Genomic DNA, 72,089 nt, shown 5'->3' on the forward strand with positions numbered 1-72,089 from the left:
CGACATTGGTCAACGCTGCTTCCACCTCTTCAAAAATGGTTCAAATGGCTCTGAGCACTATGGGACTTAACATCTATGGTCATCAGTCCCCTAGAACTTAGAACTACTTAAACCTAACTAACCTAAGGACATCACACCCATCCATGCCCGAGGCAGGATTCGAACCTGCGACCGTAGCAGTCGCGCGGTTCCGGACTGAGCGCCTAGAACCGCTAGACCACCGCGGCCGGCTCCACCTCTTCGCCAGCACCTTGATCACTGTCTTGTGCTGGCCACAGTTCATAGTCCTATCTACACGTAACTATTTCCAACAGCAGAAATTTCAAGTGAGTCTGGCGACAAAAGCGCTTATGACGCCGTGCAAATGTAGTACGTAATTATTTCAGTTACACTAGCGATTGCAAAATTCGTAAAGCCTTAGTAAAAAATAATAACTCTATTAAAACTTGTAAATAAAGAGTTACAGTTTACTTGTTCTCAGAAGCACATAGGAAAACGACTGAACTAAACGATGTACCTCTGGAGCAGCGCCTTTCTCTACGAATGGCACCCTGTTGGTAACGAGACTTCTTTTCCGTAACCAGGTTTGGAACTGGCTGCTACCAAGTTAAGCGTCGCCATGTGATACATGTAGGCGACCACAGCTGCAGAGGCTTATTGAAAGCAACACTGATGAGCGAACATCAGCTTACAAAACCTAAACTCTAAAAAATCGCTAGGTATGTTCCATCTGAGATCCATTCTTACATTCAAAAAAGTATAGGAGACCCAATGTCTCTTTTTATTGAGCAACTATGACTAGGTATCCTACATGCTCTAAGGGTAACGTCTTTGAGTAGTAATCAAAACGTTTTGGGTCCCGGGTTCCAAAATCGCCACTGCTTAAACTGTGAATAAAAATCGCCAGCAATGGAAGCCGAAGACTTCCGGCACAAGAAATCGCCCACGTTCTGCCATCGATATTGTCAAAAAGGCTGGAGGAGGGGTAAGAAGGCTTTGAGAGCAATCTCCTGCCCTTGCGGTGACAAACTGCCCCTATAAGGTGGAAGAATCAGCAACGATCATCGGCATGAGGATGCAGAAGGCAACGGAAACCACTGCATTACAGACACATAATGTGTATCCACAGGACATGTGACCTGTAAGTGAAAAAATATCGTGATGATCTGTCCACTGGGAAAAGATTCTGGAATAGCCCTCATTCGGTCCGGGAAGGGACTGCCGAGACGGAGGTGACTACGAGAAAGGGACTGAATAACTAACGAAAAGATAACGTTCTACGAATCGGGGCGTGCAATGTTAGAAGTTTGAACGTTGTAGGGAAACTAGAAAATCTGAGAAGGGAAAAGCCAAAGGGACATCCTATATATAGTGTGGATCAGTGAGAGTGAAATGAAGAAGACAAGGATTTCTGGTCAGACGAGTACAGAGTAATATCAACAGCAGCAGAAAATGATACAACTTGAGTAATCACAGACGATTTTTTCGAATTTTTTACTACTTTACGAAATTCGGGCACTGGCCTTCAAATATTGTAAGTATGAAAAAAAATCGAAAAGGGATAGCCCATCAGGTCCCGTTGTCAGTGAATTTCTTTCGTCTTTGATACAGTTACGGTAAGTGCCGTCTTCAGATGTTGAGCTTACTGCATTTTTCAAAGAGTGAAAATAAAGTAATGACGGTCTCTGCTGCGTAGTGATAGTATTGTCAGGGACGTCTGTGGTCTAAGGAAGCGGAATTCTTCCCGGAAGCCTGTCTGGATATTGTGTTACAATATGCTGCTTCAGCGGCTCGGAAAGTGCAACGCAGAACGTTGCCAGTGTGGATTCACGCTGAACGAAGGACTTTATGAGCAAAATTCCAGTTTCAGCCGCTACAGGAGACAGGAGCGTTTTAATTGCTGGCGACTGCGTTTTGCGCTCTCTTACACTTAGGAACACTCTGTCTTCAGTGTCTGTTGCTTCGCCAAACAGTCTGTAATCTCAAATACAATCGAGAGGATTATTGGGTTTGAAGGAAGGACTAATAAAGGTCAACACTGACTTCATTTGTCAATGCACCATCTCAGCACGAGAATGAAGAGGTAAGAAATACATTCAATAAGGCGCAGTCATACAGAAGGCGTCACCCCAGTATTTGTCTGCAGGGACTTAGAGAAACCATAGAAAATACAAACTAGGATTATTATACGGAAATAAATACCTGTTGCACCTAAATGTTACTGCTGCGTTATATTCATGGGCCCGAATGCTGTAGACGGGCCTCTGTTAAGTTCATTCATGTTGACCGATGAGAGTACCGCCTTTAAATATTTGAAGGCACCGGCCCATGGTGGCCGAGCGGTTCTAGGCGCTACAGTCTGGAACCGCGCGACCGCTACGGGCATGGGTGTGTTTGATGTCCTTAGGTTAGTTAGGTTGAAGTAGTTCTAAGTTTAGGGGAGTGTTGACCTCAGATGTTAAGTCCCATAGCGCTTAGAGCCATTTGAACCATTTTTTTTTTAACAGGTTGAAGGGGGGATGTGTGGCATAGAAGTGCGAGGGAAGGTAGGTCACTGGATTATATTCATGCACTTCCCTCCTTTATAAGCCTGCAAACTGAAAATGGAGCAGGTGATTCCCCACTATATTTACCGCACTGCTTCGTCACAAGACGCAACTACAGGGTGTTTCATAAAGTACACACAGTCCACAGCGAGTCTTATAAAGCACCGACAGCGTAGTGTGCAGACATTCCTTGGGGGAGGGGGGATGCTTATTTCATATTACATGGAATAATACTAATGCTAGTAACACATACAGAAAAAAAACTGTGTAAATCCCTGCACATTGTTCGACACTGCTAGAGGGAAAACTGATTCTTAGTCATCCGGTACGGCAGCTGCAGCGTTCTTCCGGAAAAGGCAACTTCCTCTCCCACGAGCACTGCTCGGTTTTTAGCTTGCAGTATTTCCTGTCCAGTTCTCTTATGTGAATACACATAATATTGTGAAGCCATTTTAAGTTTATTAAATAAGCACCTTTTGCAGGTGTTAAATGAGCTTTCATGGAAAATACGTTTATACAAGTACACGCTGAAAAGTGTTTAATTTGTAAGTGTGATATTGTCAGTGACCTATGTAGTATTGGTGGGAAAGGGAATTGATTGGTAAATGTGACACATTGCTGCTGTGTGTCGTTGACAGCATATTTTAAAGCGGTGCAACTGTGTTGTAGTTGCTTGGTTGTGAATTAATGAATGTCCAGAAGGTTACTGCTCCCCTCTCGCTATTAACTGTGTTACTGGTAGGCTGCAGACATTTTTTGCAACAAGAAATTTCTGGCACTTGTAGAGTTGGCTGCACTGAGTGGAGCCACTTAACCACATATCCACAGTACAGTAGAGGGGTGCAATTTAAGCTTCTGGATCTCTTCATATGGTTGGGACAACTGAGACTGGGATGGCGCATTTGATATCCCTCATGCTGTGAAAAATGTTCCAGCCATTGACAGTGGGTACAATGTAATTGACATTGACGAATATATCCTGAAAGCATATCATATTTGAGACACATCATTCAGTGTGGTAGGCAACTGAGAGCTCCAGCCGTTGAGTTTTTTTACATAATAGCTCACGTAGCAACTGCAAGTAAGTTCTGATTTAAAGAAACGTAAGATAACTCCACTGCATAAACAGGAGCTCAGTGAAGTTATTTTGTCTGTTCACGTTCTAGAACTGGACAGAAAATGCTGGGGAGGTATATTGTGCTTGTAAACTGAAAACAGAGCAGCACTCGCAGTGGAGGAAGGCGCCTTTCCCTGAAAAACACTACAGCTGTCGAACAGGACGTTTGAGATTGAATTTGCCCTCTAGTATTATACGAGGGCAGTTCAATAAGTAATGCAACACATTTTTTTTCTGAAACAGGGGTTGTTTTATTCAGCATTGAAATACACCAGGTTATTCCCCAATCTTTCAGCTACACAACACTATTTTTCAACGTAATCTCCATTCAATGCTACGGCCTTACGCCACCTTGAAATGAGGGCCTGTATGCCTGCACGGTACCATTCCACTGGTCGATGTCGGAGCCAACGTCGTACTGCATCAATAACTTCTTCATCATCCGCGTAGTGCGTCCCACGGATTGCGTCCTTCATTGGGCCAAACATACGGAAATCCGACGCTGCGAGATCGGGGCTGTAGGGTGCATGAGGAAGAACAGTCCACTGAAGTTTTGTGAGCTCCTCTCGGGTGCGAAGACTTGAGTGAGGTCTTGCGTTGTCATGAAGAAGGAGATGTTCGTTCTGATTTTTGTGCCTACGAACATGCTGAAGTCGTTTCTTCAATTTCTGAAGAGTAGCACAATACACTTCAGAGTTGATCGTTTGACCATGGGGAAGGACATCGAACAGAATAACCCCTTCAGCGTCCCAGAAGACTGTAACCATGACTTTACCGGCTGAGGGTATGGCTTTAAACTTTTTCTTGGTAGGGGAGTGGGTGTGGCGCCACTCCATTGATTGCCGTTTTGTTTCAGGTTCGAAGTGATGAACCCATGTTTCATCGCCTGTAACAATCTTTGACAAGAAATTGTCGCCCTCAGCCACATGACGAGCAAGCAATTCCGCACAGATGGTTCTCCTTTGCTCTTTATGGTGTTCGGTTAGACAACGAGGGACCCAGCGGGAACAAACCTTTGAATATCCCAACTGGTGAACAATTGTGACAGTACTACCAACAGAGATGTCAAGTTGAGCACTAAGTTGTTTGATGGTGATCCGTCGATCATCTCGAACGAGTGTGTTCGCACGCTCCGCCATTGCAGGAGTCACAGCTGTGCACGGCCGGCTCGCACGCGGGAGATCAGACAGTCTTGCTTGACCTTGCGGCGATGATGACACACGCTTTGCCCAACGACTCACCGTGCTTTTGTCCACTGCCAGATCACCGTAGACATTCTGCAAGCGCCTATGAATATCTGAGATGCCCTGGTTTTCCGCCAAAAGAAACTCGATCACTGCCCGTTGTTTGCAACGCACATCCGTTACAGACGCCATTTTAACAGCTCCGTACAGCGCTGCCACCTGTCGGAAGTCAATGAAACTATACGAGACGAAGCGGGAATGTTTGAAAATATTCCACAAGAAATTTCCGGTTTTTTCAACCAAAATTGGCCGAGAAAAAAAATGTGTTGCATTACTTATTGAACTGCCCTCGTAGACCGTGTGCACAGATTTACGTTGATACTGTTCATATGCGTTTCAGGCGTCTGTGTTATTAGTAACCCATATATGCATTCCGTGCAGTGTTAACGCATTTTGTGGAAAATAAACTTCCCCGGTCATGTCTGCGCCCTGTGTTGCCAGTGATTGGTAAGGCGCCATGTGGACGGTCGGCATAACTTTGTACGACACCCTCATTGCTTCTTGTGATGTAGTAGGGTAGACGGAGTAGGGAATCGCGTGCTCGATCTACAATTTGCATACCTATGGCGGAGGGAAGCGCATCAAGACACTCCAGCGACCTACCTTTCTTTGCGCTTCTACCTGACGCATGCGCCATTTCACCCTCTAACACCGCAGAACGCAATTTTTCCCTTAATCCTGCTCTACTGTCCTTAGAAGTAGTACACACATTTAATATTTGTTTTTAGTCCGCTTCATTTAAAGATAAACATTACTCTTATACTGTGGAAACAATATTTTTACTGTAAAACGTTAAATCAAAACACCTTCAGCAGCCTATGTTTCCAATTTTATTTTATCTTCAGGCCACCTGACCGGCGTCTGGGAAGAATCCCACCTCTTGTTCAGAAATAGGAGCCAGCGCACATTCACTGGTATCCGTAAACTTCCTTTTAATAACGCGATAACTTCGTTTATCAGCTGCAGACTATTGATTTACTAACAGTCTGCAATTGACGAACGGAGTGGTCACGTTGTCCAACAGAATTTTATGGATATCAGTGGCAGCAAAAATAACATGAAATTGGAAATAGAAGATTTTTTTTTTTCTTTATTGAATTTCAATTCCCCCCGAAGGGGGCGGGCTGGCAGCAGCTTACTACGCCGCTCTTCAGCCTACAGAAGTTGTGTTAAAAAGATGAAGATAAGAAAAAAAATAACAGTTGGCGACAAAATCGGTGATTTAAAGGTAAAATGGCAGAAGATTCTAGAACTTAAAACATAAAACACAGGGTTGATGATACTAAGAAAATACACAAGAAGCAGAAAAATAACAGACAGACAGTTAAAAAAACACGGCGACAGTCTGGTTTCTGTTCGCAAAATATAAAATGCACACCCAGCGACAGCATGATTTCTGTTCGCATCACTGTGGAAGGACGCACAACACTGAACACTCACTTAAACACGGCACTAAAAAGTGGGCACAAACATGACATACCACAGCCGAGAGCAGGTGGGGGGGAAACAGGACAGATGACGGAGAAATAAAAAAGGGGGGGAAGGAGAGGAAAAGGGGAAGGGTGGGAGGGGGGAAAGAAGCCAGTGGAGAATGAGGACCCATAAGAGGGGTGGGGGGCGCTGAGCAGACGGGCTAGGGAGTGGGGAAGGCAGATGAGGGGAATGCAAAAGGACTCAGGGGGGGGGGGGAGGAGAAGGGACCTAGGGGGAGGATGGGCGGGGAGAAAACACAGGAGGGAAGGGGGGGAGGAGAAATAGAAGACGGCTGAAGGTGTTTTTGACTTGACATTTTATACTGAAAAGCCAAGGTCCCGCAACCATCCTGTACAAAGATGTGGAGACTACAGAGATATTCTTACTAATCTGCAAGTTTTCCGTAACCTGCAACGCGGAAACCATTAGTCCTAGAAAAAATAAACAAGATTTTTTTGTATTGTATTTAATGCAGTCATGTAGTTTAATATTCTTGTTGTGTACATAGTTCCGCGTAGTCAGCGCGTACACAACTTTCCCAATAGAGCGCGCCCCGCTAAGCACAACAGCGCAGGCGCAGCGCTCGTCCGTCTCCACACTACGAGATGGCGCTGCCATAAAGACGGACCAAATTCTGCTTCCGCCGATCCGCGTATTAATATGTAATGCAGCCAATGAGATTGCTGCTAACGTAAAACGTTTTCTCCTCGCGGATCACACTCGCGCAGTGATACCTGAACGTGCGAGGTATTATAACGAGTGTACAGGCCTCCGATTAGTCGGTCTGCACCAGTCTGCATTAGTCTGTAGTCAAGTTTCAGTCTGCGCCTAATAAGATTGTCATATTCCTGTACATAGCGTTGAAGAGAAATGTATAGACACTTTGTCAAGTATCAGAGATATGTGAGAATAAGATTAACGTACCAAGACCAAAGGAACTTCAGATTGTCAATTGTAAACAGCATCCAGAATCAAGTTAAGTGAGGTTTATGATGTTTATTATTTTAACGAATGTGTGTGAAAATTAATCAAGTTCTGTTTAAAGTTGGTCACCGTCAATCTGCTACTCTAAGCGTGCAAGTGGCATTTCTATCGTCTGACCGAATGGCAGAAGATAAACACGCCACAATAAGACCACGAGACATATTGCTGACACTCGCTTACTTTGTTAGAGCGACAAGTCAAATAATCTGATTGTGTGTGTACCGAAGGTCTTACAGTACGCACACCACAATTCTACCGCGAATCATTCTCTCTAGGAGCCTCAGTTTTCAAGTTATTCGAAAAAACATAAAAAGTGACCTTTGAACACCCCCGTCCCCTCCCTCCCCCCACACCTCCACCCCCCTACCCCCGCCCACCGTAACACTTACACCCTCCGGTCAGGATTTTTAGCGTGTTGTTTAGGACACTCCCTCCCAGCACTATATAACAATTTGTGCTGCACAATTTTTTCCCCTAATCGACATTTTTTTGGTACTTGTTGACTGGCCTAATGTGATTCACTATAACTTCGATTTCAATGCCTTTAAAGTGGGCGTATTCGGAACGATTAGAGAAAATTTGCGTCGTGACTCACCCAAAGGACAACCCTAGATTAGGACATACATCCAGTCCCCATCATATTTAGCATGTTAATAGAATAAAAAATCTGCTACAATTCCCAGTAATTTCTTATTTACTGCACTACCCCTTTCGAAGTTTAAAGCTTCATTTCCAGTTGCAACCAGGCTATTAAGGCAACATAAATGGTGGTGTGGCCGGACAGGCATGGGAGAGGATGGAACGTCACCGCCACACTTTTGTTTTTATAATTATTTGGTGGGACCTGAAGATGAGCAATAAATAAGTAATTACTGGCATCGGAAGAGGATTCTCTAAAATTCTGTTAACATGTACCTCAGTTGCGAATGTTAGCATAATCAATTATTTTTGGACTCTGAGCGCTATGGAACTTAACATCTGTGGTTATCAGTCCCCTAGAACTTAGAACTACTTAAACCTAACTAACCTAAGGACATCACACACATCCATGCCCGAGGCAGGATTCGAACCTGCGACCGTAGCGGTCACGCGGTTCCAGACTGAAGCGCCTAGAACCGCACGGCCACACCGGCCGGCGTATTATTTTTACATATTTTGCAGTTGCAAAGCATTGCCAGGTACTCTGGTCTTATACACACTGAGGTGACGAAAGTCGTGCGATACATGCACATATACAGATGGCTGTGGTATCGCCAACATAAGGTATAAAAGGGCAGTGCATTGACGGAGCTGTCATTTGTACTCAGGCGATTCATGTGAAGAGGATTCCGACGTGATTATGGCCGCAAGACGGGAATTAACAACATCGGACGCGGAATGGTAGTCGGGCCTAGACGCATGGGACTAGCCTTCTCGGAAATTGTTAGGGAATTCAATATTCCGAGATTCATAGCGTCAAATTTCAGGCATTAACTCACCCCTGAGAACGCAGTGGCAGACGGCCTTCACTTAACGACCGAGAGAAGTCACGTTTGCGGAGGGTTGTCAGTGCTGTATAAAATAACCTCTGAAATCATGTGCGACGTACGACGAATGTATCGGTTAGGACAGTACGGCGAAATTTGGCGTTAATGGGCTATGGCAGGAGACGACCGGCGCGAGTGCCTTTGCTAACAGCACGACATCGCCTGGGCTCGTAACCATATCGGTTTGATCCTACACGAATGGAAAACGGTCACCTGGTCGGAGGAGTCCCGATTTCAGTTGATGAGAGCTGACGGTACGGTTCGAGTGTAGCGTAGACCCCACGAAGCCATGGATCCTGGCCTGCCGTTGTGACCGATCGGTTTTAGGCGCTTCAGTCTGGAACCGCGCGACCGCTACGGTCGCAGGTTCGAATCCTCCTCTGGCATGGATGTGTGTGATGTCCTTAGGTTTGTTAGGTTTAAGTATTTCTAAGTTCTAGGGGACTGATGACCTCATAAGTTAAGTCCCATAGTGCTCAGAGCCATTGGAACCATTTGAACCTTGGATCCTGGTTATCGACATGGCGATGTGCAAGCTGGTGGTGGCTCTGATAATGGTGTGGGCTTTGTTTACATGGAATGGAATGGGTCCACTGGTCCAACTGAACCGATAGCTGACTGCAAATGATTATGTTCGGCTACTTGGAACCATTTGCAGGCATTCATGATGTTCCCAAAACAATGACGAAATTTTTATGGATGACAATGCTGCATGTCACTAGGGCACAACTGTTCGCCATTGGTTTGAAGAGCGTTCTGGGCAATTCGAACGAATGATCTGGTCTCGCAGAACGCCCGACATGTATCCCATCGAGCATTTATGGTAGATGGTTCAAATGGCTCTGAGCACTATTGAACTCAACTTCTGAGGTCATTAGTCCCCTAGAAATTAGAACTAGTTAAACCTAACCAACCTAAGGACATCACACACATCCATGCGCGAGGCAGGATTCGAACCTGCGACCGTAGCGGTCTCGCGGTTCCAGACTGCAGCGCCTAGAACCGCACGGCCACTTCGCCCGGCCTATGATAGATAATCGAAAGGTCAGTTCGTACACGAAATCCTTGCACCGGTAACACTTTCGCTAGTATGGACGGATATACAGGCAGCATGGTTCAATATTTCTGTAGGGGTCTTCTAATGACTTATTGAGTTCACGCCATTTCGAGTTGCTGCGTTATGGCGGTCAAAAGGATGTCCGACAAGGTATTAGGAGGTGTACCATTATTTTGGTCACCTCGACGTAAATAGTTGACGATGTACAGCAGCAAACTGGATTAGGTTACTTGCGTGCTGAGCTCGGGATTACCGAAGTGCCAGCCGCAGCCGCAGTGACGCAAAGGGCGGAGAGGAGCTCGGAAGCGGCCGCCCCGGTGTTTCCGCAACGCGCCGGAGAGCGGCCGCCTGCCCCCTAATTGCCCGCGGGCCAACGTGACCGGCAGCCCGATGGCCGCGGCGCAGCCTCCGCCAGCTTTCTACTTTCCTCTCCTCTCCTCTCCTCGTCTCTCGTCGGCCAGAGTCAACGACCACTGCTGATCCTTCGGCGCTCAATACGCTCCCCACCTCACGGACGCGTCACAATGAGCGAGCCGTTACTTGCTCTCTATTGTGCTCACGAGGAGCACCAACCACCTCATACCTATTCTCATCGTATTTTCACATGCTGTGGGATCGAAGCAACTCGTTTTATGGAAATGTGACCCTCACACTGAGGGTCGACGTTATCGGAGAATGTAAACAAAGTTCCAGTCTGTTGTGTGCAAACAGCAGCTCAAATGACAGAACCCGGTTCTGATCCATACGTATGCCACGGTAAAAGAGTTGCACGTTTGTGCACAATCGAAGAGACTGCAGTCTCTGCTGAAAGCTTGCTGCAGTTTTACGGCCGAGTCGGTAACTATCATGCTAGCATTACAGAATATTCGGACAAATGCGATTCACTGAGCTGCTTTCAGGCACTGGACCAGTTTTACCCACGGAATGTACTGGAGACATACATTTAGGACCTACTGAAGAGTCTTCAAAGTGTAGGTGATGAGCTAGTCTTACCTAGGGTGCTAAGTTTTGTGGGTATCCCAGAGAATAAACTAGCTGAACGAAAGCTAAGGAATCCATTGCACAGGCGGTACTAGATCGTTCCAGCAAGAGCCCGTGACTACAGCTAAGGCGTCTATATTAGAAGGTTTGGACATCTGGCAGTGGGTACACGTTAGTTACCTTCTACGACACGAATATGGTTCCAAGGGTTCTGAGCACTATGGGACTTAACTTCTGAGGTCATCAGTCCCCTAGAACTTGGAACTACTTAAACCTAACTACCTGAGGACATCACACACATCCATGTCAAAAGGCAGGATTCGAACGTGCGACCCTAGCGGTAGCGCGTATCCAGACTGTAGCGCTTGAACCTCTCGGCCACCCTGGCCGGCTGACACGAAGATCCGCCCCAGTTTGCGCACGTGTATGTGTGTGTGTGTGTGTGTGTGTGTGTGTGTGAGAGAGAGAGAGAGAGAGAGAGAGAGAGGGAGTGAGAGACGAGTTGCGAATATACGTATAGCATATTCCTTCACTGACAGTAATGCACGGTCAAGTCACATTAATGTGGCCATAGCCTTTGCAATAACCACTCACAGACGGCTAGTGGCAGCACTAGCAGTGGAGGATTTATAAAGCGTGTCTAGAGGACGCGGAAAACTGTGCAGTTGCTATCGTCATGCCGAAGTGGATCGATTTATCTGACGTCTAGAAGGGAATGATCATTGGCTTTCGGGCCAAGGGTGGAACAATTTACGAAACGGCTAAGTTTGTAAACTGTTTGTGCGTCGCCGCTACTAAATTTAGGGTGCATACTAAAATTGCGCTATTTAAAACAGACGCCAAAGCAAGTCTGGTGCACTATGGGCCACAGGTGACATTTATGAATGACGGCTGACATATACACTCCTGGAAATTGAAATAAGAACACCGTGAATTCATTGTCCCAGGAAGGGGAAACTTTATTGACACATTCCTGGGGTCAGATACATCACATGATCACACTGACAGAACCACAGGCACATAGACACAGACAACAGAGCATGCACAATGTCGGCACTAGTACAGTGTATATCCTCCTTTCGCAGCAATGCAGGCTGCTATTCTCCCATGGAGACGATCGTAGAGATGCTGGATGTAGTCCTGTGGAACGGCTTGCCATGCCATTTCCACCTGGCGCCTCAGTTGGACCAGCGTTCGTGCTGGACGTGCAGACCGCGTGAGACGACGCTTCATCCAGTCCCAAACATGCTCAATGGGGGACAGATCCGGAGATCTTGCTGGCCAGGGTAGTTGACTTACACCTTCTAGAGCACGTTGGGTGGCACGGGATACATGCGGACGTGCATTGTCCTGTTGGAACAGCAAGTTCCCTTGCCGGTCTAGGAATGGTAGAACGATGGGTTCGATGACGGTTTGGATGTACCGTGCACTATTCAGTGTCCCCTCGACGATCACCAGTGGTGTACGGCCAGTGTAGGAGATCGCTCCCCACACCATGATGCCGGGTGTTGGCCCTGTGTGCCTCGGTCGTATGCAGTCCTGATTGTGGCGCTCACCTGCACGGCGCCAAACACGCATACGACCATCATTGGCACCAAGGCAGAAGCGACTCTAATCGCTGAAGACGACACGTCTCCATTCGTCCCTCCATTCACGCCTGTCGCGACACCACTGGAGGCGGGCTGCACGATGTTGGGGCGTGAGCGGAAGACGGCCTAACGGTGTGCGGGACCGTAGCCCAGCTTCATGGAGACGGTTGCGAATGGTCCTCGCCGATACCCCAGGAGCAACAGTGTCCCTAATTTGCTGGGAAGTGGCGGTGTGGTCCCCTACGGCACTGCGTAGGATCCTACGGTCTTGGCGTGCATCCGTGCGTCGCTGCGGTCCGGTCCCAGGTCGACGGGCACGTGCACCTTCCGCCGGCCACTGGCGACAACATCGATGTACTGTGGAGACCTCACGCCCCACGTGTTGAGCAATTCGGCGGTACGTCCACCCGGCCTCCCGCATGCCCACTATACGCCCTCGCTCAAAGTCCGTCAACTGCACATACGGTTCACGTCCACGCTGTCGCGGCATGCTACCAGTGTTAAAGACTGCGATGGAGCTCCGTATGCCACGGCAAACTGGCTGACACTGACGGCGGCGGTGCACAAATGCTGCGCAGCTAGCGCCATTCGACGGCCAACACCGCGGGTCCTGGTGTGTCCGCTGTGCCGTGCGTGTGATCATTGCTTGTACAGCCCTCTAGCAGTGTCCGGAGCAAGTATGGTGGGTCTGACACACCGGTGTCAATGTGTTCTTTTTTCCATTTCCAGGAGTGTATGTGCACGGATGAATAGGCGTGCAACTGTTGAGCAACTAACCTCCCAGATGGATCAAAAGGCTACCAACAGGGTGTTCTCCGTTCAGTACACCTGCTGTTTATGATCCTCCGCAGCACTAGCTTGATTTCAAAAATGGTTCAAATGGCTCTGAGCACTATGGGACTTAACATCTGAGGTCATCAGTCCGCTACAACTTAGAAATACTTAAACATAACTAACCTAAGGACATCAAACACATCCATGCCCGAGGCAGGATTCGAACCTGCGACCGTAGCGGTCGCGAAGTTCCAGACTGAAGCGCCTAGGACCGCTTAGCCACAACGGCCGGCAGCTTGATTTCATGCACCCATGCTGACTGCTGTTGATAGGCGACTCAGGCTGGTAGTTGCACGCCAATACCATAACTGGACGAGCACCGAGAGGTGACAGGTGGCCTTTTCATTTGAATCGCCGGCCGGGGTAGCCGAGAGGTTCTAGGCGCTACAGTCTGGAACTGCGAGACCGCTACGATCGCAGGTTCGAATCCTGCCTCGGGCATGGATGTGTGTGATGTCCTTAGGTTAGTTGGGTTTAAGTAGTTCTAAGTTCTAGGGGACTGATGACCTCAGAAGTTATGTCAGAGCCATTTCTTTTTCATATGAATCACGTTTTATGCTCCAGTGGCGTGAAACGTCTTAAAGTGAGCACGCTGCAACAATTATTAGAGAGGTCCAGGCCGGAGGAGGGAACGTTGTGGTGTGGGGGATGTTCTCGTGGTATTAGCTGTGTGATCTCGTTATTCTCCACAATGGATCAATACAAGTACGCATCTTGCCTTCGGGACCATGTCCACATCTGCGTGTAGCTGTTTTTTCCTCGGCATGATTGCAATGTGTCACACAGCTCGCAATGTGCTTGCATGGTTAGAAGAGCACCGGGATGGTTTACCGTATTCCCCTAACCACCGCCTACCCGGCTTTAAGCCCAATCGAGAATCTGTGAGACCACCTTGATCGGGCTGTTCGTGCAATCGATCCTCAACCGGGAAACCTAGAGCAGCTGACCACGGCCCTGGAAGCGTCAGGGCTCTACATCTCTGTTTGTACCTTCCAGAACCTCACTAACGTCTTGCAGCGGTGGTCATTCAGGACAGTGCATATTGGCTCGTCTGATGAGAAGCTGAAACCATTAAGGAGATGCTGCAGCCAGCGAAAAAACCCTACGAGTTATTTTTGAAAGGAAGATCAAACACGTAACTTTATTTTTTAGCAGTTAATGAATTATGTATTGCATTGGAGCTGAATGCTGCTTCGCCGTGCTGGCCCGGAGAGTAAGGGTGGTCACTGGGAAGGAAGGCGCAGCTTAGCATCTATTGAGAGAAATGTGGGAAACCACCAAAAAATACAGGCTGCCTGGATCATGTACAAAAGTCGTTCAAACTGAGTCTAACTTATATTCCCGTATCTCTGTGAGTGCGGTCTACAACTAGGGCCAACAGTTTTTTCAGTATATTTCTATATTCTCGCTTTTCCTCCACAGTATTTCCCATACTGTGGACATTTAAGCCTCAAGAGAGGATAAGTAGCTGACTGGAACTTGTTCCTAGTCCCTGAGGCATTGTGGGTGGTTCATATTAAGCGTTAGCAGCCGTGAGTGCACTTGGAACAATAAAATGTGCAGATGAAAACCCGCAAACTAATGATATGACTGTAAGGATTTCGATTTAACTGTCATTATGAATAGCCCGCTTGTGCTTTGGCTTCCTCATAATATATGAAGCATGGTGTTGTATGCGAGCAAATTGCTGATAAGATCCTTGCTTGTTGCATGATACAAGATACACTATAACACAGCCACCTATCAAATGGGCTATTGTTAATGGATTCGGGCTGTCTCCGACGGCCGAACATCCACTTTAAATCTGTGATGGCGTGTGATATTAGCGATCACTGTGATGAAAAATGGAACTTTTGGTCACGAGTGTCAATGTCAGATCAAGAGGTACCGTCATGTGTCGCGCAACGCATTAGAATCAAGTTCTTCACAACAGTGTGTGTAAAACCGTCCGAAATTATGTAAAGACATGCGTCAAAGTTTGGGGACAACACCCTGAGAAAAACGCAAGTGCACGCATGGGACAAGAAGTTTTTAAGAGGACGACAAATAACTCAGGATGCAGCTCAGCGACGTCATTCGAGGACTATAATGACTGCGAAATGTTCTTGCAACAGCCTTTTTTGATTTGAAAGGAGTTCTCATCACTTTTCACCAAGAACGTCGTACTTTGAACGCTGTGTGCTACTGCAAACATTTGGATCAAACAAAACGTGCATACCGTCAGAAAAGGGGCGCGTTTCCTGTTCGGGATTTGACTGTATTTCATGACAATCCTCGACCCCACACATCTGCCCTAACTCAACAAATAATTCAGAAGTTGTTCTGGACCACACTAGAACATCCTCCCTACAGTCTGGACTTATCACCCTGCGATTTTCGTTTGCTTGGACCACTAAAGGAGACATCAAGTTTTGTACGTCCATCCTGTTGACTGGAGCTCTTGGGCAACAGGGCCGTTCACTAATGTAAGAAAATGAAACGCCTACAACCGTCCTTATGATCTTTTTGTGTAGCTACCAGTTTCGGAGCTTCAGTGCGCCATCTTCAGGCCTTAGTTGATGCTGGAGGTGTTGTCATGGTCCATATATACGCTGCATCAGTATCCAGCATAACTGATTTACGCAGACTTTCTGTAACTGTGATGTAAGCATTCCAACCATCAACTGCCAACTGACTGGATTAACATTGAAAATACAACGTCCAGTCAGTTGGCAGTTGATGGTTGGAGTGCTGACATCACAGTTACAGGCAGTCTGCGTAAATGTTGGCCACTAATGCAGCGTATATATGGATCGTGATAACCCCTTCAGCATCAGCTAAGGCCAAAAGATGGCGCATTGAAGAGCCGACACTAGTAGCTACAAAATAAATAAGATCATGATTCAAATGGCTCTGAGCACTATGGGACTTAACATCGGAGGTCATCAGTCCCCTAGAACTTAGAACTACTTAAACCTAACCAACCTAAGGACATCACACACATCCATGCCCGAGGCAGGATTCGAACCTGCGATCGTAGCGGTCGCGCGGTTCCAGACTGAAGCGCCTAGAACCGCACACCCACTCCGGCCGGCTAAGGACGGCTGTAGGCGTTTCGTTTTCTTACAACTAAAGGAGGCAGTTGGAGGTCAGAGATTTGACAAAGATGACATTGTCTAAGTGTTCATTTGCAGCTGGCTGCTGCCACAGCCACATTCATTTTACGAAAGCGCGATCAAGAAATTGCCTATCCGCTGGAAAAAAATTACTTCCCATTCAGGGGGACACATAAAAAAAATAAGTTCACCTGTATGAATTTTTCTGAAGCTGAAACAAACTTATAGATACAATACCGGTTTATATTTGATTCACCATCGTAGAAATGCTACGATAGTTCTTGCAACATGATCTTACTCTGACGGAAATGGAAGGTGTTGTGCCATGGAACAAGTCTGATAGGTATCGTCGTGAGATGTCCATCGCATAATGGCAAGTAAATAACTTTATTCTATTCGTAAACTTCCATATAAACATTAGTACAAGGTATGACCTCGACGGGCACGAATACATTCCTGTATTCGTTGTGTCATGGAAGCAAACAGCCACTTTGAGGAATTACTTGCCGTGTCTGACACATGTTTTGCGTCAACCCATGAAGACTGCTGGTTGGAGGCTGGTATGGAAGTTTTCCCAACGCATCTCAAACATACTTAATGAGAGACAAATCAGGCGACAGTGTAGGCCTGTGGAGGCTTTGTACTTTCCTTAAGGCACGTGTGGTGTGAACTGCAGTGTGCAGTCTCGCTGTATCCTGCTAGAATATCGCATTCGCTACCTTGGTTATGAAGGGTTCCGGAACAGGGTTGACTATTCTCGTAACATACTGGCGAGCATTCAACCCCCGTCCAACAATTACGAAATCAGTCATTCTGTCATATCCAATAGCTCCCTATACCAATATTCCAGGAGTTGCACAAGTAACGGTACCAAAAACCGGTGTTTCCTTTGATCTTTCACCACGTCATTTGGGCACATGTCAGTATCGATCTGACTGGTCACAGAATGCCAGTAGATGTCCCAGTTGAGTCTGGTACTACACTCTAAAAAGTCGCTGTCGTCTGTGGCGAGGCGCAGCACTAAACGACACACGGAAAGGCGAGATCTCCATCCAGTGTTGGGTAATGCGTTCCCAAAGGTTTGTGGTGACACTTTGGCTCCGCCGGATTTAAGCTGTCGTCATTCGCTTTATTTGTCACGGCTAGTCGAAAAATCCTACTGTCGTTCCTTGTCGTAATCCTCCTGGAAGGACAAGCTTCATCTTCCTGCTACCTCTTGCCCCACTCGTCAACGCTCGATAGGCGTTTATTCTACTATACCCTCGTGCACGTTCTCTCGATACGATGTGTAGCAATGCCCAACTGAAAAATTACAGTCACGTTATACACACTAAATAGCCATTGCGTCTTCACACCCTTCATCGTCTGTAAGAATGTTTCTTTTCTGTACTGAAAATATGAAAAATAAGCTTGCAAAACTGTGTAATTGTCAATTAACATACCCTAGAGACACAGAAATACTGAAGTATCATTTTTGTTAACATTTGGTCAAGGTGTTCGTGTGGTAAGTTACGCCGTGTCCGCATTATTTAGCACTGAAGTCGTCGCGTGCGCAAATTAAAGAAGATTGCTAGAGACAATGTCACCAAAGGTGTTCTTCATTTGATTTCCTCACACCGAAAAACGTAACTTTTCCACGCCTAGGTTAGATTCATTTTTTCCGAAAAAGGAACGTTTTTAACTCGTAATTAGCGTTCCAAGAAGTGATAACTCACAGATGTCTGTGCATTACCGCATTTTAGCACGTGCAAGTGCTTGAATTTGAGCGCGCTACTACCTGATAGACTAACTTCGATGTTAAATTACTCGGAAACGGCCAGCGTATCGATTTTTTCTCTCTACAATTACTTCTCAGCACAACCTCCTGTGCAACACCCTTGCAAGCTTTTCGGATTATTTCTGACTACCCAGTATAACATTGTGACTATGTCTATGGTGATCTCATGGAATTCAAGTATAAATGTAGTAGACGGCTTACGAATACTATATACGTCGAAACAAAATGCTTGATCGTACAATCGCATAAGTAATGGAACACTTGTAAGTGATAATTACACCTAAATTAGCCATCAAGTATAAAAAATTTGTTCTCTTCCACCAAGGCCAAGGCCGGTTGCTTTCTCCAACCTTAAATAATCGATGCTGCATACACTCTGCATACCTTGCAGCTGGAAGGTCGTTAAACCATTCACTGAAGAGGGAGAGAGAGAGAGAAAAAAAGAAGAAAAACCACGAATCTGACAAATAAAGGACACTACAGTAGAAGTATAAATGTGTGTAATAGCAGTCAAATTACAAAGTAGCTAAAGAAACTCTTGAAGAGGTAGAAAATTTATCTGGAGAATTACAACGGTAGCTGAGGGGAAAAAAAAAAAGATATCGAACGCCGTGAAAACCGTGGTAGGAAGCACCATCCGTCACGGCCGAGGACTCGGCGCGCCTTCCTCTTCTGCTGAAGGCGAAACCGGTCCCAAGGCGACGAAGGCCTGGTATTCCTGGGCTCAGGGGTTCACACTTAATTAGACGAGATCAAATTAGGTGCACGCGGTGCTTCGCGTCGTTTAAGTCCGTTCTCGCCTTACGTGTTCCTCTGCTGCGCGTTACGTCCGTCATTCGAGAACTTGGCTGACTGAAGGTTCTCTAGCGTCCGCCCATGATCGCTGCCAAGGAAAGCAACATTTCGTTTTAAAATGCACTCTGGGTCAGCTATTCACAAAATGTAAGGCCGCATCTCGGTGCGTGCTCCATTAAGCGAGGCGAGAGGCGAAAAAAGAAAAAAAAAGCAGTCCTTCACAGCAAGGCGAGCAGCAGCCTTAGGAAATGCGAGAAACGGCAGCTAGCGAAGACGCCGCGTCGCCGCAAGCCTGATACCGAGTTCGGCCGCTGCTTGATCCTGTGTGCCTAACTTCCCTGGTGACTGGACCAAGCTCTGTAACCAGCAATTTACAGCTGTTTGCTGATGACGGTGTGGCGTACGGGAAGGTGTCGTCGTTGAGTGACTGTAGGAGGATACAAAATGACTGAGACAAAACTTCTAGTTGCTGTGATGAACAATTTGCTCTAAGTGTAGACAAGAGTTCCCATATGTAAATGCGGGTAAGTAGAAAATAAAACCTGTCACGTTAGAGTACAGCATTAGTAGTGTGATACTTGATACAGACACACTGATTGAATACCTAGGTGTAACGTTGCAAAGCGATATCAAATGGAGTTAGAACATAAGGTAGGCAGTAGGAAAGGCAAACGAACGATTTCGTTTTATTGAGAGAATTTGGGAAGGCGTAGGTTATCTACAAAGGCGACTTCATATAGAACGGTAGGGCAACCTATTCTTGAGTGCTGCTCGAGTGTTTGGGATCCCCACCAGGTCGAATTAAACAAAGACACTGAAGCTGTTCAGAGGCGTGCTGCTAGATTTGTTACCGGTAGGTTAGATCAACATTCAACTGACCTCATATGGGAATCCCTGGAGGGAAGGTGGCGCTCTTTTTCGCGAGACACTATTGCTGAAATTTGGAGAACTGGCATTTGAGGCTGAGTGCAGAACGATTTTACTGCCGCCAACGTACATTTCGCACAAGTATTAGGTAGAATTGTAACACTAACAATACTAACCAAGTAGGAACTGCAGCGACTCCAACCATCTTGGTCAGCCCAATGCCAGGGGCACGCTCACTGGGCAGTGAGCAGGCCACAACAGTAGGTTCATGTATGAACTGGCACAACTGTAATCGCTGCAGAGTAGATTAGATTAGAATTTGAATTGATTAATAAAATAGATTAACTTTACTCAGTTATGCCATTATTTGAAAATTTTTGTAACAATGCTGCTTTGCTTCATGTCGTATCATATATAGACCCACTAATTCGTTAAGGTGGCGCGTTTTGTTGTATCATTATATTGTATTAATAAAGATTTTTTTTAAAAACAGGACCACGAAGATAAGAGAAATTAGAGCTCGTGTGGAGGCTTATAGACAGTAGTGTTTCCCTCGCTTTATTTACGAGTGGGGCAGGAAATGAAATGACAAATAGTAATACATGGTACACTCTGCGATGCTCCGTACGGTGGCTTGCGGAGTATGTGTGTTGATGTAGATGTGGTCTTATGTTGACAGAGAAACTTTAAATACCAGTTTAGAGTCACCGTCTGCGAAATTCTCACCTGACACCTTTGACGCCAATATGGAGACTATTTGGTGTTCAGGACGGATGAACACCCAAGAGCATTTTAAGAACAAGCACTTGCCTAGTAACGTGTAGACCCTGTTTACCCCTGATGAAACCAGCAACACGTCATAGATCCCACGATACACACAAAGTGTTAAGGAGATATCTTAGTATCTGACTACTCAATCGCCGCCTTCCCTCCACGGAAACTAATCAGACCTGCCTCCAGTATCGCAAATACATTCAATTAGATAGAGGTTAGCGGACCAGGAGAGCCATTCAGACAGTCTCATATTCATGGACTGTATTTGGGAGCGACAGAGTAATGGATCGTCTCCACGAAGACACTGGTTACTGGCTGGGTACTGTTGGCAAACTAAGGGTCGATTATGCCCTGTATAGTTCGCCAGTGACGGGCGAGTGCAGGCACACCAAGAGCCCAAAATCATTCCATGGAAACGTTCCTCACACGGGAATACTTGCGCCACTTGCCTGAACGTTAAGAGCGATGCACGCCTTTTGTGGGTTTCGGCATACTCATACCCTGCAACTCATGAGTCCAGGTTTAGAACGAGTAATGTCATTATTGTGCCTGTGCTGATCTCTTGTGCTGCAACATGCGATGAGCAGACGTTACGTGCAGGGTTCTGGATGGTGGGATTTGTCATCGACACTCGTTTCCCAGCAATGAACCTGGTGGGAGGCTTGCTGCGCCGTGGCCCGTATATGCCCTGTTACAATCCTCGATAGTTTACTGTGACCCTTGTCATCAACGCTTTCTTGCCCATGACAATTGGCTCTGACAGCTGCGGTTTCTCCGAAGGTAATTGCGGCACGTTTACAACGAGAAAGATGCCACAGGAAACTGCTATGGATGTAATTAGTTTTGTCCCTCTCCCTTATGTAGGATAAAGAGTTAAGCAATGACGCATTTCTTAAAGGTTAAGTTGTACTAGGGCGATGAAAAGAGTATGAGCGAACGTGGAAGTAATCACTGTGTCATATTCACAACGTTGTGTGAAGTTTAACATTTCATATTGCTTCGGAATAAGTTTTCTGGCTGTTCAAGTTAGAACCGAGGAATAATACAGTAAGCGAGCAACGCAGAACAGCTTGTATGGGCATACGTATACAACTATTCACCAATCGCAAAACTGTGCGATATCCACAGCAGAAACGACGGCCGCAGTCTGCCTCAGCGGTGATGTGCGCCGACGGCAGTATTTGCATAGCAGACCGGTTCCTCCACGGCCTTGTTTCTGCCGCTGAAAGAACGGCGAATGTCCCTCATTAAGTTTTAACATTTAAAGCACTATTATCATTTCCTAATTTTTATTTCACCAAGTCTTAGGTTTTTGTCTTAACAAATATTTTGTCGCTAACGGAGCTTACGAGGTCTATCAAGGCACCGCCTTGTCATTTTACACTTTCGAAAAATAATTGAGACATCTATTTGCGAATGGCATCCTCGGTGCCATTCAGCACGGATTTCGCAGTCATCTTTCATATGAATTATAACTAGCTGTTTTCTCAAGTGACACCAAAAAAGCCATGGATGTAGGCAACCAGGTAAATGGAACAGTTTTAAACTTCCGAAAAGCATTTGACTCAGTACCTCACGAACGTTTATTAACAAAAGTGCTGGAATATGGCGTATCAAATGAAATTTGTGACAGGATTGAGGATTTCTTGGTAGCGAGGAGGCAGCGTGTTATATTGCTAGGAGACTTATCGACAGTGGTAGAAGTAACATCAGGCATGATGACCCAAGGAAGTGTTGGGACCCTTGCTGTTCATGTTATATACTAATGACTTGTCAAGCATTTATTAACAGCAACACCAGCCTTCCTGCGGGTGATACAGTTATCTACAATGAAGTACTAGCTGAAAAGTCTGCACAGAAATTCAGTCAGAACTTGATAAGATTTCGAAGACTGCAAAAATTGGTAACTTGCTTTAAATGTTCAGAAAAGTAAAACAGTGTACTTCGCTAAAAGCAAACACTTAAATTTACCCGTGTAATACTGAAAGGTTTGAGGTCAGTGACTACTGTAAATTTATGAGGTAATTTCTGCTGATTTAGTCACTTTTTACTAATATGTAATTAGCATGAGACATTTTGGTAGTATGAGAAAGTGTCAAGTTTTGATGTGTGTGTTGCTGCGCTCTGTGTGCCAGACAACTAAATTTCCAGAAAAAAAAAGGTCATGTTTCAATACATAACCTCAGTGCTACACCCAGTAAATGAATCTCCCCACATCCAGATTAATGTAATATATATTTGTAACTGTAACACAGCTGATGATGACAGCATGCTGCCGGCATGCATCTGCTAATTAAATATTAGTAAAAAGTGACTGAAGCATTATAAATTATTTCATAAAAAGCAAGCAAATAGTACGCTACGACTGTATTTAGTAGTTCCCACTGGAATCATTCAGACGAAACAGATATCTGGATATGAAAATTTCGAGAGATATCAAATGACTGGATAGGCTCAATCGTAGGTAAAGCAAGTGGCAAACTTGAGTTGATTAGTGGGATACTGGCAAAATGCTGTCAGTCTACAGACCAGACAGCTTAGAAATAACTCGTGCGACTCTTCCTAGAATTTTGCTCAAGTTTGTTTGGACTCATACTAGTGGGTTCAACGACAGGTATGCATCAGGTGACACATCACTTCCGGTGACATGACGACACCATAGGTAACAAACAGAAGGTAATCAGTGGCAGTTATGGCCCAGATAATGATCTTATAATTCTGGTGTCAAATTACACATCCATTGTGAAGTTACTTACTAGGGCGAATTATATTCAAGGTCGCCTCCCCACACTTCCCCATCATTGGGGAAACACCAGGAATTGATTGAGGTCAGCTACAGGAGCCCTAACCCCCTCCACTCCTTGCCTGTCCCCCTCCCCTCCCCATCCCCCACGGACCTACGAGACTGAGACAAACCCACTCACGTGCCGCAGTTATAACCGATGGGTGTCTCTGCTGGTGCCTCAAATGACGAAAATCATGTAATATTAAATTTTTATTAGCAAATAGACCTCAAATTATGTGGCTTAATGTAATCTGTTATTAAGAAATAGACACAATCAAATCCCCTCCCTTTGGTGGCCAGTTGCTAAGTGAGTCCCATCCACTGAAGTGGCCTAGTTAGAAAAGATGAGGTTGGGAAGGGGTGCTTCAATCTCATTGGTCCATGGAGGATGGGGAAAGGGGAAGGGGAGTGGGATTCCCCTGGCTGGCCTTGAACAATTCCGAGTGGTATCCTGGGGAGGGGTGTAGGGATGATTTTGACCCAAGTGTTTACCCTGACACTGCATGTGTAGTCTGACAGCGGAATTGATAAGATCGTTATTTAGGCCAGAATTGGGCTGATTACCTACTTCTTATGAGCTACAGCGTTATCATGTCACTAGAAGTGATGTGATGTATACCTGTCTTTGAATCTGCAGTACTTATACTAAAAAGGACTAACAGGTGACTTTGAACCTACACAAAGACTAACAGGAGAGCGTCCTGGAAATGCCAAATATCCCACAAAAACATACTCCGTAGCCTCAAAGGAAGCGGGGAACATACTACAACCCCCTACGTATCGCTCCCCTAAGGTCCTCCCAAGACAAGATTAGACTAATTATAGCGCACAGGGGCATGAACGCAGTCCCTTTTCCGGCGCTCCGTACGCGAATGGGATCGGAAGAAACTCTAATACGAATAAGTGGTACAAAGGGAAATACCCTCTCCCATTCAACTCCCAGCAGTTTGCAGTTTTTACTCCTTTTTATACGGGATACCTGAGAAATTTCGCGATCGTTTAGTCATTACTATGATACCGTTTCAGTAGTACTTATGCAAGTTTATCTCAAAACGCGTTTTTTTAATATTTTGTATGCTATTAGTCGCAAAATTAGACAAACTGTAAATGTATCAAGAGAAGAGAAAATTACCTCAGACGACTGCCAAGTTCGCCCCATGAGAATGTCAATTCAGAGCCTCGAAGGAAAAAAATATTAACTCGTAGATACCTCGAATATATAAGATTTCATTAATAACATACGACACGAATTTTACTCCTGTGCCACGATAAGCTGTTCAGTATTTTAAGAATTGTAGTCCAATAACGCTCCGACCATCGTATGAAATATGTTATGAAGACAGTTTGTTTGCGCTGCCATGTGTCCTCATTCGTAACTTTCTGATCTAATAACGTGTGCGTGCAGGGACGCTATCTTACACGTCTGTTTCGTAGAACGCAACGTGGAGCAATGTTCTGATTGTCTAGTAGAGCTTAGTACAATGTTGCTGATCAGCAGAAATGTGAAGTATGTAATACGAACGTAGCATATGAATACCAGCGAAATAAAATTTTCAAGTTGCATTGTTGAGTTCACCGACTACCAACCAGAGTAACATTGGTTCCAAGCGCACACAACTTTTAGACGATTCTGTTACGCCGCGCGGGATTAGCCGTGCGGTCTACCGGCACGGTAGCTCTGTGTGTTCGGTCAGAGAGCTGGCTGGCCTCTGCAATAAAAAAACTGAGTGAAAAGATCAAGAACGAACTTCAACGGATGTCATGTGACGTCCGCTACAACGAAATACAACGAACCATAACGGAAAAAAAAGCGATCTAAGGCGCTGCAGTCACAGACTGTGCGGCTGGTCCCGGCGGAGGTTCGAGTCCTCCCTCGGGCATGGGTGTGTGTGTGTTTGTCCTTAGGATGATTTAGGTTAAGTAGTGTGTAAGCTTAGGGACTGATGACCTTAGCAGTTAAGGCCCATAAGATTCCACATACATTTGTTTTTGTTCTGTTACACGCAGCTACGTCTGTCTAATGCCCTGTTGTCTGTAGCATTCCAACACGTTTTTCATCTACATACGAATACATAGCCAACATTCTACTGTGCACTGCGTGGTGGAGTGTAGTTTGCAACATATTACTCCATACGCAGTCCTATACAATCAAACTGCGCATGGATGCATAATTATTGTTATTTTTGTTGCATTCTATACGCGTGCAATGACCTATCAGATATGCGATGGAGACGATATAATCGCACAGAATACCTTCAGTGCAGATTCTCTAAATTTACGCAGGAGGGGTTCGCGAGAACAGTGTGACTTTCTCTGGGCATCTCCATTACCACATCATGTGGGCTGCACTCAGCTACTACAATCCTAGCAGTTCGTCTCTGAAATTATTCGCTGTCTGCTGCACTGTCTAATTCGTAAGTACTGCAAATGCTCGATCAATATTCTAGAATTTGTGACCTTAGTGTCTTGCTGGCATTTCTTTTCCAGACGAACTGCACATTCGCAGAATTCTCCCTTCAGATCGGCTTCCTCCCTCCTGATTTCAAGTGTTCACTCCTTTCATATCGTTATTACGTATTATTGCCCTTAGGTTTTAACGATGTGAAACATTTCAGAAATTTAGCACCTATCTTTTAATCGTATACTACAGGCTTTTTTTCTTTTTGTTATACACGTATGCTTTATGTAGCGGTTACACAGATTTAAATGCTGCCGCCAACAAGTATTCCAGCTGTAAATATTGTCTAAGCAGATTTGCGTTTACATATGAGCGTCCAAGGACAGTAATTTGCTGTCGATATCAGTATCGTAAGCGAACATTCTGAGAACGCTTCTGATCCTGTCACAAGAATCGCTTATGCATGCCGTTAACGGTGGAGGTTCTGTTACGCTTCCACTGTTTCGATTATAAGAAATTCAATAGCTGCTTTCAACTCGGAAAATGGAGCTTCTCCCGCGTGGGAAGAAGATGGGCGTGACAGCAACATCCTCTTCCCACCCGTGTAAGCTGACATTCTATTTTGTTTATTCCACGGAAAATCCTGAGCTGAATAAATAAAAAGTCCCTTCTACCGTACAAGATCTGCACAGTGAAGTGTTCCCTTAATGGCCTCAAGTTGTTTACTTTCATGATTTTTTGTGATATATAGCAGTATTAAAGGGCGTTAATGATTGTTCGCTGCCCACAGCACCCAGCGTTGCGTAGAAATCGGGATGCAAATAAACAATTATTGGTAAATAACGCCACAAGCGAAAAATTTTTTTAAAATTCTTTATTCGAGTGTCATAACCGGATTCGGGCAATCATACCCATCTTCAGCTGATTAGCATTTCCGATTGCACAAACGTCAGCCATCTGAAAATATGCGTGATAGCCCGAAACGGGTTATGGTATTGAAATAGAACTGTTCCTGGATTTTATGGCTGTTTGCGTGGTTCACGAACAATGGTTAACGGCCACGGAGTTCATCAGATCCAGAATGGAAAAAATAACGGTAAACAGATAATTTACAGATTACGTTACCGTGGCATACTGAGTGCCGTGTGGAATAATTAACAATAACGAAAACAATCTTTATGTGTCACCTTTTGTAGAACGTTATTTTACAAAAGAATCCTATTCTAAAAATCACTTTCGATTCTTTTCTGGCATTTTTGTTGTTGCGGATAGCAAGTTTTTTTTGTTAATTCCAGTTTCGTAATAATCATAACGATGAAAATGAAATGTCGTGCCGCTAGGGCCTCCCTTCTGGTAGACTGGTCGCCTGGTGTAAGTCTTTTTAAGTTGACGCCAGTTCGACGACTTGCGCGTCGATGGGGATGAGATGATGATGATGACAACACTACACCCAGTCCCTGACCGGAGAAAATCTCCGACCCAGCCGGAAATTGGCCGGGCCCCTTTGCATGGCATTCCATGGCGCTGACCACTCAGCTATCGAGGCGGACATCTTATGATGAAAAGGAAGTTAATCGCTCAGACCATTTCACCTACCGACGTGCTTGAACCTACTCAAGTAACAAGAACACTTTTTGCACGATAATCTCCATTATATTGTAAGGAAAGTGAGCCTTATATGGAATCATGTTCACCATCTTATACTAAGTGCTGTATCGACAGCTGTAAAAGTCCAGCTGCTATTTGCAGGCAAAATAACAGGAACAAGAGCAACAAACAAAGATTTTACGAAAGGTATCTAACAGGACATCCCAGAAGAGTTATTCCATCTCCTTTCTAGTTTGTGGCATGGCATTGTCCTGCAAGATTTAATACGACCCTTCACTACTCTCTACAGGTCAATTTAAAATGTGGCGTGTAATAATGCACCCAGCTCTCGTCATAAATGGGAACAGTATGCTTCCATGTTTTTATAATTGATAGCATTTGTGTGTAGAATTTTCGTTATCGCCATCAGCGACGTTACGCACCTTTCTCTGTTGTTGGGAATGATATCCTCGGATGGCGGCGATGGCTCGTATCTTCCTCGCTGTCTCGCCGTTCACAGCGCCCTCGGTGCCAATATCTGGCCTGTGATTTCGGCAGAGTCGAATCAGCACGCGGTACTCGTAGTCCACGCCAAATAACACTCGACCAAACATTTTTGTTCGCGACAAGTTTTATGACTGTACGTTGCGCAATCTTGTACGCCACTTCCCTGTCGCTCATCCTCGCAGCCACTAACAGAACGCAGCTGCTCGAGCCCCACAGCTGTGGTGGGGACGCTCCCCCTTCGCCCTACTGACCTTGGGAGTCCTTTGACGGCAACACGTCACGAGAAAGAAGTCTTCTTACATTTCATTTACTCTCGTACACGAACGTTTATGGTAAACATGTACACCACCCCGCGGTAACACTCGCCCTGTATTATTTTTTTATTTTTTATACGGAACTGCTATGCTCCCGTGTTGATTTTCGTGTTGTTTTAGCAAAAACACTATCTTTTTCACTCTCGAATGATAAATTAGCACACCTTACACAATAAACGAGCGAGAGAACAACTGTTTCTCACGCATTTGGGTGGTCTTCCAGGTCTGTAAATAGGCCAATATATGCGCTCACCATTCTGAACGAGACGCAGCTACTTGTTAGTTTACAGGCCAGGTATGTTACCAAACTGTCACATAGCTGGTCGTTCACCATTACTGTTCAAATCACTCTGAAATGCGTGATATAACTTTCTTTCTATTGCAGCATGTATTTGGGTATCTTCACTTTCCATTTGCATTTGGAACACGTAAGGAATGACTGAGCGCACTGTAATTAAACTACGCTCCTTAAGGGAAATATATGTTGTAATAAGTAGACGAAGTTAAGGAATTCCGCTGCCTAAGCAACAAAAGAACCCACGACAGACGGAGTAAGGAGGACATAAAAACCAGACTGGCGCTGGTAAAAAGGGCATTCCTTGCCAAGAGAAGTCTGCTAGTATCAAACAAAGGTCTGAATTTGAGGAAGAAATTAATGAGAATGTACGTTTTGAGACCAGAACTGTATGGTAGTGAGAGATGGACTGTGGGAAAATCGGTACAAACGAGAATCGAATTCTTGGACATGTGATGATACAGACGAAATTTGAAAATTAGCTGGACTGATAAGGTAAGGAATGGGGAGGTTCCCCGCAGAATCGGCGAGGAAGGGAACAGATGGAAAACACTGACAAGAAGAAGGAACGGCATGACTGAACATCTTTTAAGGCATCTGGGAAGAGCTTGCATGGTACTAGAGGGAGATGTAGAGGGTAAAGATTGTAGGCGAAGACAGAGATTGGAATACATCCAGCAAATAATTGAGGACGCGGAGTGCAAGTGCTTCTCTGAAATGAAGAGGTTCGCGCAGGTGAGGAATTCGGCCAGGATGGATAGCATGACATCAGTCAAAAGAATGATGAATCAATAAAAAACCAAGGCGGTGGGAAGGGGAGAGGAGGGGGGTACTTTATGCCCATTCACATAAAAGTTTAAAACCAGCGAAATTCCTTAATTGTTGTTGACCTATATTAACAATATACTTTTTGAAGATGTACTGATGTGTAAGTGGGGACCAGAACCAGAAAATATCCGTCAGCACACTCTTATCAGTACCACCACAATTTCAATAACGCGTGCTACGAAGCTGTGGGCATTTTTTAACCACCACAAAAATAATTTAGAAATGCAAATTTTGTTATTGTTATTGACTTTTACTCAGGACAGTGTTTAGCGATATTGATTCGTAATTAAGGTCCAAACCTGAACATACTGATTATGTCATTCACTGTGGCATGTGGCCTCTACGATTAAGCCTTAAATTTTTGGGTTAAGTTTTACTGAAAAGCCGCCGTGGCCGAGCGGTTCTAGGCGCTTCAGTCTGAAACCGCGCGACCGCTACGGTCGCAGGTTCAAATCCTGCCTCGGGCATGGATGTGTGTGGTGTCCTTAGGTTAGTTAGGTTTAAGTAGTTCTAGGGGACTGATGACATCAGATGTTAAGCTCCATAGTGCTCAGAGCCATTTGAACCACTTTTTACTGAAAAATTTAAAACATTTATGGAACGTGGTAGAAGAATTAACTGAAAACTTTAAATGCCTATTTTTTCAAAATAATAAAATATAAAATAAATGATTCAAAGTGCCCCCTCCCCTTCTTCTCGGGAGGGTTAATATTTTTTCTTGGAACTTCGAAACCAGTTTTTCAGGGGACAGTTGATGTCTCTCTTGAAGCGTTTAGCTGTTTAGGTTTTTCAGTATCTCCGTTACGATCTTCCGTTACTAAACAACTCTATGTCTACTAATGTTTCTCCTCTTGGTATACATTCAGTATTCTGTTAGTCCTATTTGATATGGATCCCACACATTTCAGCAATATTCTAGACTGATGGAAACCATAAAATAAAGTATTGTCTTTTATTTTTCAGATTATTCTTGTCTCTGGGGAAAAATACAAACGATGCCCGAGATAACCCGCGCATATTGCACACGGAACATTTCCAAGACGTTCCGCTGTCCTTAATGGCACACGCTTCGTTTGATCTGGCCCAAATAACAAATTTTTTTGTAACTTGTACTGGCGCAGGAAGTTCGGTCGCTTAGCAGGTTTGGCAATGGCACTCGTTTAACTGGTTTAGAAACAGCGCTGTATGTTCCTGCTGTAACGACGCCCATAAAGAACTCCTTGTCGAAACAACACCGCAGTCTTCGCTGAGACGAGTCCGGTTGGTTTGGAGAGGGGCAGCGTATTTCATTGTGAAATTTGACGCATTTTGAAGGAACTGTACTACGTGACATTTTAAGCCTGTCGGTTTAGATAACTCTGTGTGAAGGTATTTACACTAATATTTTATTGACGGTAACTTCGAGCAAGCAGATGTGGTAAGCCAGATCGTAACTAATTAGAAAAGTTAGTCATACACGTAACAACTGGGGAAAAATTAATAAAAAAACCTAACACTACTTCCAAGAGGTCTGCAAATTTTGATTCCCAACTGCTATCTGGTGGAAAATATGTACACTGTAGTCGTTGGAGAACGTGATGGCCCCATCTACGCCATGCATCATTGTTAGCCAATAAAACAAACGCAGTTCTTCCGAAATGTTCTATGCATTGACTTTTACTACCGTCTATAAATCTTGAAAATGTTATTAACATCAAACGAAGCAGCAAAGCAGTACGATGCGAAATAATTATTAGGAAGCGCTGTGTCCGAATAACTGTCAAATTAATACAGGGTACTTTGGAAGAATAGTAAAAACACGCGAAGACAAAAACGACGCACCACAAAGCAATTACCCGAATGGGACGGTAATCGGAAGATTTGATGAACAAGTACAGACAAGAAAATGATAACAGTTTGAGAAAAACTGGATGATTTATTCAATAGAAAGGGCTTCACAAATTCTACATCTACATTTATACTCCGGAAGCCACACAACGGTGTGTGGCGGAGGGCATTTTACGTGCCCCTGTCATTACCTCCCTTTCCTGTTCCAGTCGCGTATGGTTCGCGGGAAGACCGACTGCCGGAAAGCCTCAGTGCGCGCTCGAATCTCTCTAATTTTACATTCGTGATCTCCTCGGGAGGTATAAAAGGTATAAATAGGGGGAAGCAATATATTCGATACCTCATTCAGAAACGCACCCTCTCGGAACCTGAACAGCAAGCTACACCGCGATGCAGAGCGCCTCTCTTGCAGAGCCTGCCACTTGAGACTGCTAAACATTTCCGTAACGCAATCACGGTTACCAAATAACCCTGTGACGAAACGCGCCGCTCTTCTTTGGATCTTATCTATCTCCTCTGTCAATCCGACCTGGTACGGATCCCACATTGATGAGCAATACTCAAGTATAGGTCGAACGAGTGTTTTGTCAGCCACCTCCTTTGTTGATGGACTACATTTTCTTAGGAATCTCCCAATGAATCTCAAGCTGGCACCCGCCCTACCAATAATTAATTTTATATGATCATTCCACTTGAAATCGTTCCGTACGCATACTCCCAGATATTTTACAGAAGTAACTGCTACCAGTGTTTGTTCCGCTATCGTATTATCATACAATGAAGGATCCTTCTTTATATGTATTCGCAATACATTACATTTGTCTATGTTAAGGGTCAGTTGCCACTCCCTGCACCAAGTGCCTATCCGCTGCAGCTCTTCCTGCATTTCGCTGCAATTGAGCAATTCAGTAAGGTGTTGGTCCACATTTGGCTCTTGTGCAAGCAGTTATTCGGCTTGACACTGATTGATAGAATTGTTGGATGGCCTCCTGAGGGATAACGTGCCAAGTTCTGGCCAATTGGCGCTTTAGAGCGTCAAAATCCCGAGATGGTTCGAGGGCCCTGGCCACGATGCTCCAAATGTTCAGTCCGAAAGTTGGTTTGATGAAGTTCTTCGCGCTACTCTATCCTGTACAAGTCTCTTCACAAGTAAGGCAACCTACAAGTGTTTGAATTTACTTACCATACAGTACTGTGGACACTGACATTCCACGTGAAGCACACTTTTAGTTGCCGACTTATTCTTAATGATAGAAAGGTTCCAGAATGAGATTTTCACTCTGTGCGCTGATATGAAACTTCCTGGCAGATTAAAACTGTGCGCCCGACCGAGACTCGAACTCGGGACCTTTGCCTTTCGCGGGCAAGGTCCCGAGTTCGAGTCTTGGTCGGGCACACAGCTTTAATCTGCCAGGAAGTTTGATAGAAAGGTTGTTTTTCCACGATGGTCTAACAAATTGCGTGGCATACTAAGTTTTCCGATTATCCGACCAAAAGTATTTGTTAATTTAACATGTTTTAAAGAAATAAAGAAGAAAAATATCCTTGTGTTTTCAGATATGCCATTGAAGATGGCAGACGAGAAAGGCGGAAGCTTTGGAGTCCGGCCTAGATGCCCAGATCTATCACCGCTGCATGTGAGAACAAGATGGGCTGCCCAAGAGCTTGTCTTTTTCGCGTTGCCAACAATAAAGAGCAAGATGCGAACTTAGCACCATCAATCACCGTTGTATGTAAGCCGGTTTTCTAAAAAATTAGAGCAAGAGTTGCCGAATTACCCATTCAAATAGGGGCTATGTATTATAGATTTACCAAAATGACGTTTCCATATTAGCATATGAACTTACTATCTGTAACAACATATCTCACCCTTTTCTGAAGGATGAAATGACGGAAAAGGACTGGTTTTATGCCTTCATGAAAGTAAATCCCGAGCTATACATCTGGAAGCCTGTACGTACTTCGTTTGCAAGAGCCAGAGGATTTAGGGAGGAGGAAGTTCACAAGTTTTCCGACCTCTTGAATAACCTTTTCAAAAATAAAAAAAATTATCATGGTAACTGGATAATGCACATGCACCTGATTGATCATTAATACAAAGTAAATTTTCTCAAAGTAAAGTTTCCCACATAAATGATGTAAAAGGAAAGGAACAAATCCCCTGTTCAAATGAGTTCATTTATTGGTACAGAGACAATTTTCTCCCTCCTTTAGTGATTTTTCCAAGAAAAACTACGAATGAACAACTTTTAAGTAGTGCACCACGCTCTTCTTCTAGAGTTGCGTGCAGCACAAAAGCCCAACAATGATGTTATAAATTTAGTATTTTAATAAGAAAATATGGGCCCATTAAAAGTCCTTGAAAGTTTATGATGCCATGGAACTGTCTGACATTTTCCTTTTAAATAGGGATGTTTTCTCCAGTGGAGATTTTCTTGCTCCCTCGCTACCGTTACGCTGCAAACAGCAACATACCCTGTTCATTGTTCATCTAAAATTTCTGATGCAATTATTCCTTATTCTAAAAAGTGCTTTTGTATACCTGCTCATTATTCATCAAAAACTTTGCTTCTAGACTTGGAGATATGATCACTACCGAAAAAAAGGTTTTAGTGGAGATAGAAAAGCTGTGAAGCTGGGAAATCATCGATACTCACCTCCAGCTAGGGGTCGAACTGAGAGCTAGGCAACAGCCCAAAGGCGACAAACGTTCCTAAGTACGAAAACCTAAAATGCAAGAAACTGGAAACCTCTCAACAATTCGACAACAGAAGTAACAGATATCTTTTAAGAAACTGCAATGGTACAAGTGGCGGTGATAAATCTTTCCATTCTGATGGGTCGCCTGAAATGCGACTTCATACCGTCTACTGCAACGGAAGACGACAATGTCTAAAGTCTCCTCTGCCACTGAAAAATTTACGAAACCAAACAGCGAGAGATTGGCCCGCTTTCTGTGGGTCCACCTCAACTGTAAATGATAAGTTCTCTTACTAAACTGCAAAACTCTATTGCGAATTATATTGCACATAATGTATCGTCTAAGCCTCTGTACACGTTTTTTTTTCAAATGTGCATTGTGATCTGTTTCCTAATTACCCTCCCCCCACCCAGATTACGTATTACCCTACTCTTTCATGTTTGACACATTGTTTATTTTATTTTTTAGTACAGAAAAAAATTATAAACTACATTCTCACAAGAAGTAACTAAGAGAAATAAGTTACAGCTTCTATTCGTTTTTGTCTGTACTTTTCAATCGTCCCACAAGTAAATTGTGCTTATAAATGTAAATATTATTCCATAACACCCCGAAGTGAATTGTGTGATTGGGTGCGAAAAACTATGTGTTTGAATTATACTCATTTGCACTACGTAATTATCTCCTGATTCAGACTGATGTGATCATTAATTACTGCCAGGCGTTTTTTACTGGTGTTACGTCAAACAAATATGTTTTCTAGTTTTGCGACGTGCCTCTCTGTCCAGTGCAGTCTATCTGTCCAAGAAATGCTGGAATTTTTGGAGCATTAGCGAATTAGAAGCCGTATTAAGGCGTCTCTAACAGCAATAGTTCACCAGAACCTGAAGCTCACTGACCACCTTAAGGTGTCGTCATACTTGACTACTGCCTCCTCAACGTCTTTCCCTTTGCCCTTTCCCCGCAAGAGTGGGGCAAAGCCTTTAGAATAGCAGATGGCTCTTGACCTCCTAATCTTTAACTTTCACACTCCGACTTCAATGTGCTCTAGGTAAATGTGCCTTTCTCGTATTACTCCGATCGTATAATCTCGTGAAGTGAAGTAACCGCAAATGAGAGTGCAAGAATTATCAAGGATTTTTCTGTGGATGTGTTAGTGTGAGTTGCAATTTAAGCTGGAGCGGTGTAGACATTTCTTCGAAATGATATAGGACTGGCTTTTTACTATGACAGCTTGTAAAAAAGAAGATAAGACTAGCACTTAGAGGCACTATTTGTCGAGACGAAGTCCTAGGTTGGATTGCAATCTTATGCTAGTCTGCAGTGATAAGGTGCGCGACGGGGTTTGTTCAGGCGCGAGAGGCCAAATGGGATGTTTGAGTAAATAAGCAGCGAAATCCATACGCAAGTAGAATCATATGGAAAAGCATGCTCGAGCAGACGTTATAATCTCTGAGAATAGGATGAAGTTTAAAGTGACGAAGAAGTTCGTCTCTTTGAAGTAAGGCATGTACAGTAAAGCGCAGTATGTTAAGGCTGCAGAGAGAAATATAGAAGGATAGCACACTGCGCGCTTACGGTCTATCCGATGACATATGCGGTTGGATAGAAAGTTTTCTAACAGACAGAGAGCAGTATATCGTCTTGAATGGGGTGACTTCAACAGAAACAAGCGTAACTTCCGGTGTGCCCCAGGGCAGCGTAATAGGTCCGCTGCTCTTTACGATTTACATAAACGATGTGGTTGATGGTATTGACAGCGGCATTAGATTGTTTGCCGATGACGCTGTAACTACAGGAAAGTAGTATCACACGAAAGTTGTGAACAAATCAATGAGGTTTTCAGAAAATAAATGCGTGATGTAATGACTGGCAGATATCTCTCAATATTAGAAGTGTTACCTACTGCGTATAACATGGCGATAATCCCCATTAACGTACGAGTACAAAATAAATGCCCAGTCTTTGGAAGCGGTAACGTCCGTCAAGTATTTGGGTGCGACTATTCGAAATGATCCCAAATGGAATGATCAGATTACATAAGTAACGGGCAAGGCGAACTCTAGATTGCGGTTTATTGGTAGAATCCTGAAGCGATGCAATCCTTCAATAAAGGAGATTGTTTACAATACGTTAGTTCGTCCAGTCTTAGAGTATTGTTCGTCTGTATGGGAACCTTACCAGTCGAGTCTCATTCAAGAGATTGAAAAGGTCCAAAGAAGAGCGGAAAGATTCGTGACTGGTACATTTAGCCATCTCGAGAGCGTTAAAAATCTCTTAGAAAGTTTGAGGTGGGATACACTTGCAGATAGACGACGCCCTAAACGGAAGGGGCTGCTCACTAAATTCCGAAATCCGATCTTCGCCGAGGATGTAGAGCATATATTATTACCACCAACTTTCAAAACGCGCAATGATCACCATTCAAAGATAAGGGAAATTAGAGCTCGTACTGAGGCGTTCAGACAGTCGTTTATCCCTCGTGCCATCCGCGAGTGGAACAGAGGAGGGGGGGGGGGGATATGACTTTGGTGCGAATTGTGCCCTCCGCCACACATCGCTTGGTGGCTAGCGGAGTGTGTATGTAGATGAAGAATGTGGATTGCGTATTATCAGAAACTTACAAACTAGGGCGGACCCAGAGACTAAAAGCAATGTTGCTAGATCAGAGGAGCGACGGCGGAGCTTCTGCTGTTCTGAGTCTTCTTCTTCGTCCTTCTGGGTGTGCATAATACGACTAACACGACCGGCCTTCATCTCAGTACAGAAGGTCGTGCGGCATTTCCGTCGCCTTGCACGGTTCGCGGGCTTTCACCTGCGCTTCTTATGCACTGGTTATGTTCAACAACCTTACGTCTTCTGACTCATCGCATCTCAGGACTGATGGAAGTGGATGGGGACGGCGACATGAACATTTTGCATTACGAGTGCACCGAAGTGTGTTGGATCTACTTATGGCGTATGGCATAATCATTTGTCATACTGGAAGACATGTACTCTCTTCCTACACGTTTTGCGTGACTAGAAAGGCTAAGCTCTCCTTGCCGTGGACCATAACCAGATGACGGGACATGACAGCAGGATCAAGGTCCTTCTTGTGCGTCAGTGTCAGCATAGTAAAGCGCACTGGAAGATATTCATTCAGATAAACTGAGAAATTGTAACTATAATCATCCTTAATTTTTGTCTTGTAAATAAGGCAATCGATTCAGGTAAATGCATTTTATGCCTTGACGATAATTTACTAGTATTTATTTTGTTTACAAAGTTAAATTCTCAAAATTGTTCGACGTAAATTTATGAAATTAAACATTCGGAAACTGTACCATCAACACAGACAACCTTGCCACGTTTTCTTTGTTTCGACTATAGTGATAAGTGAACGAATTGCTTTAAGATCATCATAAACCGTTAGCCTTTACCTCTAGTTTCACAGTTTATGGAAGAATTATAAATTTTGGAAGCACCGCAAACAGTGATGGCAAAATCACCAAAAAAACCCGAGCAAGTTCCCCAGATGTCTTGAAACCAGTGGAAATCACCAAATATACGAGACAAAAGATTATTTAAACCATTAAAACTCCTGAAATACTTTGTTAGAAGGGTATGTACATTTATTTATTTATTGTTCAGCTAATTCAATCTATACAAGATTATTAAATACATTTTAAGGGTTTTTTACATGCATCTCTGTCCGCTGCTGTCTTCTGCCAGCTGAAGCCCGCAACTTCCCTGAGTTCCTTATCCCAGCGATCAGGTGTTCTTCCTGGTGGTCTCCGTTTTTCTCTGGGTCTCCACTCTAAAACCGATTTTGTCCATCTTCCATCTTTCTTTCGTGGAATATGTCCTGCCCACTGCGTTTTAGAGCCTTAACCGGTTCTATATATCTTTTACTCCTGTTACTGGTCAGTCCGGAACCGCGCGACTGCTACGGTCGCAGGTTCGAATCCTGCCTCGGGCATGGATGTGTGTGATGTCCTTAGGTTAGTTAGGTTTAAGTAGTTCTCAGTTCTAGGGGACTGATGACCACAGATGTTAAGTCCCATAGTGCTCAGAACCATTTGAACCATTTGTTAATGGTCGAATGTCTTCACTTTCCTGTCGATGTTTCTTAGTGAGACCTAACATTGGCCTTTCCCTAGCTCTCTGAGCAGTTTTAAGTTTCCTTTTGAAGAATTCATTTAAAGTACAAATTTCACACCCGCACGTTAAAACCAGTAGGACACACTGATCAGAAACTGTCTTCTTTAAGTAGACTAGCATGTTAGATTTGAAAACTGTTGCATTCCTTCCGTAAACCCTCGAACCCAGTTTAATACGACGAAAAATTTCAGGTTTCAAATCCCCTTTTGTGTTAATTAATTGCCCCAGATAAATGTATTCTGTAACATTGTTTAGGATGTTGCCGTTCAGTGTTACTTGTCCTGCAGCTACCAACTTATTATGAATAACCTTAGTTTTAGAGTGATTTATTTTAAGTCCACCTTCCTGACAACGATCTGTTAAGTCTTTTAAAGAGGACTGCATTTCCATCTTACTGTTAGCTAGGACCACTGTATCGTCAGCAAATCTCAGGTTGGTGAACCTTTTACCATTTATCTTTATTGCTCTGTTGTTCAAAATTATTTTGGACATAGCCATCTCGAGAACTGCTATAAACAACTTCGGGGATACAGGATCGCCCTGCTTTACTCCTTCTCCAATGGGAAATTCGCACTTGTTTTTTCCTATGTTGATAGATGCCACAGACGTGTCATAAATGTTGCACAATAATTGTTGAAACAGACATCTGAAACTGACAGAGTAAAGGAAAATTTTCATCTAGAAAGGCCAGTTTCTGCTAGATTTAATTGTAAAGACGGTTATACACGTAATGTTTTGCACATTTAGTAAATTTTCATCAGGCAAGTTTGGGAAGTATAACCTTTTCTCTTTTTCAGTTGTGCAAACATATGGAACCTCGAATTTTCCGGCTCCGTAGAAGGACAAGGACTTATTTGAGGCCGCGCGGGATTAGCCGAGCGGTCTAGGGTGCTGCAGTCATGGATTGTGCGGCTGATCCCGGTGGAGGTTCGAGTCCTCCCTCGGGCATGGGTGAGTGTGTTTGTCCTTAGGATAATTTAGGTTAAGTAGTGTGTAAACTTAGGGACTGATGACCTTAGCAGTTAAGTCCCACAAGATTTCACACACATTTGAACATTTTTTGACTTATTTGAGGCACTCTTCTTTCCAGGGTCGATTCGTGGATATCCGAGTCGGTTTTCGCCACTAATTGTGATACGCACTGCGTGCATATCTTGCACTTGGGCGGCTCTGGCGCTCTTCTCAGCTTGGTGCACCATGCCGTCGTTACTTTAGTAATACGTCCTGTATAGAAATCCCCGTAATTGTGGCGCCCCAAGCGGTGGCATGTATCGCTTGCGCCTTAAACCGGCACTGCTTCTTCCTCATCACTGCTCATTTCAGTATAGCGTCTTTGAATGGAGCCACTTTCTTTTCAGTGGTTCTAAACGGAACACTGTACCTTTCACTTGCCCTTTTCGTTACTAGCTACTGCGTAGGTAGCAAGCTTCTAAGTAGCGTTAATATGGTCATAATTTTGGTATCCACGGCCTCCAGATTGATAGTAATAAGTCTTGACGTTTTATCACAAGACGAAAAACCTACGATCTGAGAACAGTGACAGCAACTGAGAAAATAACAAATTTCTTGGCTGTCAGAGTTGTCTCGTTTTCATCATGTTTCATGGTGCATTAACCTAAATGTGGAGTAATATTTACAATCGAAATTAAATTTCCTCCAAATCGAAAGCAGTAACTCTTATAAGGACTATTAATCTAGTGACAATTAGAAAACGCGTGAAACAGCGATTGTTAAATCCGTTCTGCTTGCGATGCAAACAGTGAAGCCTGTATTGGTTAGTTCAAGAATCTTGTCAGAGTACGAAACGTAATCGTTTTAAAAAACTAGCACTGTTGAACCACGTAGCAAACTTGTCCCAGCTGACAGTAGGCTAATTGTAACTGCTGTTAAATGTGCTTGCCTGAGACGAGTTGTCATGTGCGAATTGTCGTAATAGCTTTCTGACTGCTGGTGCTCGCGGAGCGCAGTGAGAAGCGAGATACAGGGGGATGCAGAACCACCACACAACAAGAGCAGACGTACGCAAGTTTCCTGGCCCGGTTACTGCGATTAATTTTCAAAACATACTCATTGTCCTGTTAAAGATGCGAAAGCTGAGTCAGAAATACGCCCAAGATTTTTAAATGAGCGGTGGTTTGCTCATAATTATGGCCTGGGAATGGAGATGCCCACTGCAGATATTTTATAATGCCTGCAATGTTAAAACGTCAGCATTGTTTCTGCAACTTATGAAAGGGTGTCGCTTCTGTGTGAATCCGGATCACTTGATTAGAATCAATGTTTATGAAACGCAGATATGACATTAAGTTAAAACCAAGTTTTCGGCCTCCTTACTCCGTCCATTCATGTTGATTACAATCAGTCCTGTGTGTTGAGTAATCAAGCAGTCCGTATTCTTACTTTTTCTTTAATTTTCTGTCTTAGATGCGTTCAAATTTGAGTTAATGATGATTAGTTTCGACCGTATTTGTTCATTTTCAAAGCATTGCCTGAGGCTTTGTCGCATGATTTATGATATAATTTCCCGGTAAAATATTTATATACTTACAGCTAAACAGTTCACATTTAAGTATTCTATATCATTGATTCATTGATTCATTTGTTAGCAGAATGTTGGAATTCCACAAATCATTAATGCCGTTAACAGTTTACAGAAACGAAACTTTGCAAGTCTGCAAATACTTGCGGACACTTCCAGTAAGAAACTATTTAAAGTTTGTTCCACATTGCATTACACTGAGCAACTTCATTAAATTATTTTGCTTAAAACTGTGGATCTTCACTTGCAAAATTGCGTTTGAGCTATCAAGTGTCTGCAATGATTACTATGACTGCGCACTATGATTTCTATGTGCGTGTCAAAATGGTAGTGTGGGTGTAATGAAACGTTTTCTGAATGAAAGCATTTATTCTCTTTCCGTTGTCTCCTTTTATGGAGAACTGATTCAGCTGCGTCGTGTGAACTGACTATTGACTTTCGACGTCTTATTACAGTTCTCCGTGATTTATTTTTGGTCTGTTGTGTTTAATTATAAGCCAAAGTGGTTTTTGACTGATTGTAAATCAATTCTTGCACATTTTGGAGGGGAAGGCTATGTAAAAAAGGGGAGAAAGCAACAATTGCCTTTATACATTCCGCACGCAATACAACTCATAGTTATACAATAGATGTTGGACTTTCAGTGAGTGGACACCTAACAAAAAAAGCTGTATATTTGTCTCGACGAAAAACATTCGGCCGAAAGTTAAAAATCAAGACAATCTTCCACCGAATATACACTCCTGGAAATTGAAATAAGAACACCGTGAATTCATTGTCCCAGGAAGGGGAAACTTTATTGACACATTCCTGGGGTCAGATACATCACATGATCACACTGACAGAACCACAGGCACATAGACACAGGCAACAGAGCATGCACAATGTCGGCACTAGTACAGTGTATATCCACCTTTCGCAGCAATGCAGGCTGCTATTCTCCCATGGAGACGATCGTAGAGATGCTGGATGTAGTCCTGTGGAACGGCTTGCCATGCCATTTCCACCTGGCGCCTCAGTTGGACCAGCGTTCCTGCTGGACGTGCAGACAGCGTGAGACGACGCTTCATCCAGTCCCAAACATGCTCAATGGGGGACAGATCCGGAGATCTTGCTGGCCAGGGTAGTTGACTTACACCTTCTAGAGCACGTTGGGTGGCACGGGATACATGCGGACGTGCATTGTCCTGTTGGAACAGCAAGTTCCCTTGCCGGTCTAGGAATGGTAGAACGATGGGTTCGATGACGGTTTGGATGTACCGTGCACTATTCAGTGTCCCCTCGACGATCACCAGTGGTGTACGGCCAGTGTAGGGGATCGCTCCCCACACCATGATGCCGGGTGTTGGCCCCGTGTGCCTCGGTCGTATGCAGTCCTGATTGTGGCGCTCACCTGCACGGCGCCAAACACGCATACGACCATCATTGGCACCAAGGCAGAAGCGACTCTCATCGCTGAAGACGACACGTCTCCATTCGTCCCTCCATTCACGCCTGTCGCGACACCACTGGAGGCAGGCTGCACGATGTTGGGGCGTGAGCGGAAGACGGCCTAACGGTGTGCGGGACCGTAGCCCAGCTTCATGGAGACGGTTGCGAATGGTCCTCGCCGATACCCCAGGAGCAACAGTGTCCCTAACTTGCTGGGAAGTGGCGGTGCGGTCCCCTACGGCACTGCGTAGGATCCTACGGTCTTGGCGTGCATCCGTGCGTCGCTGCGGTCCGGTCCCAGGTCGACGGGCACGTGCACCTTCCGCCGACCACTGGCGACAACATCGATGTACTATGGAGACCTCACGCCCCACGTGTTGAGCAATTCGGCGGTACGTCCACCCGGCCTCCCGCATGCCCACTATACGCCCTCGCTCAAAGTACGTCAACTGCACATACGGTTCACGTCCACGCTGTCGCGGCATGCTACCAGTGTTAAAGACTGCGATGGAGCTCCGTATGCCACGGCAAACTGGCTGACACTGACGGCGGCGGTGCACAAATGCTGCGCAGCTAGCGCCATTCGACGGCCAACACTGCGGTTCCTGGTGTGTCCGCTGTGCCGTGCGTGTGATCATTGCTTGTACAGCCCTCTCGCAGTGTCCGGAGCAAGTATGGTGGGTCTGACACACCGGTGTCAATGTGTTCTTTTTTCCATTTCCAGGAGTGTATATTTTGGAGTCTATAACGAGCGAGAAAATGCCAAAAGACCGTTGAAAATGCTTTTTTGTGTTTGTTATTAATGACAGTACCGCAAAAACGAGAAGAGTATATATCTTTGTGAGTATTGGAATGCTCATAAGGACGCAACAATAGTGAATGACTCATTTGTGGGTAAAGACATTGAATGCGTGATCACTCCGCCAAGAAGAAGAAAATACGTACAGCCTCTAGATGTTTATTTCTTCCGGCAGTATAGAATATATGAAAAAAGGATAACAGATTGTATAAGGACTTTCTGCAGTGACTTCGACGCTAAAACAGAATTTCTATAACGAAAAAGCGTTCTATTATTCATAACTAGCTGTCTGGTTCATTGTATCAGCCTATGCTTCGATGTGATTCTTCAATTTTTCCAGGCGTATCTTATAACGAAATAAATCTCGGATGATCAGCCTGGTATGAGTGTGCATAGGACACAATATTTCGGCAATCGACCACGTTGCCATCATCAGGTGCGCTGATGTACTGAACGACGCTGCTGCTCTCATCTGTTACTTTCCCCTCTTTGGGGAAGTGTGAGGGGGAGTCTGTAGCCTTTCGGCTTTTACTCCCCTGTGAACGTGTGTGTGTGATTTTTCTATAGATTTGGTGTCTGTGATTTGTGATGATTGTTGTGAGTGTGTCTGGTACTTGCCTGAGGTAGGCGAGAAGTTTGGTGTTATATGGGAAGGAACAGGATGATGGATTGGGTGTTGGGATTTTCTCTTCGACTTAGTCGTCGACTGAACGACGGTGGGCCGGCGCAATGTATATATAGGACAATCCCCCTCCCGCTCCTCCCTCAGGCGCTTCCTATGAGTCGGTGCGGTCCGCGCCCCGCGCGCGGTCCAGGTACAACGTACGTTCTCCCGCCGTCTGAGCGCTGCCTCCTAGGTCTTCTCGTTCAGGATGGTCTGCCGGTTGGAAGAATGGTGGACGAAACATAATTGTTTTTTAATACAAGTCTCTTCTCGTTATCGGTCTTTTATTGGACAGTAAATATTAGATGTATATATTGGTTATCGTCAATGAAGTATTATTTTTGCTGAGTATTTCCACATTATAACATCACTTTAACGTATTTGGATGAGTGTCTTTCAGGAATTAGGTAGACTTTATTCTGCGTGTTTTCATGTTTCATCAAATTGTGTGTTCTATTTCTGACAGCGAGGGAGAGGAAAGGACGACGTGGTCCTTAGAAAGGACGAACTCAGTACGGTAACGCATGGAGGGAAATTGGCAGTGAGTTTTCAAAGGATCCCTTCCGACATACTTTAGGGACACCAGCGAAAACCAAAATTCAAAAGGCCCGCCGAACATAGGTAGCAGCGGAAATGTCACAGTTATGTCTGACCGTGACGGATGATATCTTTAGCGGCCTAATGACATGGGCGAGTGCTGCGTGTATCACTACTCTGACATATGAAGCAAAGTAAGCAACGAAATCAGGTGGATTTCTTGACCGCCGAGAAAGATTCAGGGATTTAGCGATCATCAGGCAAGGTGATGCTGTCTTCTTTGGGACTGCCATGAAGTGGTGCTAACAGTTTCTGCTTGTAAGGGGGAAAACCGCAACAGGAGCTACTAACGAAATCTGACAAGTGTTCAGGCTGTCAATATGAAGAGTCGCGGGTAGCTGTCCGAGGGGTGATCGGGTCGACGAGTGTACTCAAAATGGCTCAAATGGCTCTGAGCACTATGGGTCTTAACATCTGAGGTCATCAGTCCCCTAGAACTTATAACTACTTAAACCTAACAAACCTAAGGACATCACGCACCTCCATGCCCGAGGCAGGATTCGAATCTGCGACCAGAGCGGTCGCGTGGTTCCAGACTGAAGCGCCTGGAACCGGTCGGCCACATCGGCCCGCCCCACGAGTGTACTCTAACTCATTACGGTTCAAATGGCTCTGAGTACTATGCGACTTAACTTCTGAGATCATCAGTCGCCTAGAACTTAGAACTAATTAAACCTAACTAACCTAAGTACATCACACACATCCATGCCCGAGGCAGGATTCGAACCTGCGACCGTAGCGGTCGCTTGGCTCCAGACTGTAGCGCCTAGAACCGCACGGCCACTACGGCCGGCTAACTCATTATGTTCAGGACGAAGTCACACATGAGCATTCTTTGGGTTCGATCTTTGTGGCGTTGTTCATTATTAGGGTTCCGTGTCTCAGTTGGTAAAAACGAAGCTCTTAAAAAATCCATTTCTCGTTCATCCGTCTCTCTGCTGTCCGACTGTTAAGAACCCTTTTTCTCATAAAAGGGTACACGAATCAAGTTGCAATTTATGTCTTGGCGATGTAAAAAATTTAAGGTTCTAAGTGAATGCAATCAAAAGATACGACCACTTATGTAACACACACCGAGATGATAAAAGTCACGGAATAGCAATATTCGCACATACAGATGGCGGTAGCATCGCGTACACAAGGTATAAAAGGACAGTGCTTCGGCGTCGCTGTCATTTGTACTCACGCGATTCATAGGAAAACGTTTACGACGAGATTATGGCCGCACGGAGGGATTTAACAGAAATCGAACTCGAAATGGTAGGCGGACCTATACGTATGGGGCATGTGTTCTCGGAAATCGCTAGGGAATTCAGTATTCCGAGATCCACAGTGTCAAGAATGTTCCGAGAATACAAAATTTCAGGCATTACTTCGGAGAACGCAGTGGCCGACGGATTGCGCTTGACGACCGAGAGCAGCGGCGTTTTCGGGAAATAACCACAGGAGTCAATGTGGCACGTACGACGAACGTATCCTTCAGGACAGTGGGGCAAAATTCGGTGTTAATGGTCTATGGCAGCAGACGACCGACGCGAGTGGCTTTGCTAACAGCACAATGTCGTCTGCAGCGCCTTTCCTGGGCTCGTGACCGTATCGGTTGGACCCTAGACGACTGGACATTCGTGGAATGGTCTGATGAGTCCCGTTTTCAGTTAGTAAGAGCTGATAGTAGCATACTGCACGAAGCCATGGACCCAATTTGACAACAAGGCACTGTGCTAGCTGGTGGCGGCTCCTGTGCTTTCATTGAATGGACTGGGCCCCCTGGTTGAAGGGAACCGCTCTTTGACTGGGAATGGTTACGCTCGGCTACTTGGAGACGATTTTCAGCCAAACGACGAGGAAATTTCGAGTGGTCAGTTCATGACAAAATCCTGCTCCGACAACACTTTCGCAATTACGGACGGCTATAGAGGCAGCAGGGCTCAATATCTCTACAGGGGACTCCCAACTACAAGTATATGCCTCGTCGAGTTGATGCACTGCACTGGATAAAAGGAGGCCCAATGTGATATTAGGAGGTATCTCATGACTTCTGACACCTCAGTGTATTTCGATAGCTGCAAACTCATTCACCAAAACGTATAGTGTGCTTCCTATTGACCTGGAATCATGAAATTTGGCAAGAAACAAGGTTCCATAATACAAGTAAAGGAAAAAAATACGAAAATTGTCAATTTGTAATTGTATCACACGAAAAAAATATATTTTTGTCATATTACACGACTGTGTGTCTGTCAGTTCGTTAAGACAAAAAAAAATTGAATTTAAAATTAAAACATTCTCGAAAGTCTTGGAACTCTTGGGTCCGATATCTGAGATGAATGAAATGTCTGTATACATAATTAAGTTTCTACTGAACCATCGGTGTGTGAGGTCTACTCGCCCTTGAGCAATTTTTTATCGATGAATGAGATGATCGCTGATCTTCTAATGAAATCTGCGAAATTAAATGCACATCTCTTTGCTTTTCTACGGCAGTTGAATCAAAGGTTTCAAGAAGTTCGGATTTAGAAACTGTAGCATTTTTGTTAGGACGCATCGGAAGCGGAACACAGGGTGGTAAAGAGTAGCTAGAAAGCTAGTGAGGATTATCACAATCATATACGTAACAGTAATTTTTATACACTTCACAAAACTCATTACCGTCAATCACTTTAGATAGTAAAACATGCGCCCAGCCCATCACCGTTCAGAAGAAGTCCAGATTTAGGTATTTTCATTTGTTCCAAAGGCTAAATGAGGGACAAGGCAAGACATTGGAACACTATCATATCACCCTGAATGTAGGAAAAGTAGCTACTACAGTGATTTACGGAACGCCATTGACATCAGTTCGAATTACATCACTGATGCGAATCATGGGCGTGTCTCTTGCGTCACATTTGCAGATCCGGTGGCCCGATGTAACAAAAAAGGCTCCCGCTTCTCTCGCGATTGCCAACAGCATTTTGCCCAGTGACAGGTCCGTCCTCCGAAGCGTAACTAACGGCTATTGTTGTAGAAGTCCTCCGCTCGTTTTTCTGAGTCTTTCTGGATTCTTCCACTGACTCCGTTCAAGGCCGAGAGGATGAGTCGGCGCGTTTTAAATTTACGTTCTATCGTGACACTTTCAGTCGGCACGCTTCAGAGTGATTCATTGTTTTTGGGTAATGCTCGGTGGAGCGGCGGATCTGACGTAAGGCGGCCAGCTTTCTCAGATCCGGAGGCTAAACTGCACGGTCCAGCCGAGCGTCCACTGGAGCGAAAAGCTGGCGTTTCACCTCTCTGCTTTTATTCGCCACCACAGCTCCTATTCCGTGATATTTGCTCGAGATATCCTGTTACCGTCGACTCAATGACGTTCCGTGGTCTACTGCTTTTCTTGGCCCTGTCTGCTAACAGGGTATTGGAGTGAGAATGAAGATAAGTCCTACATATGAAATATTAACTGAATTTTCCGTCGGTGCTTGGCAGAATATGAGAATAATATTTAATACGAAACACTTACTATGTTCTACAAAATTATATTTATGTGGTCACGAACCAGCTTTCGGTTTCTTAGGCCATCTTCCGGTGACAACTGAATGTCGCAAACGTCGATAAAACTGATGTACAACTTACACAGATGTTATTTACACAGAGGACAAAACTGCAATCGTCCATCAAATGTATCGGCGCCTAAATGAAAAACGGTTACAGTTAAAGAAAGATAGACCACCAACAACACCCGTTCAGAATTAACAGCTTTCTGATCGAATCACGAACTAATATAACAGCAATTACCACGAAGGAGCTCAAAGTGTTAAATATATTAAATATCGTGTAAAATCTCTGATAAACAGATGAACTAAAAGTAGATCTTACGGGTGTGTTCAGGCGATGATATTTCTACGAAACATTTGATAGCCCACGTTTTAAAAACTGTTGTTCCCTGTAGTGACGCTCTCTTGCGCAGTGAAATTAGTACGTTGTGCAAGTTTAAGAAGAGCAACGTCACAACTTTAACGGTTCAGTTCTTCCCTATAAAGTGATTACGTTATCGAAGTGAACAATTTGCATGATAGTTCCGGTCTGCCGCATCTACACAAAGATCCGACTGCAATATCCAATGAACAAGGTTAAAGAAGCTGTATGCACTGGCTCATTGAAGTATGTTAAAGTGCTACCTGACGACCTTCTTCATACCATAAGGATTATAACATCTAAACGATCTTATGAAATTAAAGGAACACGTTATGCCACGATGATACGTAATCTCCGACCACGTCCTGGGTACGAATATAGCAGATACAGCAAAAAAGTTTATAGTGACAATGGCACGTCTTCGATTCAATCAATGGAGATTTCGGCAACATTTCTAACGCCACTACATGCTCACATCTTCTTTACGTGACTGGGGCAGTGAAGAAGACGTCAGACACGTTTTCTTTGGTTGCCACAAAAGATATCAAGAAACTACGAAACCAATACAGCATCTGATGAACTCTCGAAATGTCTTACCAACAATCGTTTAAACTCTTTTAGTAACAGAAGACATAAAAGTACGATTCTATTGTAGAGGGGGAAATAAAAATATAGAAAAAAAGAATTTTTAATTATGACGTAGTAAATATGTTAATTTGCGTATCATTGACTTAAGTTCAGATTAAAGGGACGTAACAGATAATTGTTTGGTCTGAAGCTGGCTGTATGGGTGATGCCCAAAAGCCATTAACAAATTGAAAAAAAGCAAGTAAACATTACCATCAAATCATATGAAAATATTATGTCTGGAATCAGCAGTTGTATGCTTGTTAATATGAATCCAGTGACTTCTAGATGATACGGCTCACTTAAATTACATAAAGATGACACTCCAGTAAACCCATTAGTGTCATCCTTTTCTGATCCTTGTTACATTTAGCGAAAGAGAAAGATTACATCAACAAAAGGAAACCAATTTTAAACCAACCTAAGTTTTGCATCAAAAATTCATAGATCTTGTTGATAAAGTAAAAGATATACAAATCCTACCCATTTCTAAACCAAAATCGTTTTACATCACTAGCATATTTGCAAATATTCCTAATCATCCGTGTATAAACATATTAACAGATCTTTTGCACAAATCCAAAGTAAATCCTGTAGAAATACATGATATAATATTTGCTACTAAAATATATGAAAAACAGAATTAATTCCACTTTCAGAACAAGTTTCATAGTCAGCTGGCTGGTGACCAAGCTGTGGGTTCTCCTCTCAATCGTATACATCCGAAATTTTCGAGGACAATTTCAAACAAAATTTCTTACAGAAATACGCACTGAATTTCAAAATTATTTGTTTCATATATGAGAATGATGTGCTGTTTTTATGGACTGGTACTACAGCAACTGAACTCCTAACATAAGAAAATTCAGTTCACAACGGATCTGAGAGGCTCTTCTATAAATTTCTTGGATCTTGTATGCATATCAACATAAAGAGACACTTATTTAGCGTTTCCAGAAATATCGTATTCCCAGATATAGTAATCCCTGCAAGCTCCCAGCACCTACACAGCCGCCGGCCGTGGTGGCCGAACGGTTCTCGGCGCTACAGTCTTGAACCGCGAGACCGCTACGGTCGCAGGTTCGAATCTTGCCTCGGGCATGGATGTGTGTGATGTCCTCAGGTTAGTCAGGTTTAAGTAGTTCTAAGTTCTAGGGGACTGATGACCACAGATGTTAAGTCCCATAGTGCTCAGAGCCATTTGAACTTACACAGCCACAAACATGCAGCTTTCCATTCAAAGCTGCATCGCCTAATCTCTCTTTTATTGTCTCTTTTATTATCTGTAACTGCCATTCAAACAGAACTGCAGACCATCGAAGATAACGCTTCCAATAATGACGAGAGTTCTGCCATAATTGATAATATGCTATGAAAAAAGAAAATGCGTGAAATTACACCACTTCTGTACGCTGGCAAAAAGGACCAGTCATCAATAACAAAAGCTGATGCGTCATCCCATATCCTCGCAAAATTTCTCATAACCTCCGTAAAAAGTTGAAGTCTCGTAACTATATAACAGCATTTTGTAGCTCGAACACTATATACAAAATTTTATGCAGTAGCAAAGACATATTGCGGTCCTTGGAACATAGTGGCGTATATACGAGGGTTGGAACTTAAATAGTGGCAACTATTTATTCACAACCGATATAAAAGAGTTACATGTTTGCACCTGTCACTGCCCTTGAAAGTAGTCACCAGCATTGTGTAGGACCCGTTGCCAGCGATGTGGAAGGCGTAGTATACCGTTAGCAGAGCCTGTTCTGTTGATGGTGCGAATGGAGAGGTCCACTGCCTGTCGAATATCTGGAACAGATCTGAAGCGAATATCACCAAGTGGTTCCTTCATCTTCGGAATCAAATCAAAGTCACAAGGGCTTAAGGCCGGGGAGTATCGTGGGTGGTACGGTGCTTCCCAGTCCCATCGACCGAACAGAGCAGGAAGAGCTTGCGCTGTATGCGCCTGCGCACTGTCGTGCAAAATGATGGGTGGGTTGCCCAGAAAGTGTCGCTGCTTCTTTCGCAAAGCTGGTCGCAGGTGATGCTCCAAAAACGAACAATAATACTGCGCATTGACGTTCTGCCGTGGTCTCCGTTGTTTCTGTTTCGAAAACATAGTGACGCCGCTACGTTAGACCGCTTGCTGAAAAGTGACTGTTTCCCTCGCTTGTGCGCACGCCGGTGACGTGGGACGGGCAAGTCCATTTGCTCGGAGGCAAGGTGGGTATGTCAATAATTTGCGCTATCAGCGACAATAGTAGATTTCATTGCATAGTGTCTCTTCAGCAGTGTTGCCACTATTTAAGTCCCAACCTACATAAAATCACATGCAATCACTGTGGGAAACTATATATTGGTCAGTCAGGCAGAGCTATGATAGGTTAACTGAACACGAGAGAAGCTGGAAATTAAAAAGGAAAGATTCAGCCCCTGCGGATCACCTTTTAAAACATAACCACTCTTATGATGTAGAAAGCGAAGCTTTCTATCCTGTAAAGAAAAACAGAAGTGAGACTCTGCTGGAAATCAACAATTACATGACACAGCTTAGTGTTAAATTATAACAATCAGTTTCCTTTTTCCCCTCTGTTAAATTAAGATTTCGTTAGAAATAATAGACTGAAATTACGAGTTCAGAATTATTTTTTCATCGCTTGTTAAATACATCTCCACCTAAAAAGCTTGGTTCCTTTTTGAGTTAACGTAATTATTTCTGGGAGACAAAAAATGTAAAACTTTCCTATTTAAACAATTTATATCTTTTGTGTCTTCTGTATAAATGATATTTGTCTAAGTCTTACGCTATTTTATACGTGTTAGCGTGATCCAGTTGTCATCTGAATACTGTCTAAGAAGTGGAAAACCGGTTTGTGACTAAATAAATATAATTTAGCTAAACATTAGGAAGTGGTTCCTGTTTAATATGACAATGAGTGTACCAAATTTATTCTGTCAAAATTTTCTGGAAAGGCAATATTTATTTTATTTCGTGTCGATTATACTTGAAGAAAATGCAAAAAAGTAGCACCGTCTACCTTATAAATGCGTCACCAAACTACTAAAGACAATGCTTATACACCAAAGCAAAGAAGTTCAACGTCTCTCGCGTCCCTGGTGTCCGTCTCTCATGTAAGTTTATACAGCGGCAACAAATTGCATGCACTAAGATGACAACTTGTTTAACGTTGCGAGGGCATCAGCGAAAAGGCTGTTTAGACATCTACATCTGCAACTGCCTTATGGTGTGTGGTTGAGGGTACATCATGTAATGCTGTTATTTCCGAAGTACAGCTCGTGTGAAGACGCTTGTGATTGCTGTATTTGATAAAAACAATTTTTATTTTCTGAGGAAACCTGTATTACATTTTTAATCAGCTTCAACGCCGCGCGGAATGGCCGCGCGGTTAGAGGCACCATGTCACGAATTGCGCGGCCCCTCCCGCCGGAGGTTCAAGTCCTCCCTCGGGCATGGATATGTGTGTTGTTCTTAGCAAAAGTTAGCTTGATTTAGTTTAAGTATTGTGTAAGACTAGGGACCGATGACCTCAGCAGTTTGGTCCCATAGGAATTTACACACGTTTTAACATTCAGCTTCAACCGTGACAAATGGTCATTCTCATATCAGGAGTGACAATCAACGATCCTAAACGAAATTAAGACTACTATGTTGTAACTAACATAAAGCTGACCATGTGACTGACTGTTTGGAACCTGTAATTTAAAAGTTTGGCAGGAAATAAAAAATTGTTTTTAGTACCAATTATACAGGGTGGTTCAAAAAGAATACCACAACTTTAAAAATGTGTATTTAATGAAAGAAACATAATATAACCTTCTGTTATACATCATTACAAAGAGTATTTAAAAAGGTTTTTTTTTCACTCAAAAACAAGTTCAGAGATGTTCAATATGGCCCCCTCCAGACACACGAGCAATATCAACCCGATACTCCAACTCGTTCCACACTCTCTGTAGCATATCAGGCGTAACAGTTTGGATAGCTGCTGTTATTTCTCGTTTCAAATCATCAATGGTGGCTGGGAGAGGTGGCCGAAACACCATATCCTTAACATACCCCCATAAGAAAAAATCGCTGGGGGTAAGATCAGGGCTTCTTGGAGGCCAGTGATGAAGTGCTCTGTCACGGGCTGCCTGGCGGCCGATCCATCGCCTCGGGTAGTTGACGTTCAGGTTTCATAACTAACCTTTTTCGTAGGACTCTCCATACAGTTGATTGTGGAATTTGCAGCTCTCTGCTAGCTCTGCGAGTCGATTTTCCTGGGCTGCGAACAAATGCTTGCTGGATGCGTGCTACATTTTCATCACTCGTTCTCGGCCGTCCAGAACTTTTCCCTTTGCACAAACACCCATTCTCTGTAAACTGTTTATACCAACGTTTAATACACCACCTATCAGGAGGTTTAACACCATACTTCGTTCGAAATGTACGCTGAACAACTGTCGTCGATTCACTTCTGCCGTACTCAATAACAAAAAAAAAATGGTTCAAATGGCTCTGAGCACTATGGGACTCAACTGCTGTGGTCATCAGTCCCCTAGAACTTAGAACTACTTAAACCTAACTAACCTAAGGACATCACACACACCCATGCCCGAGGCAGGATTCGAACCTGCGACCGTAGCAGCAGCGCGGCTCCGGACTGGAGCGCCTAGAACCGCAGGGCCACCACGGCCGGCTACTCAATAACACAAAAAGCTTTCTGTTGAGCGGTCGCCATCTTAGCATCAACTGACGCTGACGCCTAGTCAACAGCGCCTCAAGCGAACAAATGTACAACTTAATGAAACTTTATAGCTCCCTTAATTCGCTGACAGATAGTGCTTAGCTCTGCCTTTTGTCGTTGCAGAGTTTTAAATTCCTAAAGTTGTGGTATTCTTTTTGAATCACCCTGTATTTCCTCGTGTTCCATTTGTGAATGGTGGTCTTCAGTAACGACTGTCAATAATGCTCTGTACAGTTAATTAGCACTACCACTGTAGTTTTTAACCGTTAATAAATATGATCCATTTAGCTGTATTGCATTTAAATAAAATGCACATCTTTCTTTCCTCATCCCAGAGTCCCCATTTCATGGGATCCGTACAGTACAATTCTTGATGTATGCTCACCTTTGCTTTATGTAAATGTCAGGTTCATTGTCAATTTCAGCATGTGCTGATTTTTTTGGCTTAATGAAAAATAATGAATGTTTATGTAGCTTGTCTTATGTTATTGAAACAATAAATACAGTCGTGTGTTATGGGCTTACACACACACACACACACACATACACAAGAAAATCACCACATATAAAAATTAAAAATGGCTCTGAGCACTATGGGACTTAACTTCTAAGGTCATAAGTCCCCTAGAACTTAGAACTACTTAAACCTAACTAACCTAAGGACATCACAAACATCCATGCCCGAGGCAGGATTCGAACCTGCGACCGTAGCGGCCGCGCAGTTCCGGACTGAAGCGCCTAGAATCGCAAAAAATTAAATTTTTATAAATTTTTGTGGACTATAACAATGCGGACAATTACGTTGGTTCGTAAGGCATAGAATGATTTAGCCACGCTCTATAGTTTTGCACGTCTTCGCTGGATGTTGACTCAATCTTCCCCATGTCATCAACCGGCGACGTCGAGGTGTAACGAGATAAAGCGCTTGCACAGGGTTCTCCGGTTATCTTGATCACCCAAATAGCTTTTTGTCCTGAAGCAAACTAAAAATGTATCAAGAAAGTGTCGTTAAGCAAGAAAGTGTCTGTTCAAAAATGTATCACAGTGTGCCATTTACATGAACATAAAATTATTAAAAACGCAACATAAAATTGACTTTAATTCATAAATACTAGCACAAAGTGCAAATACCCTGAGTATCTTTAAGTTGACAGTGAACTAATGGGGATACAAGGAAATGCACACCCGCCGTTCGGTCAACCGTCTGTAGTTGAAGGCTTGTGCGAGTGTAATATATACCAACGAAAGGAAGGTAGACATGCTGATCAGCTATGGAACAATTGCAATAATGTCTTCTTATTTGCAGTATGGGTACATGTAATATCGTGGTGTAATACTTTTAAACGATAGGCTGTGTACAGTGAAAACATACCTTGATTAAAAAGTGCATCAACGCTACTTTTCTTTTATTGTGGTCGATATTTTACCCTTATCAGCGCATTCTACCTGGCTATACGGAGTGTCCCAAATAAGAGTGGTATGCTTCACGTGCTGGTTAATCACCTCTACTCTAATTGCTTATGAAGTGGCAACACTGTCTCGGAAGTTGGATATACTGCATTTTATCGAATATTAGAGTGCAGCTGTGTGTTCGTGCGTCATGGTTGTGAGAAGCTTGTTAAGTTGTTATAGAAGTGGTAGTTTCCATTAGAACGGCTAATTGATATAAAACAGGCGCCATTACTAGTGAGGTATTCTGGTAGGAAACTTCCAACGACTATCACTATTCGAGATCTGTGCAAGAAATTGAGGGCTGCAGGATCCGTTCAGAATGTGGAGAGGGTTACGCGACCGACAGTGAGGACTCCTGAAATTATAGACAGAATTCGCACGGACGTTACGAGAAGTACCCGCAAGTCGGTAAAGAGATTATCGAAGCAGGTTGGTGTATCTCGTACATCGTGTCATCGAGGCTAAAAGACATGGAATTAAAAGCCTATCGTGTGAGTGTGGTGCAAGAGCTGAAATTTGAGGATTAGGAAAAAAAATTCATTACTGTAACTGGCAGTTGCTAACGGTCTTGGACCTCCTGCTTTACTTCATGCCAGATGGGGCTTGGTTTCATTTTTCAGGTTATGTGAAGTCCCAGAACTGTAGATACGGGTCGCAAGACAACCAATATATTCTACATGAAGAACCTCTAGACTCAGAGAATATAGGTGTTCGGTGTGCGCTGTCCGGCATGTGCATTATTGGCCCTTAAACAGTGCCAGATATCTAGAGATTGTTGACTCTTTCTATGTACAATTAACACCTGCAGAGAAGCTGTAGGCAGTATTCCATCAAGACAGAGCAACTGCTCACACATCCAACCAAAGTGTGGCCCTCATCACCAACGTCTTCCCTGAAGACAGGCTTGTAAGTAGAGGCCTCTAGCCCCCAAGGTCCCCGGGCTTACATCGCGTGGTTGTTGTTTTTGGGGGCACAGTAAAACGCAAAGTGTTTTCTTTTAAAAAAAATTCTTTATTGCAAATTTTATAATAATTATACAAACGTAACCCACTTCCTTAAGTGATTAGTGGGTCCTAATTTTATCCAAACATTAATTGCAGCTAGATACAGATTTGATTAATTAGTGAGCTACAGCTATAACTAGATAACAATGGGCAACTAATTTATCTATTATTGTTAATGCTAAGTTTATATTACCTACGCTTAACTAAACTCTACTGCCTCCAGCGTCACAGTTGTGTCAGTAGTTTATAAACCTACTTTTTAGAGCCTTGCCCATCGAGCTAATCCCGATGGGCGTGCCCCTGACACTGGGCAGGGCAAGGATGTTATTCGCTGCAGGTTCCTAAATAGCTAATTTCCTAGTCTAAGTGCTACTGACTAGTTCTAACCTAAGTCCGGTGCTTTGTCCTGTATCGGTGATGTCGTACCCTACGCCCCCTAGTCCTGTACGCGGAAGATTCCAGACTATGAAGAAAGTCGACCTGTCCACGCACAGGCGGTATGGGAATAGGGCCCAAAATTCAGTATTTGGTGTGTCGCAAATTGTTAAGTTAGTTTATGTCCCCCAGGTATTCTTTTAACACTTTTCGTGATACCTCATCCGACAGTTGGTTAAGAGTTTGAAAAGTGTCTCTTTGTCTTAGTAAGTAATATGTGTCATGTTCAGGTAATTGGTCACGTGATGTGGATGCTACATCACTGAAAAGGGGTCACTCATAGACCACATGATCGGGAGTACCCTCTGATTCACCACATTCACACGCGGGTGTGGCCCTTTTTCCCGAACCGACATAAGTATGTCGGGTATGGCCCATGACCAGTGAGGAAATGGATCGAGTAGGTTCAAAGTATCTCATGTCCAGTCGTTACCTGACGTTAGGAAGAAGTTCAAAAGTTCTACGACCTGTTTCTTCAGCTTCCCATAGTTCTTGCCACAATTGCTCGCCTCTTAACCTTATCTTACCCTTATCCTCAACCCCAGTGCCTAATATCTCTGCAGCCTTCGCGGTATTCCCTTTCTTAGCCCAGAACCACACAGCCTGTTCTCGAATTTTAATGTCCAGGGGGCAGAGCCCCATTATGACTAATAGGGCTCTCCCGGGGATGTTCTATTGGCCCCCACAGATCTTAGTATCATATTTCTCTGAATCCTTCTCACTGTCATGGCGGGCACAACCTCGTGAGCCTGTGTGCCCAGACTCCCGAGCAGTAACCCACTATTGATGTTAGAATACTGTTGTGATATAGTTTTATGAGATGAGTGGGAAGATGAAATCTTTAATGTCCTATGGAGATGAGATTGTTTAGTGTTTGAAGGGCTTACTGGGTTACGGTGTCAATGTGTTTCCCGAAGTTCCACCTGTCATCAATGTCTCACGTCGCCGAAGAACCGGTGAGCCCTCAATTCTCAGAGTTGGGTTTCTAATTAACTGTCCTTTTAGTAATATGTAAGTTGACTTGGTGATATTTTCATTTTCGTGTTTTGGCACCATAGCTGCAATTTATTCATGGCTCTTTCTATTTTGGGCTCTATGTCCTCGCGACTACGGCCGCCAACCAACAGGAGGAGGTCATCTGCGTAGGCTATCACCTCTAGCACTTCTTCACTTTGTTGTAAAGTATCCAATAGCGACTCCATGTGGATGTCCCAAAACAGGGTTCCTAATGCGGAACCCAGGGGGCATCCCTTTGTTATTGATTTTCTAATTCTCCCGCAAGGGGAAGATAGCCAGACCTCTCGATCCTCAAAATAGCTCCTCAGGCAGCCATATAGCAGCCATGGACACTCTTTCTCCCGCAAGCAGGTGAAGAGCGAAGGCCACCACATGTTGTCGAAGACGCCACTGATGTGTACCATGATGGGGCGATTGCATCAGATGCCGATCGCCCAGGCCCGAAGCCAAACTGCCTGCTGCTCATCCCACACAGCACTCGGTGTGCAGCCAGTCTGTCAGCCAGTAGTTTTTCTAATATCTTCCCAAGTACGTCCAGCAAACATATGGGTCTATATGATTTTGTTTCTGTTGGATCTTTATCAGGCCCTTACTGATGATCACAACATTTGCTGTTTTCCAGATCTTCTGGAACTTCCGTTGTCTGAGGCATTCGTTACACAGGTGAGTGAGTGGTGCAGTTAGCTGGGGAGCTAGGAATTGCACTACCTCCGCCACAATGCCGTCTGGCCCGGGAGCTTTACCCCTCTTTAGTGATCGTATGTGGACAGCCACCTCCTCTTCTGAGAAAGGGTAGACTGCCGTATTATTGTTGTATTCTTCGAGGTCATCATGTCGTAGCTGCCTCTGTCCTTCAGATTCCCCATCCGTCTTCTGCCAGGATTCCGTCATCCTGTCCCCATGCCTGACTGTTGACAATTCCATAGGAGAGCGGATCTTTTCTCTGACTAATTTATATGGTGTGCCCCAGGGGTCTCATGCTAACTGATTCTGAACAAAGCTCTCCCAGCTTCTTGTCCTTACGGCTTTTAGTTTCTTTTGGAACCTAAGTTTGGCTTCCCGATACTGCAACAGCCACCTTTGGCGTTCCAGCCAGACGACACAAAGTGTTTGCTGACAGTCCTCATACAAAAGGCGATCTTAAACAGAAAATTTCCAGACAAATTAACGTCATACCTGCACAATTACAGCGTGCTGCTGGTAACGCCATTACGCGAAGTCAGCGATGCCTGGATGCCCAGGGTCACCACTTTCAGCATCTCTTATAAATAGGTAACTACTTGTTTTTTAACGTTACTATTATCTATACTGATTTACTTACATCATTGTTATTTGAATCTCGGGTGTGAGGCGTAATAGTTTTATGTGGGACATCCTGTATCAGAACATTCCTTCGAGCACTTGTTAACTGATGTTACGAATGCTTACAAGTGCAAGTATACACCTGATAAACGAGAAGTGTTGGTTGCAGCTGAGGCGACAGTTGTGGGTTTCAGTGCGGTGTGCGGGCGACCCGAATAAGTCGACGCTGCGGTTAATGAAGCGGTTATCGGGATATCCGCCGGCACTTTCACTGCCACGCCAGGCAAATAAAGCAAATGGACCGAAACGGGTACGTCGAACTCGTAAAATACCATAGCTAACTAAGAGTAAGACACTTCAGTTACCATCGGATCCCACAAATGTTGCTAGCTCCTGAAATTAGAACGTAAAATTTTTGATGTGAGAGACGCTATTATAAAAAGACATAACTCCCGTATGCAAGAATTTTTTTTTTACGGAATGGGGAATGATTTGCAGATGATCAATCCTGGTGCAATACTATCATAGGTAAATTAATAATAATTGAACATGGAAAAACTTGTAGAAGCCAACTTCGGGCAGGATCAGTTTGTCTTCGAGAGAAATGTACGAACACGCGAAGCATTGTTCACTGTAAGTCTTGTCTTAGAAGACAGGCTGAAGAAAGGTAGACCTAGATTTATAGCATTTGTAGATTTAGAGAACGAATTCGACCATGTTAACGGGATTACATTCTTTGTAGTTTTGAAGGTAGCTGGGATGAAATACAGGGAGCGAATGTTACATACAGCTTACATGAACCGAGCCTGAAAGGCAGAAGGACAGTAGGTGAGAAGGGAGTGAGGCAGGTTTACAGCCCATCGCCGATGTTATTCTATCTATACATTGAGCCAACAATGAAGAAAACAATGGAGAAATTTGGAAAGAGAATTTAAGTGCGGGGACAGGAAATAAAAAGTTATCATAACTGTGTCAGTGACAGGCAAAGAACTAAGAAAAGCAGTTGAACGGAATAGATGGTTTCGTGAAAAGAAATAAGACGGCAGAAAACGTAAAACAAGGATAATGGCGCGTAGTCGAGCTAAATCGGTGATGCGGAGCGAATTAGGTCGGGAAATGAGACACTAAAAGTAGTAGATGAGTTTTTACTATTCGCGCTGTAAAGTAACATGATGGTCACCATAGAAAGGACATAAACTGGAAACTGGCTGTACCAAGGAAAGCATTTCTGAAGAAGAGGGATTTGTTAACATCCAATATAAAGTTAAGTGTTAGGACGTCTTTTCTGAAGATATTTGTCTCGAGTGCAGCTTTGTACGGAAGTGAAACGCGGATGATAAGCAATTCAGACGAGAAGGAAGTAGAAGCTTTCGAAATGTTGTGCAGTAGAAGAATGCTGCAGATCAGGCGTATGGATCGTGTAGCTAATGAGAAGATGTTGAATTAAATAGGAAAGAAAAGAAATTTAAAGCAGAACTTCACAAAAAAAGATGAGAAAAAAAACGAAGCGGTTGATAGGAGACATTGTGAGGCATCAAGGAATTGTCAGTTTGGCATTGGAAGGACGTGTGTGGGGTGAAAACTGTACAGGGAGATCAAGAAAAGAATATAGTAAGTAGGTTGAAATTGAAGTAAGTTATTGGGAAATGAAAATTTTACACAGGATGGGCTGGCGTGTAGAGCTGCATCAAATCAGTGTTCGGACTGAAGACCACAATTACCAGAAGATGACATTATTAAAATGAGCTCACGATCTGCCATTACGCTCGTAGTATCGTAAAACACGAGACTTGACTTCAGCAGACGAAAATTCAGACCAGGCGCAAGTCTACCATCGACCGAGCGATTTTAAGTGGTTTGCTGAATTTTAATATACACGGATGCGGATAGAAGACTAGCGAATGCGGACAAAGCACTTGCCGATGCGTGCGGATAGCATTTCTCTTACACTTCCAGAACTCTTCTTATGATAAGCTCTGTTGAGCCCTTCGTGTGATTGGATTTACGTTGTGCGATTCCTGGCCGATGACACCAGGTGCCCAGATCTGTGCCGATGACCTAACGTAACGGAGGAGAGCGATCCGCCACGCTGTTGATTGTCTGGAGCGCGAAGTCTTTTCGGCGGCGAAGTGAACTATTTTATTGACGTCGCGCATATTTTCGTCCGAACATTGAGATCGGAGGCTGTCGACGACGGCAGACGACACAAATAGTAGAATGATCTCAAGAGCTTCTCATCCTTTACTGGAAAAGATTTCTTTATGATGCAAGATGGTAAATGAGACCCGATCTGCTGCTCGAAGTTACCAAAGCGCATTCAAAAAAAAAAAATGGTTCAAATGGCTCTGAGCACTATGGGACTCAACTGCTGAGGTCATTAGTCCTCTAGAACTTAGAACTAGTTAAACCTAACTAACCTAAGGACATCACAAACATCCATGCCCGAGGCAGGATTCGAACCTGCGACCGTAGCGGTCTTGCGGTTCCAGACTGCAGCGCCTTTAACCGCACGGCCACTTCGGCCGGCAAAGCGCATTCATTCTTTAACGAATGTAACTGAACCCCTGTCACCGAAGGAGTTAACAATTGGCGGACCCGCATCACCTGTGTGGAGAGCTATATTAGTGAAATAGTTCTGACAAGAAGTGCCAGCCTTACAATGACAGATGGAACAAGGTAAATAATTCACAACTTTGACATCAGTGGTCGCTGCTCTGCAACAATATGATTACACTCCAACAGTGGACTTGCACGGGAAGCATGCAGCGCTAACAGACTTACTACCAGCTGGATTCTTCACTTTGTCTCAGAGAGAATTAAGGGTCTAAAGGTAACGGTTTAGAGATATGAGCGACAGGAAGATACATCGAAATCTAACACTTCATTTTAGTATCCCTCATCAAATCCGCTACTTCGAGCAACCGAATGGTAACAAACAGATGGACTGTATCACCCTAACTACTTTTAAAACAGCAACAAACAATCAGCAGCTCTTAAACAAAATTGCTCTTGTAAAAATCACGTGCGCCGGCGCAGAAATATCAGCTTCCAAGGAAACTATAATTAGGATTGATTCCACTCGAAATATAAACCAGGAAATTGCTAAACAGTCAGACTTTGTAGTTAATTAGCGATGTTGCAACAATTTCATTTCGTTTCGCCACAGTCATAGCATTCACGTTGGGTATGGCTCCTCTTTCACTAATATCTAGGACCTCGTAATCTTCTTGCTTGTAACTGTTTCAGTATCGGAAAAGTTCCAGCGAGGACGTGGGAAAACCGCTGACAAACAGACTAAATCAGGATCACCCCAGTTAATCCTCCAGAACTCTGTGACAGCACCTGAAGCTAACTACGGCCAGTTCAGGGAAACCCAGACAGTAAAAGAAGAACATCCCAGCTGCAAGCGCTTTGGAAATCCAGCGCATGCCCCACTGCATTGTCACGAAGATCCTATGCCTACCCTTAACCCTCCAGCAGGCGCGTCAACTTTCATGACACCACTAGTCGCGATGTATCTCGTGGATACATGCGACGATTTTTGTGGTTTTTTGTTTGTTTACAGGTTGTTTTTCTTTTGCTTTTGTTTTAAATTGCAGTTACCTTTATTGTTACAGATTTTACAAATACAGAAGTGAACATCAGGCTCATTACACTTTCAAATTAACAGAAATATTTGACATTTTGTAATGGAGAAGTACACGAAATCCTTTTACAAATTGATTTTATTATAGATAGAAATAAATTATTGAACTAATCAAAGCATGTCTCTTTTTACTGATTGCCTTCTACAGAAAGACATTGTTCACAAATTATTTTTGTGTGCTTTTGCAAACAAAGATGTGTACCGCATTTTTCACATGTATACTTTCTGAGACAAGTCTTTTTTGTCTCCCTGTAGCATGACTGGCACCTTTTTCTTTTTTTGTTTTCTGATTCCAAGGATTGTTCAGCGTTTTCTTGCTCTTTTCCTTTAGGTTTATACTTTAGTAGCATTGACTTTATATCATCAGGTAGAGTCATAATAAGAGCTCTTCTTTTGAGATGATCTTGCAGTAGAGTCAGAGCCAAAGTTTTGAGGTACTCGCGCCGATTTGAGTATTTATTCTTGTTGCCCAAGAAAATTACTCTTGAGTTGATGCCTGGAATGTTCAACAGGTGGAAAAAAATCACCATAGGCCATGTTCTTCTTGACCTAGCTACATTGTATGTTGCACAGAGTTTGTCAACTACATCAACTCCAGATTTGGTGTCGTTATAGTGTAGAATAATTGCTGGTTTTTTCTCTAAACCTTCCGAAACCTCACTTGACGAAATATGCATACTCGAAAGGAGGACTACAGTTTTCCCTATTTTCGGGACATACGACACAAGGGTTTCATTCTTGCTGTAGCCAAATACGCTATCATACTGGTGTCTACTTTTTGGTGCTACGAAATTCGATGGCAGTTCCTCCTTGTTTTTTCTAATTGTGCCTACAAACGACAGTCTCCTTTTATGCAGTTCTCTTACCAACTCCAAACTAGTGAACCAGTTATCTGCTGTAATGTTTCTACCCGTCCCATATATTGGTTCGGCAAGTATCAGAACTACTTCTTTGGCGGAGTTGTTATTCTGAAAGGGTCCTTCTGGTTGTAATCCACAATATATTTCCATGTTGTAAGTATAATAAAGCTTGGCATCACGTAGGCAGAAAATTTTGATGCCATATTTAGATGGTTTGGATGGTATGAACTGGCGAAATCGACACCGGCCTCGAAATGCTGGTAGCTGCTCATCAACTGTGACTTTCTGACCGAGGGAGAATGTGTCTTGCAGTTATTCAAACACACGGTGAACATTTCCCTCACGGCTGCTAATTTGTCTGTCTTGCGCCGTTCTTGTCTTGTGGCTCCATCATCAAAACGAACACATCTTATTAGGAACAGGAAAAGCTTTTCGGACATGGTAATTCTAAAAATATTCAGACCAAGGTCATCTGCTGTCCAGAAGTCGTGAACATTCTGTCGTCCACCACGGAACACAACAGCAAGGTATAACAAGCCAAGAAAGGCTTTTATTTCGATTGCGTCTGTGTCCTTGCAGTCACTCTCGCGAACAAAGTTTCCTTTTAGATCAGCTGTACGCCTGTTAGTGTTGACCACAATTAGATCTAGGATATCATTACTGATGAATAGGCTCCAGCAGTCAATTTCAGTTACCATTTTCTTTGCGTCTCCAGCTACTCCAGGCAGTTTGGTTAGTATATTATGAGGCCGTGTCTGTGTTGCTTTCCAAGGCACTTTCCTACATTTAGTTCCATCCTTACCTAAAATAAAAAATAAGTACATTATACCATTATTAGATATTGTTATTATTACATCTGAAAGCATATTTATTGTCTTTTCTACTCACCAAAATAGTAATGTTCATCAGTTTCCTGCGCTTCATTATTTTCCTCTTCATCAAATTCATGATCTGTGTCTGAGTCTACAGATCGTGTTTCGAGTATATCTTCGGTTTCTGAATCAGTTTCTGCAAGATCATCTTCATCTTCAATGGATACCTCGTCGTCGAGAAGAAGGCGATGTACTTCTTCCAAATCCTTAGGATTTTCTAGATCATATCGTTTACTCATTTTGAAAGAGAGTACACGTAGCTACAACGAAACGTTGCTTCATTTAGAAGACAACAACGCAACAGCCAATTTGCGTACGCTGCAAACAATGCAACAGCTGCAGTCATTAGCGGCGACAAAGCGTTACCCGAGTAGGCGCGCTGTATCTGAGAGATACAGGCAGTACACGTTCCCACACCTGACTCATTTTTGACCTTGTCAGTATCGGGATAAGACTGAAATTCCTGTGAAGCAATAAGAAAGGTATGACACAAGATGTCATGGGCCAGCAAACCGTTACCACTGTTCATTGCGGTAACATTAGAGAAAAAGTGGGTCATGTATCTCACAGATACATGCGCGACTGTCGGAGGGTTAACTGTCTCCCGTGTCACCCACTCCCAGAAGACTCGTACACCACTTTTACATTAATGACCAACTGAGTCGTAGACAGCAGACTCATAACCAACATAGGGCTTCCTCAACAAATGGATCGGCAATTAATAACTACCCGATAATGGCCTTAAAAGCGGGAATTTGGCTACTAGTGCGAACAGATGAAAATAAAACACTCACTGTTTCGTATCTCTAAGATGTAAACCAAACATCTGTTTTTCTTACCTCGAATGTAGAATACATTACACAACTTTTTCGGTTGGTTTATGCTTTGCCAGATCGACGCTTCGCTATTTAAGGTAAGTCCGTCCAGTTAACAGACATTTTGAGTGTTCCAAATTGCAATAACATATTATTCACATCCACTAGACGTACAAACCTCTCCTGTCGTCATTTTTAGCGACATTAATACGCTCATGTTCGCCAATATTTGATTAATTACAAGCTCTGTCGTATTCAAAACAAGATGCTTCGTTGTTTTACTACAGGTAAGTCAATAGTTTTAGAAAACGAAATCGCAACAGCGTGCGGTTAGAAGGGCTTCAGCTGTTGAACTGCGCTCTCAACAATGAGTGATGGTTTGCAGATTCAAAGCTGTGCAACGGAAGTAGCAAACAACAGGATAAAACACTTGCTAGGGATAATGAGAGTCAAGATTACTCAGTAGGAAACTGCCGCCTATGTGTTGATAGTTCAGCCGTTCATTTAGTTAACATGATATGATCATCTGAGAACAGACCAGCAATGATTTATACAACTGTGTAATCTCAGTATCACGAGTATTCTGGAGCTATCAGCGTGTACATATAATCTACTACCAACTCATCAGTAAAATCAGAAGAGGTAGAGATTGTTAAGGGCCACTGATTTGTTTTAGGGGATTATGAATTATTTGTGCAATAGATCACCGAGAGAGGTGATGCAGTGCTTAGCACACTTGACTCGCATTCGGGACGACGACGGTTCAAACCCGCGCCTGGCCATCCTGATATAGGTTTTCCATGATTTTCCTGAATCCCTTCTGGGCAATTGCGAGATGGTTCCTTTGGAAGGGCACGGCCGATTTCCTTCCCCTACCTTGGCACTCTCCGAGTTCATGCTACGTCTCCAATGATCTCGATCTCGACGAGACGTTAAACACAATCTTCCTTTGTCAGTGCTTTACTAGGCTTGATGCTATCGACCCTACGAGAGTTGTGTCTCTAGCGAGTGGACTACACATCCAAGGATTCTTCCAATGAATCTCAGTCTGACGTGTGCCTCTTGTATAATTAGTTGTATGTCGTTCAACTTTATAAGCTCTCCGTCCACATGCTGTCAGGTGTTTAATGGATGTGACTGCTTGCACTGATTTCGCACTCGTGTAAACATGCAACCATAAGTTACATCTCTTTACGTTTGATGTCAACTGCCAATCCCTGCACCACGCATTGATCCTTTGCAAGTTTTCCTGTATTTCACGACAGCTCTCAACAAAGACTCGAAAGACCAGTAGGTCTGATACGTTTTCTTATTAGATTAGAAGGGCTTTCCTTAGACAGTCACGGACTAAGGTTGTAAGAGGTCCATGCCTAATAATTTATTGCTAGAGCAATCGAGCAGCTGTAACTTCGATGGACTGCTCACGTGCTGCCTGCGATATGTAAGCTACAGTAGACTGGCAGACCAGAGAGCAGTATCGGCTCGCAGTCGGCCGGTTGTGTCAGGTCCCTCTTAGAGAGAAGTTGTCTAGTTGTACAGCTCACAGAGAGCACTTATGTGCTGTAAGGAATTACCAAGGCCGGTCGTGGAGAACGATGGCGGTGCCTGAGCGATATAGTATAAGGTAAAAGCAAAGATTATTATTATTTACTGCCACGCGCATATGTAATTTGCAGCAACTCATTATGTACTAATGTTATATCAAAGTCAAATGTAAATATTTTTAAATAATTTTTCAATAATAGTCTTTCTTATAAAGATAACTTTTGACAGTCATTCATCTGAATTTAAAGTTTTTACTAATTTCTCCTATCCATAGTCATGCCAATTATCGTAAATAAAATCAGTTGTTTTGTATACATAACAAAATCTAGTGGCCAGCATTGCAATGTGCCGTGCCAGAAAAATTTCTTAAAGGAGCAGGTATATACGCGTTATCCGGCGACATAATTGAGGTAAGAATTTTCAGTTTATTCAGAATGACTTTCAAGGGTCATGACGCAGCATTGCTGACGTCTAGATTTACCAGTTTGGATTCACAGTCAGTTAATTATTGAAAGGTTATATATGACTCCCATTTTTATTGAGAAGTTAGTCACCCTTTTTTATTGGGAGGTTACAAGGGCACTTGGTTTTTTGAAGATTTAGACTGTATCGAGTATATTTTTCTTTCTCTTTTACTACAAGGCAATATAACGTCATTTCAATGTTTAACTACATGTATAATAAATATTGTAATTATTTGAACTTCTTAGCCCCTTTTATTTATTTTATTTTTTAATGTGAATGGAGTGCAATGTATCATATGAATTTGCTGTATTATTTTTATGTAAATTTAGTGTTGTGTAATTTATATGTTAACTATATACACTTCGGTGTTTAGTGATTCTAGACGTACCCATACATGGTGGTAGGTGGGAACACGTAAAGCACCCAGGAACATTGTCGAACGTGGTGACGGTCGTGTTATGTTGTGGGGAGCTTAATGTTGCACGAGCGTACTGACCTCCAAATCTTTGAACACAGCAGTGACCGCGCTTCTTGACCGCCATACCCCTGAGGTAAGCGGCCAACTTTACTTAGCTCATGGACGAATTCATCAACATCGATTAAAATTAAGCACATCTTAAAATCGTAACTCGCTGTGTAAGTATTTTTTTGTTACTGAGCAAGGAAACTACAGCTTTTAACATTATTTAACGTTTTGGATTCGGCTGTAAGTTGTCAGATGCATATTGTTATAAAATACGGCTGAGACTCGCGGGCCACACGAATACTTGATTCGGGCCACATGCTGCCCGCGGGCCGCAGTTTGGCGACTACTGCAGTACGCTATACTACTGTACTCGTTCAGCATGTGCGTCTTTTCAGGGGTGCATTCGGCTCTGAATTCATTTTTATGGAGAACAACGCGTGACCGCATCGAACTGCTCAACTTTAGGACCTCTTGGAACGGGAGGATATCCGGTGAATGGACTGGCCTACCCGTTCCCTCGAGTACGTGTGGGATGAGTTGGGGAGACGTATTGCAGTACGTCCATATGCACCATATGCATACCGCAGTTGTCAACCGCGCTGGTGGAGGAATGTAGCGCCCTACCACAAGAGTTCCTTACCAACCTTGAACCCAACATGGGAACACGTTACAGAGTATATATAGCCGTCGACGGTGACCGCACATCCTATTAAGAACCACGACCCGCCCTTTGAATGTCCAGTCGGCCATCATGAATCACGGTGACTCCAGTGTAATTATTGTTTTTGAATGAAAGTGTCGTTTCTATTCGTCTAGTTGAGTATTTCTTTCTGTTACGTTCTGTAGTGCCCTGTAGCAGCTCCTTCTGTGCATGGTCCAAGTTTCATCAAACTATGTTTCTTGGTAGTGCCACATCATGAGAAACTTACTTTCGTCCTGTAGTTCTGCTCACCAATGTACGCTCATGCTCGGAAATTAAGGATAATTGCAGAATGTGGTGCCACACAACGTGGCACTAAACAAAACTGGCGCTAATAGCATAGGCGCATAGGGAACACACACGACACAGATCTGTAAGCCCACGGTATTGGTGATAAGTTGAGAAAACCGTCCCGAAACACATGTGCTACAAAACGCCACTGTTTCTTGCGCTTGTACCCCGACATCAATATGGGATATGATCACCATGCACACGTACACAGGCCGCACAACGGGTTGGCATACTCTGGATCAGGTGGTCGAGCAGCTGCACCAGTGCCCGTCGGAGTTCCTGAAGTGTCCTAGGGGTTCGAAGACGTGCAGCGATACGTCGACCGAGAGCATCCCAAACGTGCTCGATGGGGTTTAGGTCTGGAGAACAGGCAAGCCACTCCATTCGCCAAACAGAAGATTCTGTTTCGAGGTACTCCTCCACGATGGCAGCTCGGTGGGGCCGTGCGTTATCACCCATCAGGAGGAAGGTAGGACCCACTACACTCCTGAAAAGGTGAACATACTGGTGCAAAATGTCATCCCGATACACCTGACCTGCTACAGTTTCTCTGTCAAAGACATGCAGGGCTGTACTTGCACCAATCATAATTCCACCCCACACCATTAAACTACGATCTGCATACAGGTCCCTTTCAAGGACATTAAGGGGTTGGTATCTGGTTCCTGGTTCGCGCCAGATGAAAATCCGGCGAGAATCACTGTTCAGACTATACCTGGTCTCGTCCTTGAACATAACCTGGGACTACTGTTCCTATGACCATGTAGTGTGTTTTTGACACAAGGCTTTACGGGCTCTCCTGTGATCAGGGGTCAGTGGAATGCACCTTGCATGTTTCCTGGCGAATAAACCATGTCTGTTCAGTCGTCTGTAGACTGTGCGTCTGGAGACAACTGTTCCAGTGGCTGTGGTAAGGTCCCGAGCATGGCTACCTGCAGTACTCCGTGGCCGTCGGCGGACACTGATGGTGAGATATCGCTCTTCTTGTGGCGTTGTACACCGTGGACGTCCCGTAATGTAGCGCATAGACGCGTTTCCTGTCTGCTGGAATTGTTGCCACAATCTTGATATAACACTCTGTGGCACACGGAGGGCCGTGCTACGACCTGCTGTGTTTGACCAGCCTCCAGTCGCCCTAGTACACTACCCCTCATAACGTCATCAGTATGTGTTCTTTGAGCCATTTTCAACACACAGTCACCATTAGCACGTCTGAAAACGTCTGCACACTTACTCGCTGCACCGTACTCTGACATGCACCAACATACCTCTGTGTATGTGGACTGCTGCTAGCGCCACCATGCAACGGCCGCAGGTCAAATGCACCGCATGGTCATACCCCGAGGTGATTTAAACCCGCAAACCGCCCACCAGAGCGTTGTTTCGCCATGTATCAGCATTATCCTTAATTTATGAGCATGAGTGAATATAAGACATTCTGATTTATATTTGCACTTATTTCTGCTTTCATGTGAATATGTATGTGCGTATGTGCCTTACATCGCCGTTGTGAGAACACATTAGGAGTGAGGTTAGTTGCGAATAAACGCTACACAAGCATCCGTCTGCCATTCTTGCATACGTCAGAGGTGTTTGAGCGTACGGGAACAGTCGTGTAGAGTGCTCAGACAATCAGATAGGTCGGTAGAGTATCATAACACTGATGGTAACATAAAAATCTTGCAGCAGACTGTTTTCAGCCTTTCCTGATGTCGGATCCGCTGTCTGAAACATCTGTTTGCCACGACGCTATGGCCACCTCTGCTGTTTTCTCTCAGTACTTGTAATTGTAGTTTGGTGTGCAATACTGTGTGTGACTGCTCGTAAGTGGCGCAACAGAATTTTCCTCAGTACTTGCGTCCTTGAAACGGTATGTAGGAACGCTGCACTGCGATACGTTGACAGCGTGAAAGTCCGTTGCGAGGAAACACTAAAGCTCCGCAGACTGAACGGTGAACTCGTGACGAGACACTGGCTTTGTGTTTTGTCGCACTATTGTTACGTGGAAGCCACAGGCCTGCATGCGGTACTTGCAACCTATCACACCGTTAATACACACTTGTCTGCGCGGGGAAAGCTGGTTGTTGTGTGTTATTCAGTCTCATTAGTTTTTTCATGCTTTAGTGTGATCCAAATAATAATAAAGTTTTACTAGCACCACACTCGATTAAAAAGGACAAAAAGTCTGAACGCGCATGAATCCTTTCATAATGATGAATATGAATGGCTGGTGGTTACGAAGCTTTTTCGTGACGGAGTCATTGTACAAAAATTTCTCGGTTCACTTGCCGCGTCAGATTCGGATAAATTTCCAAGTTTTCAACGATACTCTCCATCATCGTCGTGAGGACTAAAAGTTTTAGTTCCTGACGACGATGATGGAGAGTATCATTGAAAGTTTGGAATTTTATCCGAATCTGACGCGGCAATTGAGCCGAGAAGTGTTTATGCATGAATGGCTGGTTATTGATTTCCATCGTAAAATTAGGAAACTCGGTTTGCAAATTCAATACAGTCTGCGAATGTCAAAAACATTCTTCCTGAGTTCTTAGCACAGGTTTATCTCGTTTTAACATATAACAATACGAGAGAATGCGTCATTGCATCTGAAAGATGGATCAATGTCATATAATTCTTCTCTCTATGCTCTGGTTAAACCTTTCAATTTTTTAATGCTATGAATTCTTTTACTCTTTGACAGAATTTTATTTGTGTGAAAACTTTAATACGGACGCCAGCGATTCGAGAATTTCCAGTAACAGGTCATAGTGACGTGTGTTGCTATGACTGAGTCATCTATTTGTTTAATTTCCTGTTTTTGCGAGTTTCATGAGATGGTTAACAGAATTCTCGAAGCAAATGCTGAGTGAACGTGCACTTACGGAATGGAATGTCAATGCCTTAAAGACAGAACGTGAGTGGAGAACACTCGACTCTCCGTTACAAGGTCATCTTCCATGTATTTGGACGTCAGTCCTTATGGAAGAAAGATTTCATCGAAAAACGTGGAATGTCTGACGTAGGTCTGAACGTCGCTATAGCCAACAGCCACTACGTCGCAGTTTATAGGATCGAGGAGAGAGGATGGTCCAAAAACAGTTACATGCCTTGCGTCATTCATTAGGTGGACGGAAAATTCCACACAACGTTCAAAAGAGATATGCCAATCTGACATCGCCTGTCACTGTCTCTTCGTACATTGGCATGTTTCTTTCATCGCTTATTTGGGTTAAATTACAATCGATAGTGGCACAAGGAAGAGGGAGAGGGCAGGATTCGTAACTCGCAATCGACTGCAGTCATTGTTATTTGGTTTGCTTCTGCTTGAATCATCCCAGGCCAACACCGAAACAGTTTCTTAAATAAATCCACAGCAACTTGAATTTTCAGGCACTCCGAAATTTAATGAATTAGTGTCGCAAGACGCTTTATAAACACCAGAGGTACCTATGAAACGTTTTACTTTCTGTGATTTGAGAAAAGCGAACGAAACTGGGACGATTTGGCGCATAGGGTTATTTCGGCTCTCTTCTAAATGTCGGGTTAAGCAAACAACGAAAAATGTAATTCGTGAAGAGAATGACGCTATATGTATCAAAATTTCCCAACTGCTCTGGCAGTTTATGTCTGTCTGCTTAGGTAAAATTAATAAGCAAGTGAGTTTATAAAAACAGACGGATTTTAACAATACAGATATAAATACAAGCTTACGCGTACTAAAATTCGTAACTTGCAATCGACTGCAGTCATTGTTATTTGGTTTGCTTCTCCTTTAATCATCCCAGGCCAACACCGAAACAGTTTCTTTCCTCAATAAAAAGCGAAACGAGTGTAAGATATTAAGTTCCAACATTTTAGCATCGATCAGGAATTTATTTATAA

This window comes from Schistocerca nitens, chromosome 2 (assembly GCF_023898315.1).
Source record: "Schistocerca nitens isolate TAMUIC-IGC-003100 chromosome 2, iqSchNite1.1, whole genome shotgun sequence".
Taxonomy (NCBI): domain Eukaryota; kingdom Metazoa; phylum Arthropoda; class Insecta; order Orthoptera; family Acrididae; genus Schistocerca; species Schistocerca nitens.